The sequence below is a fragment of the Oryctolagus cuniculus genome, chromosome 19, assembly GCF_964237555.1.
Source record: "Oryctolagus cuniculus chromosome 19, mOryCun1.1, whole genome shotgun sequence".
Classification (NCBI taxonomy): Eukaryota; Metazoa; Chordata; class Mammalia; order Lagomorpha; family Leporidae; genus Oryctolagus; species Oryctolagus cuniculus.
Window position 1 is genome coordinate 5,050,244 of NC_091450.1, and position 71,399 is coordinate 5,121,642.

At 46.4% G+C, this 71,399-nt stretch overlaps 1 protein-coding gene, 1 long non-coding RNA gene and 1 pseudogene across 2 annotated transcripts; all 3 read right to left on the bottom strand.

The window, feature by feature from the left end:
* Positions 1-30,199: 30,199 nt before the first annotated feature.
* LOC138846959 (uncharacterized) lies at positions 30,200-40,102 on the bottom strand. The gene is made up of 3 exons (XR_011384498.1): positions 39,845-40,102; positions 37,670-37,761; positions 30,200-33,552 (listed from the first exon to the last, which is right to left on the bottom strand). It is a non-coding gene; the product is annotated as an uncharacterized lncRNA (long non-coding RNA).
* Positions 40,103-47,721: 7,619 nt separating this feature from the next.
* On the bottom strand, positions 47,722-50,359 carry LOC127487902 (serine/arginine-rich splicing factor 11 pseudogene; annotated as a pseudogene).
* Positions 50,360-62,646: 12,287 nt separating this feature from the next.
* Positions 62,647-68,308, bottom strand: LOC138847074 (protein FRG2-like-2). Its single transcript, XM_070064709.1, has 4 exons — positions 68,221-68,308; positions 63,750-63,824; positions 63,440-63,517; positions 62,647-63,179 (listed from the first exon to the last, which is right to left on the bottom strand). The coding sequence occupies exons 1-4, from the start codon at positions 68,306-68,308 to the stop codon at positions 62,647-62,649; spliced, it is 774 nt and encodes a 257-aa protein (XP_069920810.1).
* Positions 68,309-71,399: the final 3,091 nt, after the last annotated feature.

The window sequence follows — 71,399 nt, forward strand, 5'->3', positions numbered from 1 at the left end:
GCTGCAGAATCAAACAAGCTGCATGTTGACATTTCTAGAACAGTTTTCCACTTGGATCCGGTGCTGTGGCATAGCCAGTAAAGCTGCCACCTGAAGTGCTGGCATGCCATATGGATGCCAGTTCCTGTCCCAGCTACTCCACTTCCTATCCAGCTCTCTGCTGTGGTCTGGCAGAGAAGTGGAGGATGGCCCAGGTCCTTGGGCCCCTGCACCCAAGTGGGAGACCAGGAGGAGGCTCCTGGCTCCTGGCTTCGGATTGGCTCAGCTCCTGCCATTGTAGCCATATGGGGAGTGCACCATCAGATGGAAGAACTTTCTCTCTCTGCCTCTGCCTCCATGTAGGTTTGCCTTTCAGATGAGCAAAGAAATCAGTAAAAGAAAGAAAGAGATAAAAGGAAATGTTTTTCATATGAAGAGAATAATCAATAGGATTAAATTTTATAGACACAAGCTAAGAAATCCTAGCCTTTCAGCAATCAATTGTGTCAGGTTCACAACATAAATGTTAATATTCAAAGGTATGTGAAAAGTGAAAAAAGGCATTCCATTGTGCCAAATAGATGAAGTGAGATCACCTGAGGGTGACTGGGTACAATCCCAACAGTGCCTGCCTGAAGTTGTTTAAAACCTTATCAGGGCTGGAGCCTCAGCTCACTTGGCTAATCCTCTGCCTGTGGTGCTGGCACCCCGGGTTCTAGTCCTGATTGTGGCTCCGTATTCTGTCCCAGTTGCTCCTCTTCCAGTTCAACTCTCCTCTGTGTCCCGGTAAGGCAGTGGAGAATGGCCCAAGTCTTGTGTCCTGCACCCACATGGGAGACCAGGAGGAAGAACCCGGCTTCTGGCTTCAGAGCAGTGCAGCACGCCAGCCCCAGTGTGCTGGTCATAGCGGTCATTTGGGGGGTGAACCAATGTTAAAGGAAGACCTTTCTCTCTGTCTCTCTCTCTCTCTCACTGTCTAACTCTGTCTGTTAAAAAAGCCTAATCAGTGCAGGCCTGGTGCTGTTGCTCAGAAGATTAACACCATGGCCTGAGAAGTACCAGCATCCCATATGGGTGCTGGTTCGAGACCTGGCTGCTCCAATTCTTCTTCAACTCTCTGCTGTGACCAGGGAAAACAGCCAAAGATGGACCAAGTCCTTGGGCCCCTGCTTCCGTGTGGGAGACCTGGAAGAAGCTCCTCACACCTAGCCTCTGACAGGTGCGGCTCAGGCCATTGAGGCCAACTGGGGAGGGAACCAGTGGATGGAAGACCTCTCTCTATCTGTCTTGACTTCTCTCTGTAAATAATAAATACTCTGTGCTATTTACTGATCTCAGCATGGGTTCAAAAATTGACACAGAACTAGCCAAATTGTAGCTATGTAGGTTAAGCCACTATTTGGCACGGCAGCATAGTCTATAGAGCTGTGGGTTCACATCCTGGCTGCTCTGCTTCTGATCTAGATCCCTGCTAATGTGCCTGCCAAAGCCATGGGGGAAGATCCAAGTCCTGGTACACTGACACACACACGTGTGAGAAATCTGTTGGAGTTCCAGGCTGCTAGTTTTTGCCTTGAACAGCCCCAGCCACTCAGCCATTTGCAAAGAGAACCAGCAGATGAAATTTCTCACTCTCTTTTTGCCTCTCCCTCTGTCACCATTACTAAGTCACAATAAAGAAAGAATTCATTCATTTAAAGAAATAAAACTTCTATTAAATTCAATTGGTCTTCAATTCGTTTTTATTAAGATTTGGAAGAACATTCATGTACTCATGTTCATATAAATACACGAAACTAATTTTATGAAGATAACACATCCTTATTCATCTCGAACATCTGAAACTTATGTTATCAATTGAAAGTGGTTTCAGCAGAATAAAATCACACAGTCACAGCGTCAAATTCCGGTGGGGCAAGAAACTGTCCACGCTTGATCAACACTGGTTTCAGACGTCTGGGTACCGTCTCTGCCCACCCTCAGACACCCACTCGTTCTGAGGCCCTGTCTCACACAGACCCACCCTGTCATCTCCCCTCAGAGTCCTCCTGGGCACTGCTCCTCCCACCTCCCCAGAACTTCTCCAGGTAGAAACCTTTACATTGACAAAAATGCACAAGTGTGAATGATGACCTTTTTTTTTTAACTTTTATTTAATGAATATAAATTTCCAAAGTACGATTTATGGATTACAATGGCTTCCCCCACATACCGTCCCTCCCACCCACTACCCTCCCCTTTCCCACTCCCTCTCCCCTTCCATTCACATCAAGATTCATTTTCAATTATCTTAATATACAGAAGATCAGCTTAGTATACATTAAGTAAGGATTTCAACAGTTTGCTCTCGCACAGAAAGATAAAGAGAGAAATAATAGATGATTTTTTTTAAATGATGATGAAATCAGATCAGACCTATTGTCATGTTTAATCCCAGTGAGAGGGGGCGGAGCCAAGATAGCGGAATAGTGAGACCGCGCACCGAGAGTCCGGGAAAATTTAGTTTAATAAAAGGGGAGTTACGGTAGCCGCAGAAAATAGAACCAAAAAAAAAATTGCAGGGGAAACCCTTCTGGATGGAGCAGCCGTGAATCGGAGGACCTACTGGGAGAACAAGGTCGCCCACCGCGCGGAAGCCAAGTCGCGGGACCGAGCCGCAGAATCCCCAGGGTCTGCGCGCCAGTGCTCCAAGGGGAGTGCATGCCACACAGACAACAGCGGGGAGACTTGGGACGCTCTGGGCACCGAATCCACACATCGGTGCTGGAAGGGGAGGTGAGCTCAGTAACCCGAGACATTGGTGGGGAAACGGGGGTCAGAATCTAGAGGGGGGCCGGAAAGTGCAGCAAACTCACTACCGGAAAGAAGAAAAAAAAAAAGCTTCGGGGTTTCTCTTCCCCCTAACCTTGCAAAGGTTACAAGGCTGCAAGGCTTGAAGAATTCCCAAGAGACAAAGAGCAGGCCTCCTCTCTGGATTTACATATCAATGGGGGAGAGTTAAGGAACTGAGTCACTACAATTCAGTAGCCTAGGCAACCCAGTGGGAGTCCAGAGGAGCCAAAGACTGGAAGCTAAATACCATCAATTCTGCACAGCCCTGCCCTGTGGTGTTACTTACCCCCTGAATAAATAAAATAAATAAATAAATAAAAAGAGAGAGATTTACCACGCATAACCTGAGGGTGTCACCTTTGCACACCCTTAACCAGGAAGAACCAGGCAGAGCTCTCAGGCCACACCCATCTCAAGCCTCCAAGGCTCCTCCAACAGCAGGCAGTCCACTTAACACGGACACAGTATAAAAAAAAAAAAACGCACAGTGACGCAAGAAGAATTAACTATGCCGAGTAACAAACACAGAAATAGAGGGAGCAAGATCAATGATGACACTATGATGCCTCCAAATAAGCAAAACACCCCAAGCCAAGAGTATGAAGATGATGAGATAGAAGAAATGCAAGATACAGATTTCAAAAAATTTATGATAAGAACATTTAGAAGTTTTCAAAAGCAAATCCTTGAACTACAGAAATCCTTAATGGACAAGATTGAAAATCTCTCTCGTGAAAATGAAATTTTAAGGAAGAGTCAAAATGAAACTCAGAAACTAGTAGAACAGGAAAGTGTAATAGTGAAGAGAAATCAAAATGAAATGAAGAGCTCAATAGATCAAATTACAAACACATTAGAAAGCCTTAAAAACAGAATGGGTGAAGCAGAAGAGAGAATATCGGACTTAGAAGATAGAGCACAGGAAAACATACAGTCAAACCAAAGAAAAGAAGAGGAAATTAGAAACCTAAAAAATATTGTTGGGAATCTACAGGATACTATTAAAAAAACCAACATTCGAGTTCTAGGAGTTCCTGAAGGCATGGAGAGAGAGAGAAAGGATTGGAAGGCCTTTTTAGTGAGATACTAGCAGAGAACTTTCCAGGTTTGGAGAAGGACAGAGATATCCTAGTACAGGAAGCTCATAGAACCCCCAATAAACATGACCAAAAGAGATCCTCACCACGACACGTGGTAATTAAACTTACCACAGTGAAACATAAAGAAAAGATCCTAAAATGTGCAAGAGAGAAACGTCAGATTACTCTCAGAGGATCTCCAATCAGACTCACAGCTGACTTCTCATCAGAAACCCTACAAGCTAGGAGGGAATGGCGAGACATAGCACAGGTGCTAAGAGAGAAAAATTGCCAGCCCAGAATATTATATCCTGCCAAGCTCTCATTTGTGAATGAAGGTGAAATAAAGACCTTTCATAGCAAACAGAAATTGAAAGACTTTGTGGCCACCCGTCCAGCCCTGCAAAAGATACTTAAAGATGTGCTACACTCAGAAACACAGAAACACGGCCATCAATATGAAAGAAGGGAAAGGAAGAACACCTACCAGTAAAAGAGCATGGGAAGCTCAAAGCATATACTAGGAAATATCTCCGGGAAAATGGCAGGGCAAAGTCACTACGTATCAATAGTCACATTGAACATTAATGGTCTGAATTCTTCAGTTAAAAGACACCGTTTGGCTGACTGGCTCACAGAACACAACCCAACTATTTGTTGCCTACAAGAAACACATCTCTCTAACAAAGAGGCATGCAGACTGAAAGTGAAAGGTTGGAAAAAGATATTCCATGCCAACAGAAACCAAAAAAAGAAGGTGTAGCCATATTAATATCAGACAAAATAAACTTTAATACAAAACCTGTTAAGAGAGACAAAGAGGGACACTATATAATGATTAAGGGTTAAATTCAACAGGAAGATGTAACTATTATAAATGTATATGCACCTAATTACAGGGCACCGGTCTATTTAAAAGATATGTTAAGGGACTTAAAGGGAGATTTAGATTCCAATACAATAGTACTGGGGGACTTCAATACTCCACTCTCAGAAATAGACAGATCATCCGGACAGAAGATCAATAAGGAAACAGCAGATTTAATTGACACTATTGCCCAAATGGATCTAATCCCAGTGAGAGTCAAGTTGGGAGTTGATAATTTCTCTTTCTTTTTTTTTTTTTTTTTACAGAGGATCAGTTTAGTATGCATTAAGTAAAGATTTCAACAGTTTGCACCCCCATAAAAACACAAAGTGAAATATATTGTTTGAGTACTCGTTATAGCATTAAATCTCAATACACAGCACATTAAGGACAGAGACCCTACATGAGGAGTAAGTGCACAGTGACTCCTGTTGTTGACTTTACCAATTGACACTCCTGTCTATGGCATCAGTAGTCTCCCTATGCTCCAGTCATGAGTTTCCAAGGCTATGGAAGCCCTCTGAGTTCTCCGATTCTTATCTTGTTTAGACAAGGTCATAGTCAAAGTGGAGGTTCTCTCCTCCCTTCAGAGAAAGGTACCTCCTTCTTTGAAGACCTGTTCTTTCCACTGGGATCTCACTCACAGAGATCTTTTGCCAGAGTGTCTTGGCTTTCCATGCCTGAAATACTCAATGATGACCTCTTAATATGTGCTTCATTTAAAAATTCAAGTCAGTTACAAGGATTCAGATTGGTAATGTGAAAACCGACATTCTTCTGTCATGGCGTCCTCAAGGACACAACAGGTTCCTGATTCCGAGGAAGTCGCTCCAGTTCCTTTCCTGTGGCCACCCAGAGTCCCTCAGGCATCAGCTCATCCCAACCACAGGGTCTCTGCTGGGCTTGCAGAGAAGTAGCAGCAGCAAGTCTTTCTGTGTGTCAGAGATGCGCCCTCTAGTGTCCACCATGCGGGCTCCCCAGCACAAGATTAGTCTGATGCCCTGTGTGCCTCAGGTTCTTCCTGCTCAGCAGAGGGTTGGCCTTCCCCCTCCTGGGAGGAGCTCTGAGCAGGTGCCCGCGACTGGACAGCAGGCATGTGCTCCGGGGCGGAGGCCGGGGCCTGGGCCGGGAGGAGCCAGCCCTGGGCAGGGAAGGCCCAGGCTGCCTGCGAGGCCAGCGCATAGCAGCTCTGCACGGCGCTGCATAGAGGCCCGAGGTGCTGTCTCCCGGCTTTGGAACAGCCAAGCTGTGCCCATTATGGCCATTTGGGGGGTCAGGCAGCTGATGGTTGCTATTTCTGTTTCTCGCTCCCTCTCTCTTTCTCGCCCACTCTGTTTCTGCCTTTGTCTCTCTGTAACTCTGCCTTTCAAAGAAAATAAATAATTCTTCAAAGAAATGACCACTCGGGTATTTGAAATCCTGCCACTCTCATGAGAAACCTAGATTGAGATTTCAGCTCCTGGAGTCAATGTCCCAATTCTAACTGAAGAGGCTTAAGACAATGAACCAGCAGATATGACCTCTCTGTCCCTCTGTCTCTGTGTGAATCTCTTGATCTCCCTCTCCTTTTCTCTCTTTCCCCATCTCTAAATTAGTTAATTAATTTGAGATAAAATGAGTCTGTGGAACACATGCATTCTGCAAAATATCTGCATAGATTCAAAAATTGTAACAGGGTAGGCCACATGGCAGCACTGTGATTTAAGCCCCATTTTGGAACAGCATCATTGAATACAGGGATGTGCATTCAAGTTCAGGCTGCTCTGCTTCTGATTCAGCTCCCTTCTACTATGCCTGCCAAAGCTTCAGATGATGATCCACGTTCATGTGCCCGTATTAATCATGCAATAGCCCTCCATGGAATTCCAGGCCCCTGAATTTTGCCTTGACACAATCCAGCACATGAAAGATTCTCTCCCTCTCTCTGTCTCTGTCTCTCTCTCTTTCTCCCCAGCTTGTGTGTCCGTAAATTAAATAAATAAATGAAAATCCATATATGAAATTATTTTGTGTAAATCTTGTTTTTCCATAAACTTATGAGGAAGCCTCATGGCCACATAACAACCTAGAAATATAATATTTCATATGAATAGCACATACTCACTCCTCTGTCTGCTGATGGGTACTTACATTGGCACTTCTCATGAGCATTTTTGTATGGTTCACGGAGTGCTATCTCTCTCTACACAGAGATTTCATTTATTTGGATTTATACCCAGGATAGGGATTGCAGGATCTATAGCAGTTTTAATTTAAATTTTTTTTATTCCTTTGATAGTTATTTGTTTTTTGTTTTTGTTTTTGTTTTTGTTTTTTACAGGCAAAGTGAACAGTGAGAGAGAGAGAGACAGAGAGAAGGTCTTCCTTTTGCCGTTGGTTCATCCTCCAATGGCCGCCACTGCCATTGCGCTGCAGCCGGTGCATTGGGCTGAACCGAAGCCAGGATTCAGGTGCTTTTCCTGGTCTCCCATGCAGGTGCAGGTCCCAAGGACTTGGGCCATACCCCACTGCACTCCCAGGCCATAGCAGAGAGCTGGCCTGGAAGAGGGGTAACCGGGACAGCATCCGGCGCCCAGACCGGGACTAGAACCCAGTGTGCTGGCGCAAAAAGGTAGACGATTAGCCTATTGAGCCATGCCGCCAGCTTTGATAATTATTTGTTATAATCTTCTGAGGAAAGATAAATTTTTAGTTTGGATAAAACCTCTCCATTGTTTCCCATAATGGATGTAGTAACATCAAACAACACTGGATAAGTGTCCTCTTCTACCCACATCCTGGTCTACATGTCTTATCCTTTTTTTTAGAACTCAGCAAAATAAAATTCTGGTTTCTTGTTGGATAACATGTTTCACAAGTCCATCAAACACCAAAAGCAAAACGTAAACAGAAACATCGTAGACAAAAAAAGAAAAAAAGAACAATCCTTTGGCTTATGGTGGGGGCATTTTTTTATTTGAGAGAGAGAGTTACAGACAGAGGGAGAGACAGAGAGAAAGGTCTTCATTCTGCTGGTTCCTCTGGAAATGGCCTAAACAGCTGTAGCTGAGAGCCAGGAGTTTCTCCCATCTCTCCCATGCAGTTGCAAGGGTCTGAGCTTTGGGGCCCCTTTCTAATGCTTTCCCAGGCCGTAGAAGAGAGCTGGCTTAGAAGAGGGGTATGTGGGACTCAAACCTGGCATGCAGATGGGATTCTGGCACCATAAGCAGCTGCTTAGCCCACTCTACCAAACAAACAGAAAACTTACTGTACAGCTAAGTACAAACAAAAAAAAAAAAACAGGAACGTTTGATGCAAGATTTTCTGTTGTTGTTGATTTTGCTCTTTTACAGTTTTTTTTTTTCCTCCCCTGAGATGTAAATGAACATGGTCACAACACAAGTACAGTCAGAAGCAAAGAGAGAACACCCTGTAGGCTGGTTTTTCATCCCAAGATCATTAAAAATGTACACAAACACAATTCGTAAAAAAGGGAAAATACATACAAACTATCCTTCCTGAAGTACTTTTCAGATACAAGCAGAGCTGAATTTTTTTTTTCCCTCCCCTGTTGCAAACACACTTGATCTTGGTTGGGAGGTGCAGAGAGCGCGTCGTCGGCAGGGGGCGCTGCCGCGGGCGGCCGCGGCCTCTGCTCCATACTGATCACGTTGAGATTCTGAGACCAGAAGTGGAAGAGGACTAGCTCACTGCTGCCTTTAATTTACTTATTTTTTTAAGTTTTATTTTTCCTTTTCTACTGTCGAGTCATCTTCATCATCTTCAGGTGCCCGTTTCCTCGAGCTGCCTCGGCCTCCTCACCTATGTCTCCATCCTCTTCTTCTCCATGGCCCTCTTCCTCCATGCCCTCCTACTCTCCACCTTCTTCCTCTACCTCCTTGTGCGTCTCCTACTCCCCATTGTCCTCATGAGCGCTCCCATTTGGCAGGGGCGCCTCTTCGGTTCCCAGCCTCCTCCAGGACGTCCTTGTTCTCTGTAAGTCCTTGGTGGTGATCTGGGAGCGGATTTCAGGCCAGGCTGGTTTGGTTTGACATGGCGAGAGTGCAGAGACTGGGGCCCAAGCTGCGGGATTCCACGGCAGCTGAGGCGGTGGATGAATGGGGAGCTGGACCCCACAATAATGAAAAGATGGCATTCTTTGCATTTTAAAATAAAACCTGGGGTGGAATTCATGATGCAGCAGGTGAGGCTGTGGCTTGCGATGCCCCAATCCACTGCAGTGGGCCTGTTGGAGTCCCGGACACTCCCCTTCCAATCAAGCTTCCTGGGAATGCACCTGCAAGGCAGCTGACACTGGTCAAATCTTGGATCCCTGCCCTGCATGCATCCCTGAAGAATCCCTGGATCCCACTTCTGCCCAACCCAGCCACAGCTGGGGAAGGAACTTGGAGGAATGAGTGATTATGTGCAAGACCTCCAGCTGCCTCTCTCTAACTTGCTCATTCTGCCTTCTCCCTCTCTCTCTCTCTCTCTCTCTCTCTCTCTCCCCCTCTCCCACACTCTTAAATAAACTAATGTGTCTTTTTCTTTTGGAGGTTTATATTCATTAAATAAAAGTGAAAAAAATGAAGTATACCAATAAAAATAAATAAATAAAGAGGCATCCATTTTAAGAAGTGTGACAAACTGTCTATAGTTCTAAATTGCCTCTCCCAGATGATGAGTGATGGTAATCCCTTTTCAGATACTGATTAGATGTTCATAAGTCGTATCAGGAAAAACACACGTGAAGACACTTTGCTGATACCAAATAGGGAAATTTTCGCTTTTGAATTTTGTCAGTCCTTAAGTATGGCAGCTATTACTCCTTAACAGTTATGTGGTTTAAAATATTTGTGCTGAGATACATTTCTCAGCTCCCTGAGTGTTTAATAAAATTACTTCACAGTTTCATGTATGTCTAGCCAGCTTATTTTGATGATTTTTGATGGAGATTACATTTAAGTCAGTAAAATGTAAAAACGCTTGTGTTCCTTACAGGAAATTTATTGTTCTCAAGATATGGTTAAAAACACACATTCAGGACTTGAGAGTCCCACAGTAGTCTGTCATTTTATTACCACTCTGACACAGTCACCCTCCATGCAGGCTCAGAACTTTGTTTTTTGTTGTTGTTGTGGCAGCCGTCTCTCTCTCTCTCATATATTTCCTCTCTCTCTCTCTTTCTTTTATTAGAGAAAGAGTTTATTCAGGGAAACCTGACAGACTGGAGGGAAGGGGCAATGAAGGAAAAGAGGTAGTATGAAAGCATAAGGGAGAGATACAGACAGAGACAGAGACAGAGGTCAGGAGATGGAGATGGAGATACAGATGGAGATGGTCCTGGAGAGAGCAAAGGAGAGAAAGAGAGAGACATGTTCAGGAACAGGTCCTTTTAAAACTTTGCCCAGGGGCAGGCAGGGAAGTAGAAACAGGGAATCCGATTAGGAAGGGAGTGGAGCTTGACACTGGTGATTGGGCCATGTAGCCACCCACACCTTTCTCCTTGTAAAGTTAATTCCAGACAAAATTTCATTTGCTGCATGGAGAATTTTATGCCTGGAGAGCTTTCTCAGTATTTTCAGTTCTTACAGGCTGCACCATCACAATGCATGAACTCTGACCTTCTGCAATGAAGAGTGAAAAAAAAAAGCTTCTTTATGAAATAATGCATGTCATACCTGCCATTTCTTTATTTTGAAACATTTATTTGTGTTTATTTGAAAAAGAGTTACAGAGAGTGGGAGAGTTGGCGAGATGTCTTCATTCCACTGGTTCACTCCCAAATGGCTGCCACTACCTGTGATGGTTCAGGCAGAAGTCAGGAGCCAGGAGAGTTATCTGAGTTTCCCATGGGGGTTCAGAGGTCCAAGTACATGTGCCATCCTTCACTGCTTACCCTGGCTCATTAGTAGGGTTCTGGATCAGAAGTGGAACAGACAGGATGTGAACCAGTGCCCTAATGGGATGGTGGCATCCCATTACACCAAAATGCCGGCCCCATAATTTTAGAAAGATTTATTTTCTAGCCTGCCTTGTCTAAATTGTTAGTTCCATGAGGTGAGAAGGGCAGCCTCATGTGGAAAATTCTGTGTGTGCAGCTCAAAATGTTGCCTAAAACTGCAAACCTGAGTAGAGATCAGCCATGGTGTTAGGGAATGGCCAACCATGACACACCCATGCTCCAATGCTAAATGCTGAAAATCACACAGCCAGGCCCAGCACAGTGGTGCAGTAGGTTAATCCTCTGCCTGCAGCACAGGCTTCACATATGGGCGCTGATTCTAGACCCAGCTGCTCCACTTCCAATCCAGCTCTCTGCTATGGCCTAGGAAAGCAGTGGAGGATGGCCTGGATACTTGGGCCTCTGCCCTCATTTGGAAGACCAGAAAGAGGTGCCTGTCTCCTGGCTTCAGATTGGTGCAGCTCTAGCTATTGCAGCCATCTGGGGAGTAAACCAACGTAGGGAAGACATTTCTCTCTGTCTCTCCCTCTTACTGTCTCAAACTCTACCTCCCAAGTAAAATAAAGAAAATCTTAAAAGAAAATCACACAACCACAAGTAGAAACAAGGTATTCAAAGATGTGCTGCATCTGCCTTTTAAAGCCCCTCCTCAGGGTGGTGCTCATGCCTATTGGAGAGAGGAATTCCATTCTCCTGTGGATCACCAGTCATGCTTAAGTTTTCATTTGTGGTGGTGATGTGACCCTGATGAGAGGTCCTATCATTGTGTCCAATGGAGGGACACAGTGCTAGAGGGCACACAGACTGAAAGATAGGCACTGGTCCCCATTTCATTTCCAGCCCAATCACCACTCAAAAGTGTTATTAAGGCCCTGCCTAGATCTCATGCTGCAGAATCAAACAGCCTGTACACATGTTTAGAAAAGTCTTCCAAATGAAGAGAATCAAATAATCAATAAGATTAAATTTTATCTACACATGCTAGGAAATCCTAGCTGCTCAGTAATGACCATATCTAAATAATCAATTGTGACAAGTTGCAATGTAAGTCCTAATATTCAAAGATATATAGAAAGTGAAAAAGGTATTTCAATGTGCCAAATTAGAATAAGTGAGATCATCTGAGGGTGTCTGGTTACAACTTCATTGGTCACCACCTGAGGGTGTTTAAATCTCATCAGTCACTGATTTCTCTGCAGAAAAATTCCAGCCGCATGGGGAGCTGACCCAACCTCAATCTCCCTAGTCACCCTGGAAGCTCAGGACACTCTGTAGAAGGTGCTCAGCACCCACAGTTTAGCTGAGGACACCTGGGCCGTGATCATACCTTAGTGCTGTTGGCCTTGCTACTGTGTCACTCCTGTGTGTGTGTTTCTGTGAATTCAAGGGAACTTCAAAGACTTTATGTGTCCCAAATCTCACCTAGCAGTTAAACCAGGAGATTATACACCTGCAGCTCATTTCAGGGTGGCGGGCTTCTAGTCCCACCTGACCCCTGATTACAACTTTATGCTGGTGAACATCCTGGGGTACAAAAGTGTCAACTCCATTTCAGCACTGTGGCATAGCAGGTGTAGCCACTGCCTGAGTCCCAGCTGCTTCACTTCTGAACCAGCTCCCTGCTTGTTCACCTGGGAAAGTAGCAGAGGATGGCCCAAGGACTTGGGCCTCTGAACCCTCATGGGAGACCCAGAAGAAGCTCCTGTCTCCTGGCTTTGGATCATCCAAGCTGTGGCCATTATGGCCATTTGGAGAGTGAGTCAGGTGATGGTTGATCTCTCTTTCTCCCTCCCTCCCTCTCTCTCTCTCTCTCTCTCTCTCTCTCTCTCTCTGTTTCTGCCTTTGTCTCTCTGTAACTCTGCCTTTCAAATAAAATAAATAATTCTTCAAAGAAATGAACACTCGGGTATTTGAAACCCTGCCACTCTCATGAGAAACCTAGATTGAGATTTCAGCTCCTGGAGTCAATGTCCCAATTCTAACTGAAGAGGCTTAAGATAATGAACCAGCAGATATGACCTCTCCATCCCTCTGCCTCTGTGTGCATCTTTTGATCTCCCTCTCCTTCTCTCTCCCCTGGTCTCTAAATTAGTTAATTAGTGAGGCTTAAAATGAGTCTGTGGAACACATGCATTATTTAAAATATCTTCTTTAATTCAAAAATTGTAACTGGGCAGGCCACATGGCAGCACTGTGAGTTAAGCCACAATTTGGAACAGCATCATTGAATAAAGGGATTCACATTCAAGTTCTGACTGCTCTGCTTCTGTTTCATCTCCCTTCTACTGTGCCCACCAAAGCATCAGATGACGATCCATGATTTTGAGCTTGTGTTAATCTTGGAAGAGCCCTGAATGAATTCCCAGCTCCTGATCTGCCTTGACAAGCTCCATCCATTCAGCCATTTGGAAAGGGAATCAGCAGATGAAAAGTTTTCTTTCTCTCTCCCTCACTCTCTCTCTTTCTCCCTTTCTCCCCATCGCTGTGTCAATAAATAAATTAAAGAAAGAAAGAAATGAAATTCTACATAGGAAATTAATTTGTGTGAATCTGTTTTTCCATAAACCTATGAAGTAGCCTCATGCATACAATGTCACATAGGAATATACTATTTCAAATGGATAACACATCCGGACTCATCCATCTGTCAATGGGTACTTACACTCTTTCCATACACTGGGACTACTAGTGAGCATTGCTGTACTTTACATGTGGTTCCATCTCTCTCTATAAAGAGATTTGGTTTCTTTGGATTTATACCCAGGAGAGGGATTGTAGGATCTGTACCAGTTTTAATTTAAAATTGCTCTATACTCTGAGAATTGTTTGCTATCATATTCTGAGGAAAGCTAAAATTTTATTTTGGGTAAAACCTCTCCATTGTTTTCTGCAATGGCTGTAGTAGCAAACATTCCAGCAAAGTACTTGGGCCTCTGAGCTTTTATGGCTATTTGGGGAGTGAGCCAGCTGATGGTTGATATCTCTCTCTCTCTCTCTCTTTCTCTGTTTCTCTCTTTCTCTCTCTCTCTCTCTTTCTCTATCTCCTCTGCCTTTCAAATAAAATCAATAAATCTTAAAAGAAGGTAGTTGAAACCCTGCCACTCTCATGAGCAATCTAGTTTGTTATTTCAACTACTGGAATCTATATGTCCCATCTCTTTCTAAAAGGCTTTTGAGCATGAACCAGCAGATATGACCTCTCTGTCCCTCTGGATGGAATTCCAGGCTCCTGATTTCTGGCTTGACAGACCCCAGCAATTCGACCATTTTGGAAGGGAAGCAGCAGATGAAATTTTCTCTCTTGATCTCTCTCTCTCTTTTCTTTCTTTTTCCCCATCACTATGTGACAATAAATCAATATAATTAAATAAATAAATGAAAATCTACATATGAAATTCATTTGTGTGAATCTTACTTTTCCATAAAGCTTATGAAGTATCCTCATGCACACGTTTAATATAGAAATATAATACTTCATCTGGATAGCACATACTCCTCTGTCTGCCAATAGGTAGTTAAACTGTTTCGATACATTGGCACTACTAGTGAGCATTGATGTACTAAACATGGGGTGACATCTCTCTCTACACAGGGATTTCATTTCCTTTGCATTTGTACCCAGAATAGGGATTGTGGCATTTATAATAGTTGTTATTTCAAATTGTTTTATCTATTTGATAATTATTTGTATAATATTCTGAGGAAAGCTAAATTTTTATTTTTGGTAAAACCTCTCCATCATTTTCTGCAATGGCTGTAGTAACATATATTCCAGCAACACTGGATAAATGTCCACTTCCAGCCACATCCTTGTCTACATATCTTATCTTTTTTTTTACAACTCAGCAAACAAAATTCCAGTTATTTTATGATAAAATGTTTCACACATATGTCAAGAATGTGGAAAATAAAAAACTCAATGACAAATACATAGACAAAAAAGGGAAACCTTTGGCTTTTGTGTGGAGGGGATTTTCTTTATTTATTTGATGGTAGAATTATAGACAGAGGGAGAAACAGAAAGGTTCCACCTGCTGGTCCCTCAGGAAATGGCCTAAATGGCAGTAGCTGAGAGCCAGAAGTTTCTTGCAGGTCTCCCATGCAGGTGAAGAGGCCCAAGCATCTGGGCTATGTTCTACTGCTTTTCCAGGCCATAGCAGAGAGCTGGTTTAGAAGAGGGGCATTTGGGACTCGAACCTGGTACCCATATGGGATTCTGGCACAACAGGCAGACACTTAGCCCACTCTACCACATTGCTGGCCCCTATCTTTGGCCTTTTTAACTATCTCTTACTAAACAACTACTTACAGTACAGCTAAGTACATGAAAAAAAAGGAATGCTTGACACAAGGTTTTCTGTTGTTGCTTTAGATATTTTAGAAAGATTTTTTTCTCCTTTGATATGTTAATGAATAATTCACACCACAAGTACAGAAAAAGCATACAGAAACAAGTTGAAGGCTAGTTTGGTCATCCCAAAATCATTAAAATTGGCTAACCCCTACCAATATGCACATAAATAGAAAACTTAAAAATAGAACAAAGGCACACCCTTCTAATGCACTTTTAAACGCAGCCCCACCCTATCATCCCCCTCAGAGTCCTCCTGGGTACTGCTCCTCCCACCTCCCCAGAACTTCTCCAGGTAGAAAACTTTACATTGACAAAAATGCACAAGTGTCAATGATGACCTCTTAATATGTGCTTCATTTAAAAATTCAAGTCAGTTACAAGGATTCAGATTGGTAATGTGAAAGCCGACATTCTTCTGTCAAGGAAAGAACAGGTTTCTGTTTCCAAGGAAGTCGCTCGAGTTCCTTTCCTATGGCCACCCAGATTCCCTCAGGCATCAGCTCATCCCCACTACAGGGTCTCTGCCGGGCTTGCGGAGAAGTAGCAGCAGCAAGTCTTTCTGTGTGTCAGAGATGCGCCCTCTAGTGTCCACCATGCGGGCTCCCCAGCACAAGATTAGTCTGATGCCCTGTGTGCCTCAGGTTCTTCTGCTCAGCAGAGGGCTGGCCTTCCCCCTCCTGGGAGGAGCTCTGAGCAGGTGCCCGCGACTGGACAGCAGGCATGTGCTCCGGGGCCGGGGCCGGGGCCCGGACGGAGGCCGGGGCTTGGGCCGGGAGGAGCCAGCCCTGGGCAGGGAAGGCCCAGGCTGCCTGCAAGGCCAGCGCATAGCAGCTCTGCATGGCGCTGCATAGAGGCCCGCGGAGCTGTGCCAGAGCAAACAGCTGCTCCTGGGTCAGCGGGAACTGCGCCTGCTGCGCCTGCACCCGGGCTAAATCTTCAAATATGGGCTCAGACAGAGAGCGCAGGGAGGTCACCAGGCTCTTCCGAAGAGGCGGTGGGTGGTCTGCTGGGGACCTGGACCTGCGCCTCCTCTTGTGCCCAGAGCGGGCCCTGGAGGATCCCCTGCGAGGTTCCGCATGCGCCTCCTGAATTCCTCTGTCATTTCCATCGTCCGAAGGTTTTGCTTTCTTTTGCAAAGTCACGCTGAGCTCTTGCACACAGCTGCCTGCAGAGACACACGGGAGACACTCAGCACAGCTCCTTGGGCCCTAAAACCTAAGTCCTGCCCCCTTCACGTGAACCCCACCGAATCCTGCACTTCCTTCCCCACAATGGACTCCAGCAGGAACCCAGGCAGCACCCACCCTCCCCCTCACACGCTCTTGGGATCTCGAAACTGCTCTCAATCACTGACAACCCCTCCCTTCCCAACCTTGGATAAGCTCCCTGGTCCTGACCCTCTAGGCAGAGAAAGCACGATGCTACCTGTCCCCGTGTGGCTGCTGTCCTCAGAACTGATTGTCCTCTTCCTGGAGCTAACCCCGTCACAGCTGGACTCTGATTCTGCAAAACACAGGGAGTTGGACTGCCTGCCTCCAAAGGCACAGCCACAGCCCAGGTCTACCCAGGACACAGGGAGCAGCACCTCCCACCAGTGCTCCCTTCCCCTCTGGTCCCCGTACCCCAGCATCTCTGAGGTGCTGCTGACCCATCTGGTCTCAGGGCCCCTGTCTCCCAGAGAAGACTGTGCCACAGCACCCTATGACCTTCTCGCTCCGGGTGAGTCTGAACTGACCTGCTCTGGCAACGCTGCTTCTGCCTCTGAGCTTCCTTTCCTGGGACTTCTCCTCATGTGGACTGGGCTTGGATCCTACATCAAAAGAGAGTACGTATGACTGAGTTTCCCCACGAAATAAAATAAAAATTCCCCACGTGTATAAAATTTGTGTCCTCCAAAGGTTGTTTGTGAATCTCTTTGTCTACAAAATCGAACTTAATATTTCAAGTATTAAGGGGAAGGGGCCAGCTCTGTGGCATAGTAGGAAAACCCATTACAGAACTGGTTCGAGTCCCAGCTGCTCCACTTCCAATCCAGCTCTCTGCTATGGCCTGGGAAAGCAGGGGAAGATAGCTCAAGTTCTTGAGCCCCTGCACCGTTGAAGGAGATGTGGAAGAAGCTCCTGGCTCCTGGTTATAGACCAGCGCAGTTTTGGCTGTTGCTGCCAATTGGGAGTGAAGCAGCAGATGGAAGATCTCTCTCAAACTCTGCTTCTCCTTCTGTGTACCTCTTTCAGATAAATGAATAAATCTCTTTAAGAAAAAGTATTAAGGGGAAACTAATGAAAATAGAAATGGATCAAGGGTGGGGAATAACCTGAGATGTGGACAATGTTTAGACTGGGTGATGTTGGGAAGGGGGAGCCCGGCTGTTGAAATCTTGGTATCTGAATAAGGAGAGATCATGTGCACAGCAAGCTCCCTGACAGATTGGGTTGTCATGTGAGTTTTCCTCCATACTCCTTCTGAATCCTCCCCTACCCTCATAAAATGCCAGAGCAGTCGGGCCATGAACTATTAGGGACATGAAGACTTTTCTTGTGGTTTGAAAGAAACGTTCCTTCTTTAGTGACATGTCTCAGATATTTGTCATGAGAATGAAAAACTAATAACATGTATGCATTTTATCCCACCGGCCCCCATTTTGTCTCAGATTTCAAGTTTCTGGCATCCTGTTGGCTGAGCCAGTTAAGCCAGGATCAAAGGAAAATGAGCACATTAGAGTTCCATAGGTTCATTGCTGCCACATTTCTCAATAGGCCCCTGGAGCTACCAGCTACTTCCCATTTCCCACTTTGAAATGAAACCCTCCATCACACACACAGACCAGCTGCCAGGTTCCAAACCACTTTCCGCACTCACCCTGACATCCCAAGGACCTACCTTGCCTTTGCAGGCAGCTCTCAGGGAAATCAGAAAACAGTGTCTCACCTTGTCCTTGTGGTGGTTGCTCCTCTTCATCTGTGCCCCCATCTTTAAAAGACCTTTGTGGGGAAGAGGGCAGCTCAACTGACAGCCCAAGAGCTTCCTGGTCTGCACTTTCCTGTGCCATCCTGAAGTTCAAGGTTCCAGGCTCAAGTGTGCAGAGAGGGAGGATAGCCCTGCTCCATCTGCCTTTTAAAGCCCCTCCAGAAGGCGGGGCTCATGCCTATTGGAGGGAGGAATTCCTTTCTCCTGTCAATCACCAGTGCAAGCATCAGTTTTCACCTGTGGTGGTGGTGGTGGTGTGACACGGATGTAAGGTCCGTTTTTAGTGTCCAATGCAGAAATACAGTGTGAGAGGACACTGGGACAAAAGGCAGGGGACTGGACCCCATCTCTTCCAGCCCAATTACCACCCAAATGTGTCAGTAAGACCCTGCCTAGATTTCCAGCTGCAGAATCAAACAAGCTGCATGTTGACATTTCTAGAACAGTCTTCCACTTGGATCCGGTGCTGTGGCATAGCCGGTAAAGCTGCCACCTGAGGTGCTGGCATGCCATATGGATGCCGGTTCCTGTCCCAGCTACTCCACTTCCTATCCAGCTCTCTGCTGTGGTCTGGCAGAGAAGTGGAGGATGGCCCAGGTCCTTGGGCCCCTGCACCCAAGTGGGAGACCAGCAGGAGGCTCCTGGCTCCTGGCTCCTGGCTTCGGATTGGCTCAGCTCCTGCCATTGTAGCCATATGGGGAGTGCACCATCAGATGGAAGAACTTTCTCTCTCTGCCTCTGCCTCCATGTAGGTTTGCCTTTCAAATGAGTAAAGACATCAGTAAAAGAAAGAAAGAGATAAAAGGAAATGTTTTCCATATGAAGAGAGTAATCAATAGGATTCAATTTTATAGACACAAGCTAAGAAATCCTAGCCATTCAGCAATGACAATATCAAAATAATCAATTGTGTCAGGTTCACAACATAAATGTTAATATTCAAAGGTATGTGAAAAGTGAAAAAAGGCATTCCATTGTGCCAAATAGATGAAGTGAGATCACCTGAGGGTGTCTGGGTACAATCCCATCAGTGCCTGCCTGAAGTTGTTTAAAACCTAATCAGGACTGGCGCCTTAGCTCACTTGGCTAATCCTCTGCCTGTGGCGCTGGCACCCCGGGTTCTAGTCCTGATTGTGGCTCCGTATTCTGTCCCAGTTGCTCCTCTTCCAGTTCAACTCTCCTCTGTGTCCCGGTAAGGCAGTGGAGAATGGCCCAAGTCTTGTGTCCTGCACGCACATGGGAGACCAGGAGGAAGAACTCGGCTTCTGGCTTCAGAGCAGTGCAGCATGCCAGCCCCAGTGTGCTGGACATAGCGGTCATTTAGGGGGTGAACCAATGTTAAAGGAAGACCTTTCTCTCTGTCTCTCTCTCTCACTGTCTAACTCTGTCAAAAAAAAAAAACCTAATCAGTGCAGGCCTGGTGCTGTTGCTCAGAAGATTAACACCATGGCCTGAGAAGTACCAGCATCCCATATGGGCGCTGGTTTGAGACCTGGCTGCTCAAACTCTTCTTCAACTCTCTGCTGTGACCAGGGAAAACAGCCAAAGATGGACCAAGCCCTTGGGCCCCTGCTTCCGTGTGGGAGACCTGGAAGAAGCTCCTCACACCTAGCCTCTGACAGGTGCGGCTCAGGCCATTGAGGCCAACTGGGGAGTGAACCAGTGGATGGAAGACCTCTCTCTATCTGTCTCGACATCTCTCCGTAAATAATAAATACTCTGTGCTATTTACTGATCTCAGCATGGGTTCAAAAATTGACACAGAACTAGACAAATTGTAGCTATGTAGGTTAAGCCACTATTTGGCACGGCAGCATAGTCTATAGAGCTGTGGGTTCGCATCCTAGCTGCTCTGCTTCTGATCTAGATCCCTGCTAATGTGCCTGCCAAAGCCATGGGGGAAGATCCAAGTCCTGGTACACTGACACACGTGTGAGAAATCTGTTGGAGTTGCAGGCTGCTAGTTTTTGCCTTGAACAGCCCCAGCCACTCAGCCATTTGCAAAGAGAACCAGCAGATGAAATTTCTCACTCTCTTTTTGCCTCTCCCTCTGTCACCATTACTAAGTCACAATAAAGAAAGAATTCATTCATTTAAAGAAATAAAACTTCTATTAAATTCAATTGGTCTTCAATTCGTTTTTATTAAGATTTAGAATAACATTCATGTACTCATGTTCATATAAATACACGAAACTAATTTTATGAAGATAACACATCCTTATTCATCTCGAACATCTGAAACTTATGTTATCAATTGAAAGTGGTTTCAGCAGAATAAAATCACACAGTCACAGCGTCAAATTCCGGTGGGGCAAGAAACTGTCCACACTTGATCAACACTGGTTTCAGACGTCTGGGTACCGTCTCTGCCCACCCTCAGACACCCACTCGTTCTGAGGCCCTGTCTCACACAGACCCACCCTGTCATCTCCCCTCAGAGTCCTCCTGGGCACTGCTCCTCCCACCTCCCCAGAACTTCTCCAGGTAGAAACCTTTACATTGACAAAAACGCACAAGTGTCAATGATGACCTCTTAATATGTGCTTCATTTAAAACTTCAAGTCAGTTAGAAGGATCCAGATTGGTAATGTGAAAACCGACATTCTTCTGTCAAGGAAAGAACAGGTTCCTGATTCCAAGGAAGTCGCTCGAGTTCCTTTCCTATGGCCACCCAGATTCCCTCAGGCATCAGCTCATCCCCACTACAGGGTCTCTGCCGGGCTTGCGGAGAAGTAGCAGCAGCAAGTCTTTCTGTGTGTCAGAGATGCGCCCTCTAGTGTCCACCATGCGGGCTCCCCAGCACAAGATTAGTCTGATGCCCTGTGTGCCTCAGGTTCTTCCTGCTCAGCAGAGGGCTGGCCTTCCCCCTCCTGGGAGGAGCTCTGAGCAGGTGCCCGCGACTGGACAGCAGGCATGTGCTCCGGGGCCGGGGCCGGGGCCGGGGCCGGGGCCCGGGCGGAGGCCGGGGCTTGGGCCGGGAGGAGCCAGCCCTGGGCAGGGAAGGCCCAGGCTGCCTGCAAGGCCAGCGCATAGCAGCTCTGCATGGCGCTGCATAGAGGCCCGCGGAGCTGTGCCAGCGCAAACAGCTGCTCCTGGGTCAGCGGGAACTGCGCCTGCTGCGCCTGCACCCGGGCTAAATCTTCATAAATGGCCTCAGACAGAGAGCGCAGGGAGGTCACCAGGCTCTTCCGAAGGGGCGGTGGGTGGTCTGCTGGGGACCTGGACCTGCGCCTCCTCTTGTGCCCAGAGCGGGCCCTGGAGGATCCCCTGCGAGGTTCCGCATGCGCCTCCTGAATTCCTCTGTCATTTCCATCGTCCGAAGGTTTTGCTTTCTTTTGCAAAGTCACGCTGAGCTCTTGCACACAGCTGCCTGCAGAGACACACGGGAGACACTCAGCACAGCTCCTTGGGCCCTAAAACCTAAGTCCTGCCCCCTTCACGTGAACCCCACCGAATCCTGCACTTCCTTCCCCACAACGGACTCCAGCAGGAACCCAGGCAGCACCCACCCTCCCCCTCACATGCTCTTGGGATCTCGAAACTGCTCTCAATCTCTGACAATCCCTCCCTTCCCAACCTTGGATAAGCTCCCTGGTCCTGACCCTCTAGGCAGAGAAAGCACGATGCTACCTGTCCCCGTGTGGCTGCTGTCCTCAGAACTGATTGTCCTCTTCCTGGAGCTAACCCCGTCACAGCTGGACTCTGATTCTGCAAAACACAGGGAGTTGGAGTGCCTGCCTCCAAAGGCACAGCCACAGCCCAGGTCTACCCAGGACACAGGGAGCAGCACCTCCCACCAGTGCTCCCTTCCCCTCTGGTCCCCGTACCCCAGCATCTCTGAGGTGCTGCTGACCCATCTGGTCTCAGGGCCCCTGTCTCCCAGAGAAGACTGTGCCACAGCACCCTGTGACCTTCTCGCTCCGGGTGAGTCTGAACTGACCTGCTCTGGCAACGCTGCTTCTGCCTCTGAGCTTCCTTTCCTGGGACTTCTCCTCATGTGGACTGGGCTTGGATCCTACATCAAAAGAGAGTACGTATGACTGAGTTTCCCCACGAAATAAAATAAAAATTCCCCACGTGTATAAAATTTGTGTCCTCCAAAGGTTGTTTGTGAATCTCTTTGTCTACAAAATCGAACTTAATATTTCAAGTATTAAGGGGAAGGGGCCAGCTCTGTGGCATAGTAGGAAAACCCATTACAGAACTGGTTCGAGTCCCAGCTGCTCCACTTCCAATCCAGCTCTCTGCTATGGCCTGGGAAAGCAGGGGAAGATAGCTCAAGTTCTTGAGCCCCTGCACCGTTGAAGGAGATGTGGAAGAAGCTCCTGGCTCCTGGTTATAGACCAGCGCAGTTTTGGCTGTTGCTGCCAATTGGGAGTGAAGCAGCAGATGGAAGATCTCTCTCAAACTCTGCTTCTCCTTCTGTGTACCTCTTTCAGATAAATGAATAAATCTCTTTAAGAAAAAGTATTAAGGGGAAACTAATGAAAATAGAAATGGATCAAGGGTGGGGAATAACCTGAGATGTGGACAATGTTTAGACTGGGTGATGTTGGGAAGGGGGAGCCCGGCTGTTGAAATCTTGGTATCTGAATAAGGAGAGATCACGTGCACAGCAAGCTCCCTGACAGATTGGGTTGTCATGTGAGTTTTCCTCCATACTCCTTCTGAATCCTCCCCTACCCTCATAAAATGCCAGAGCAGTCGGGCCATGAACTATTAGGGACATGAAGACTTTTCTTGTGGTTTGAAAGAAACGTTCCTTCTTTAGTGACATGTCTCAGATATTTGTCATGAGAATGAAAAAACTAATAACATGTTTGCATTTTATCCCACCGGCCCCCATTTTGTCTCAGATTTCAAGTTTCTGGCATCCTGTTGGCTGAGCCAGTTAAGCCAGGATCAAAGGAAAATGAGCACATTAGAGTTCCATAGGTTCATTGCTGCCACATTTCTCAATAGGCCCCTGGAGCTACCAGCTACTTCCCATTTCCCACTTTGAAATGAAACCCTCCATCACACACACAGACCAGCTGCCAGGTTCCAAACCACTTTCCGCACTCACCCTGACATCCCAAGGACCTACCTTGCCTTTGCAGGCAGCTCTCAGGGAAATCAGAAAACAGTGTCTCACCTTGTCCTTGTGGTGGTTGCTCCTCTTCATCTGTGCCCCCATCTTTAAAAGACCTTTGTGGGGAAGAGGGCAGCTCAACTGACAGCCCAAGAGCTTCCTGGTCTGCACTTTCCTGTGCCATCCTGAAGTTCAAGGTTCCAGGCTCAAGTGTGCAGAGAGGGAGGATAGCCCTGCTCCATCTGCCTTTTAAAGCCCCTCCTGAGGGCGGGGCTCATGCCTATTGGAGGGAGGAATTCCTTTCTCCTGTCAATCACCAGTGCAAGCATCAGTTTTCACCTGTGGTGGTGGTGGTGTTACGCAGATGTAACATGCATTTTGGTGTCCAATGCAGAAATACAGTGTGAGAGGACACTGGGACAAAAGGCAGGGGACTGGACCCCAGCTCTTCCAGCCCAATTACCACCCAAATGTGTCAGTAAGACCCTGCCTAGATTTCCAGCTGCAGAATCAAACAAGCTGCATGTTGACATTTCTAGAACAGTCTTCCACTTGGATCCGGTGCTGTGGCATAGCCGGTAAAGCTGCCACCTGAAGTGCTGGCATGCCATATGGATGCCGGTTCCTGTCCCAGCTACTCCACTTCCTATCCAGCTCTCTGCTGTGGTCTGGCAGAGAAGTGGAGGATGGCCCAGGTCCTTGGGCCCCTGCACCCAAGTGGGAGACCAGCAGGAGGCTCCTGGCTCCTGGCTTCGGATTGGCTCAGCTCCTGCCATTGTAGCCATATGGGGAGTGCACCATCAGATGGAAGAACGTTCTCTCTCTGCCTCTGCCTCCATGTAGGTTTGCCTTTCAAATGAGTAAAGACATCAGTAAAAGAAAGAAAGAGATAAAAGGAAATGTTTTCCATATGAAGAGAGTAATCAATAGGATTAAATTTTATAGACACAAGCTAAGAAATCCTAGCCATTCAGCAATGACAATATCAAAATAATCAATTGTGTCAGGTTCACAACATAAATGTTAATATTCAAAGGTATGTGAAAAGTGAAAAAAGGAATTTCATTGTGCGAAATCAGATTAAGTGAGATCACCTGAGGTTGTAGGGTACAATCTCATCAGTCACCGCCTGAAGGTCTTTGTTTCACAGCTTATCAGTCTAGGCCTGGCACTGTGGCTCAGCAGGTTAACACCCTGGCATGAAACACCAGCATCCCATATGCATGCTGGTTCGAAACTTGGCTGCTCCAATACATTCCCAGCTCTCTGTTGTGACCTGGGAAAGCATTAGAAAATGGCAAAAGTCCTTGGGCCCCTGCACCCATGTGGGAGCCCCAGAAGAATCTCCTTACTCCTGGAAATATAATATTTCTTATGGATAGCACATTCACTCATCAGGTTACAATGTCTGGTTACAATCTCATCAGTCACCACCTGAAGGTGTTTTTTAAAACCTAATTAGGGCTGGAGCCCTGGCTCACATGCTAATCATCAGCCTGTAGTGCCAGCACCCCAGGTTCTAGTCCCAGTTGGGGCTCTGGATTCTGTCCTGGTTGCTCCTCTTCCAGTCCAGCACTCTGCTGTGGACTGGGAAGGCAGTGGAGGATGGCCCAAGCCCTGGGTCCCTGAACCTGCATGGGAGAGCAGGAGGAAGCTCCTTGCTCTGGATCAGCTCAGGGTCCGACCCCAGCATGCTGGCATAGAGGCCATTTGGTGGTTGAACCAATGGAAAAGGAAGAACTTTCTCTCTGGCTCACTGTCTCTCACTGCACTGTGATTTAAGCCGCATTTTCGAACAGCATCATTGAATACAGGGATGTGCATTCAAGTTCTGGCTGCTTTGCTTCTGATTCAGCTCCCTTCTACTATGCCTGCCAAAGCATCAGATGATGATCCAAGTTCATTCGCCCGTATTAATCATGTAATCGCCCTCCATGGAATTCCAGGCTCCTGACTTCTGCCTTGAAAAGCCCCAGCCATTCAGCCATTTGGAAGGGAGCCAGCAGATGAAAGATTTTCTCTCTCTCCCGCTCTCTCTCTGTCTTCCTTTCATCTCATCACTATGTATCAAAAAATAAATAGACAAATGAAATTCTATATATGAAATTAATTTGTGTAAATCTTGTTTTTCCATAAACTTATGAGGAAGCCTCATGCCCACATAGCAACCTAGAAACATAACATTTCATATGGATAGCACATACTCACTCATCTGTCTGCCAATGGGTACTTACACTGTTTCCATACATTGGCACTACAAGTCAGCATTGCTGTACAATTATTCATGGGGTGCCTTCTCTCTCTACACAGAGATTTCATTCATTTGGATTTATACCCAGGATAGGGATTGCAGATCTATAGCAGTTTTAATTTAAAATTGCTTTATTCCTTTGATAATTATTTGTTATAATATTCTGAGGAACACTGCGAGTTAAGCCACAATTTGGAACACCATCATTGAATAAAGGGATTCACATTCAAGGAAAGCTAAATTTTTAGTTTGGATAAAACCTCTCCATTGTTTTCCATAATGGATGTAGTAACATATACTCCAGCAACACTGGATAAGTGTCCTCTTCTACCCACATCCTTGTATACATGTCTTATCTTTATTTAGAACAACAGCAAAATGAAATTCTAGTTTATTGTTGGATAGCATGGTTCACAAGTCCATCAAAGACCAAAAGCAAAAAGTAAACAGAAACTTCATAGAGAAAAAAAGAAAAAAAGAACAATCCTTTTGCTTATGAGGGGGCATTTTTTTTTTACTTGAAAGATAGTTACAGACAGAGGGAGAAACAGAGATAAAGGTCTTCATTCTGCTGGTTCCTCTGGAAATGGCCTAAACAGCTGTAGCTGAGAGCCAGGAGTTTCTCCCATGTCTCCCTGCAGGTGCAAGGGTCTGAGCTTTGTGGCCCCTTTCTAATGCTTTCCAAGGCCGTAGCAGAGAGCTGGCTCAGAAGAGGGGTATGTGGGACTAGAACCTGGCATGCATATGGAATTCTGGCACCACAAGCAGATGCTTAGCCCACTCTCCCAAAAAAACAGAAAACTTACTGTACAGCTAAGTAAATGAACATGGTCACAACACAAGTACAGTCAGAAGCATACAGAGAACACCCTGCAGGCTGCTTTTTCATCCCAAGATCATTAAAAATGGCTGCTCCCTACCAATATGAACAAAAATACAAATCATAAAAAAAGGTAAAATACAAAGGAACTTTCCTTTCTGAAGTCCTTTTCAGATACAAGCATAGCTGAATTTTTTTTTTCCCTCCCTGTTGCAAACACATTTGATCTTGGTTGGGAGGTACAGAGAGTGCGTCTTCGGCAGGGGGCACCTCCACGGGCGGCGGCGGCCTCTGCTCCAAAGTGATTACATTGAGATTCTGAGACCAGAAGTGGAAGAGGACTAGGTCACTGCCTGAGTCCCAGCTGCTCCACTTCTGAACCAGGTCCCTGCTTGTTCCCCTGGAAAGCAGCAGAGGATGGCCCAAGTACTTGGGCCTCTGAACCCTCATGGGAGACCCAGAAGTAGTTCCTGTCTCCTGGCTTCAGATCAGCCAAGCTGTGGCCATTATGGCCATTTGGGGAGTGAGCCAGCTGATGGTTGATCTCTCTCCCTCCCTCCCTCTTTGTCTCTCTCTGTCTGTCTGTCTCTCTCTGTTTCTGCCTTTGTCTCTCTGTAACTCTGCCTTTCAAAGAAAATAAATAATTCTTCAAAGAAATGACCACTCGGGTAGTTGAAACCCTGCCACTCTTATGAGAAACCTAGATTGAGATTTCAGCTCCTGGAGTCAATGTCCCAACTCTAACTGAAGAGGCTTAAGACAATGAACCAGTAGATATGACCTCTCCATCCCTCTGCCTCTGTGTGCATCTTTTGATCTCCCTCTCCTTCTCTACCTCACTATCCCCCCTGGTCTCTAAATTAGTTAATTAATGAGAGTTAAAATGAGTCTGTGGAACTCATGCATTATTTAAAACATCTGCTTTGATTCAAAAATTGTAACTGAGTAGGCCACTTGTCAGCACTGCGAGTTAAGCCACAATTTGGAACAGCATCATTGAATAAAGGGATTCACATTCAAGTTTTGACTGCTCTGCTTCTGTTTCAGCTCCCTTCTACTGTGCCCGCCAAAGCATCAGATGATGATCCAAAATTTTGAGCTTGTATTAACCTTGAAAGAGCCCTGAATGGAATTCCCAGCTCCTGATTTCTGCCTTGACAAGCTGCATCCATTCAGCCATTTGGGAAGGGAACCAGCAGATGAAAAATTTTCTCTCTCTCTCCCTCTCTCTCTCTCTCTTTCTCCCTTTCTCCCCATCACTGTGTCAATAATTAAAGAAAGAAAAATTTAAAAAATTCTACATATGAAATTAATTTGTGTGAATCTGTTTTTCCATAAACCTATGAAGTAGCCTCATGCATACAATGTAACATAGAAATATAATATTTCAAATGCATAACACATCTGGACTTATCCATCTGTCAGTGTTTCACACATGTCAAGAATGTGAAAAATAAAAAACTCAACGAAAACTACATAGACAAAAAAAAAAAACGGAAACCTTTGGCTTTTGTGTGGAGGGGATTTTATTTATTTATTTGTTGATAGAATTATAGACAGACAGAGAGAGAAACAGAAAGGTTCCCCCTGCTGGTCCCTCAGGAAATGGTCTAAATGGCAGAAGCTGAGTGCCAGAAGTTTCTTGCAGGTCTCCCATGCAGGTGAAGAGGCCCAAGCATCTGGGCTATGTTCTACTGCTTTTCCAGGCCATAGCAGAGAGCTGGTTTAGAAGAGGGGTATCTGGCCGGCGCCGTGGCTCAATAGGCTAATCCTCCACCTTGCAGTGCCGGCACACCGGGTTCTAGTCCCGGTCAGGGCGCCGGATTCTGTCCCGGTTGCCCCTCTTCCAGGCCAGCTCTCTGCTATGGCCAGGGAGTGCAGTGGAGGATGGCCCAGGTGCTTGGGCCCTGCACCCCATGGGAGACCAGGAAAAGCACCTGGATCCTGGCTCCTGCCATCGGATCAGCGCGGTGCGCCGGCTGCAGCGGCGGCCATTGGAGGGTGAACCAATGGCAAAGGAAGACCTTTCTCTCTGTCTCTCTCTCTCACTGTCCACTCTGCCTGTCAAAAAAAAAAAAAATAAAAATAAAATAAATAAAAAGAAGAGGGGTATCTGGGACTCCAACTGGTACCCATATGGGATTCTGGCAGAACAGGCAGACACTTAGCCCACACTACTACATTGCTGGCCCCTATCTTTGGCCTTTTTAACTATCTCATAATCAAAAACTACTTACAGTACAGCTAAGTACATACAAAAAAAAAGAGGAATGCTTGACACAAGGTTTTCTGTTGTTCCTTTAGATATTTTACAAAGATTTTTTTTCGCTTTTGATATGTTAATGAAGAATTCACACCACAAGTACAGAAAAAGCATACAGAAAACAAGTTGAAGGCTAGTTTCGTCATCCCAAAATCATTAAAATTGGCTAACCCCTACCAATATGCACAAAAAGAGAAAACGTAAAAATAAAACAAAGTGACATACTTTCTAATGCACTATTAAATGCAGGCCAAACCTGTCATCTCCCCTCAGAGTCCTCATGAGCACTGCTCCTCCCACCTCCCCAGAACATCTCCAGTTAGAAAACTTTAAATTGACAAAAATGCACAAGTGTAAATGATGACCTCTTAATATGTGCTTCATTTAAAGTTTTTGCCTTGAACAGCCCCAACCACTCAGCCATTTGCAAAGAGAATCAGCAGATGAAATTTCTCACTCTCTTTTTGCCTCTCCCTCTGTCACCATTACTAAGTCACAATAAAGAAAGAATTCATTCATTTAAAGAAATAAAACTTCTATTAAATTCAATTGGTCTTCAATTCGTTTTTATTAAGATTTAGAATAACATTCATGTACTCATGTTCATATAAATACACGAAACTAATTTTATGAAGATAAAACATCCTTATTCATCTCTGGCATCTGAAACTTATGTTATAAATTGAAAGTGGTTTAAGCAGAATAAAATCACACAGTCACAGCGACAAATTCCGGTGGGGCAAGAAACTGTCCACGCTTGATCAACACTGGTTTCAGACGTCTGGGTACTGTCTCTGCCCACCCTCAGACACCCACTCATTCTGAGGCCCTGTCTCACACAGACCCACCCTGTCATCTCCCCTCAGAGTCCTCCTGGGCACTGCTCCTCCCCAGAGCTTCTCCAGGTAGAAAACTTTACATTGACAAAAACGCACAAGTGTCAATGATGACCTCTTAATATGTGCTTCATTTAAAACTTCAAGTCAGTTAGAAGGATCCAGATTGGTAATGTGAAAACCGACATTCTTCTGTCAAGGAAAGAACAGGTTCCTGATTCCAAGGAAGTCGCTCGAGTTCCTTTCCTATGGCCACCCAGATTCCCTCAGGCATCAGCTCATCCCGACTACAGGGTCTCTGCCGGGCTTGCGGAGAAGTAGCAGCTGCAAGGCTTTCTGTGTGTCAGAGATGCGCCCTCTAGTGTCCACCATGCGGGCTCCCCAGCACAAGATTAGTCTGATGCCCTGTGTGCCTCAGGTTCTTCCTGCTCAGCAGAGGGCTGGCCTTCCCCCTCCTGGGAGGAGCTCTGAGCAGGTGCCCGCGACTGGACAGCAGGCATGTGCTCCGGGGCCGGGGCCGGGGCCCGGGCGGAGGCCGGGGCTTGGGCCGGGAGGAGCCAGCCCTGGGCAGGGAAGGCCCAGGCCGCCTGCGAGGCCAGCACATAGCAGCTCTGCATGGCGCTGCATAGAGGCCCGCGGAGCTGTGCCAGCGCAAACAGCTGCTACCAGCTACTTCCCATTTCCCACTTCGAAATGAAACCCTCCGTCACACATACCGATCAATCTTTGGGAAAGATTAATCAATAGAAGCCCACTTTGTAAAATGATATGAAAAGGAAGGATGTGCATACCCAATAAACTTAAAAGAAAATATTACCTATAGCTATACATATATATTATTAGAACAATAACATGAAATGGAAAGGTTTCTAGAAATAAATTAAAAATTCAAGAATAAATGAAGGTTTAATAGCCGTGTAATAATGTAATAAGAAAGCAAGTGTTCTAAACTCTTCAGCATAACCCTAAACTCAAAAACAGACAAAATGCTAAAAAATAGGAGGTTTAAAATATTAAAAGTGACTCTGAAATGCCATAACTGCCACCAGATTCTCAGATAATTTACTAAAATTTGTTTTACAAAAGTTTCAGTCCTGCTCACGTCATAGCGGGATGCCATTTTAGGTTAATAGCCGTGTCTTCCTCAGGCAGGAGTGGACCTCTAGCATGGCACAAGCGACTTCCCAGACCCGCTACGGATCCCAGTTTGGATCCGTATCAGGTGGAGGGGCCGGGGTCTGAGGAGTAGGGCGAGAAGCCTGGTAAGTTCTGGGTGCCGGAGACCCCAAGGCGAAGATTCACCCATCCAGAGCCCAGCCCCCACCCTCCAGAATTCACTTAAGTCAGGCGTGCAGTGGCAGAAGAGGCGGCCACTTCCGGCATGCCAGACCATTTCACCTTCCAGGTGCCCAGCCCCAGAACAGGGATCTTCGTCATTCTTGGTGTTGTGCTGTTAGTGACAGCTGTCTCTGATCAGTTGGTGAGGATAGCAGCAGCCATGTTGGTTACTTGGAGACCCCACGTGCACTGCAAGCCCCCTGATTGGTTGATGGAACTCATCCTGATTGGCTGGAGACATCATGTGTGGTGTTCTTCTAGAATCAAACAAGTGGTCGGGTTCTTTGGCTAGGAAAGTGGCTCCAGGCTTGCCATCTCCTAGCAACGTAGCTGGTGCCTACCATGCATGCATGTGTATGTGTGCGTGTATGTATGTGTATGTGTGTGTATGTGTGCGTGTGTGCATGTGTGCGTGTGTGTGTGTGAGTGGCTTCCTCTATGTTCTGTTTCTCCCCTGGCAGGAGCTATCTCCAGAGCACTTCAGGCAGACAAGATCTGTGATTCTGTGGCAGTCGCCAGAATAGTTGGGTCTAGGGTATGATTTCCAGGGCCAATCCGTTGTATATGGGGCAAAAAAATATGAGAGATGGCCTCAGCTTTCCTTTCTACAATTAGGGTCCTGGGCTGGGAGTATGTGACCCGGAGAATTCCATAGGCTCTCAAAAATCTCTATTGGCCTTGATTCTCCATCAATGAATCTACTGCCCCTTGAGATTTTGGAAATGCCTTCAACCCCAGGGTGGGTCCTCCCAAGCAGAAAGATGTGGGGCTTGGGGTAAAGAGGATTTGGGTGGTGCAGGATGTGGCCGAGCTCAGGATCATTTCTCCAGGGCCAACACAGCCCTTGTTGGAGCCTCAAGTCCCTCAGTGGGTGCAGGACAAGAGTCATTACCCCAGCTGCAGTGAGTGACCTGGATGCCTCCAGAGGCAGAAAAAAGAGTGAGACAAGGGAGTCTTCTGAGGTCCCTCTCATTGTTACTAGTGCTTGCAGGTCGTGCTCCTTCATCCCCTTCAGTCCTGGACTCCTAATGTGGACACTCAACACCATGTGAAGATTTTGTTTCTGATTTCCTACCTGGGGCCATAGTGTTTGAGCTGAGCAGGCAAGGATGGCAGAGCCCACTGTGCTCAGTGAAGCAGCTATTGCCAGGGTAAAGCCTCCAAAGGTCATTCCGGGTGTCCTCTTAACTCACATCCACCTGGCACCTCCTGTTGCTAGTGTCCACCCCCACGCTATGAGCTGCCCATGAGTTCCTCTCATGTCTATTCAGCACCTGTACCCTCAGCAGCAACCTCATGGAGGGACAATGTTAGGACCTGAGTGAGGCTCTGAAAAAAATCTGAAATGGATCCTGCCAGGGGCTCAGTCTGATAGGAGAGGACAGAAGCACAGAAGGAGAATGGTGTGAAAAAGAGGAGCAAGTGCTATAGAGGAGTGAAGGAGGACACTGTGAGAGGAACTCGAGAGGGGAGTAGGTGAGAGTATCTGGAAGGCCTCAGGGAGAGAACACTTTTCCTGCATCTCAGAGATCCAGCTTTGCACAAGTCTGGGAGCAATGTGTTAGGGGGAGGCACAACTATGCAGAGATACAGAGGTAGAGGCAGGCATGAGTTGAGCCAGAGAGGAGGTTACAAACGCAGCCAGGGTGGATGCAGAGAATTGTAGGTGAGCTGGAGAACAAGGAATGCGGAGAGGGACAGGCTCTGGGGCCTGGAAGACAGTGCTACTCATCTATTGTTATGTGATGACATCACTCCTATCCCCAATTCAGCAACTTACAACAGCAGACATTATCTCCCAGTTACTGTGCAGTAGGTTCCAAGCAGAGATAAGCCTGGTGCCTCTGCCTGGAGGGCTCACGGAAAGCTGGCACTGCTATCTCAACCGAGGCTGCTTAGGCAAGATTCACTTCCAAGCTTATTAGTAAGTTATTGGAAAGATTCAAGCTTGGCTGGAATCTCTTCATTCTGCTTCCATGGCCCTCCCTCAGTTCTTTGTGATTGGGGCCCCTCCACAGAACAGCTCATTATACCTCAGGTTGTTTCCCTAGAGGAAGGTACCAAGGCAGGCGGAGAGGTGAGGAATGTAGGACAGAGACAGACAGAAGTCACCAACTTTGTGTAACTCCTAGGGGAGGGATTGCAGGGGGGCTGTGCACACCAGGAGGTAGGAGTCATAGTAAACCACATGGCGACTGCCCAGTACTTAGGTAAGGGGGAGGAATTTGGGTCTGATTCCAAATACAAAGGGTGGACGTTGTAATATTTAATGCCAGAGGAAGATGATATCTACATTGCAACTCAGGTCAACTCAAATCTAATGCAGACTAGGAAATGAAGCCAAGAAGTGAAGGAAATGAAGCGACTTTCACAAGGTCATGCCGTTCTGCTGACCAGAGCTGTATTTAGTAGTATCCCATGTTGTGTCCCAGCTCATTTCATAATTCAGTTCGTCCATCTCTAAGTCTGTGCATTAGCTGCATTGGTATTAGCTCATGGGTTTATATGCCATATGCCCCATGAGAAGCCAAGAATGAGGATGCTGGAATTATTCCAGTTGAGCAGAGGGGGGACTGGGAAGACTAGGAAAGAAACAAGGACTTTCTCAGGGCCACAGAACTCATAAAAAAAAAGGATCCAGGCATGACCATATTTGGTCCCCCTTAGACTAGAGTATGGTGGTTTAACATTAATATAGTTGAATTATCAACTACATACACCTGAGAACATGAGAAGGCAGTAAGGTCCATAATTTGGATGGCAATAATTTTTAAATGATGCAATCTGTTTCTCTTCACAGCAGCACTGTGTGAATTAGAGAAGGGTGGGAATGGACCACCTGTTACGGGACAGGCTGTGTCCACAGATACTGACCTCCGTGCCTTCTCTCTCTTCCTCTCCTCCTCCCTCTTCATTTCCTTCTGGGCATGGGATTTGCAATTCCTTCTCTGTGAAATTCAGGAAGAGGTCATTTGAGGAGTGAACCAGCAGAAAGATCTCTTTCTCTTTCTCTCCTTCTCTATCTCTAAACTCTTTCAAATAAATAAATAAGTATTTTTTGAAAGTTCTGCATAACGCTCACTACAGCAGCACATTTACTAAAAGGAAAACTCTGCATCGGTTAAGAAATTTTTTCCACCAACATAAATTTATCTTTTACTTCCACTTTTACCCATACATATTACACACATACATACACACACTTCTTTCTTCCCCTCCAACTCTGTGAGAAGCATTCATAGAGAATTTTGAAGTACAAAAAACTTAACCATGAATTCTCATGGGGGCAGTGAGTTATAAGACAATTTTATATATTTTGTATAATGTAACACTATTTTAATAAAGTATGTGCTTTCATTTTATAATTATCTAAGTACATTAATTGAAGTGATGTGAGGAAGGGAATTCTTATGTTTCCTTGAAAAAGCCAAAATATTGGTATAAAAAGTATTCTCATAAACTTTGTTCATAAATGTTTTTATTGATTATTTATAGAGTCTGAAAATATGCAAGAGTTGAAAATCAAGGTGATTACTATTTAGAAGGTGCTTTGGTAACACTATGTAGAGATGAGAGTTTGTTTAGGAAATAAAACTGAAGAAAAATAGTTGCAAGATAAAGATAGCTACATGTATACAATGGATAACGGCATTGCCTAACAGAAATTAGGCTTGCCCAAGCCTGGAAGAACTTTCAAGAGAAGCAGTTCTTTCTGTCCTCTAGTGGCCATTTCTCGAGATACAGACAGCTATGTGGGATTGAAGACTATACAGAGTACAACCCAGGAGGAGGATGAATGGCTTACCTTGTAATTAATTTAACCAATAATGCGAAAGATCTCTACAATGAAAATTACAAAACATGAAAGAAAGAAATAGAAGAAAATGTAAAAACTGGAAAAATTTTCCATGCCTGTGGATTGCAAGAGTTAACATAAACCAAATGTCCATACTACCAAAGCGATTTTCAGATTCAATGTGATCCCAATCAAAATACCAAATCCTTCTCATATCTACAAAAATGCAAAAATGATGCTATAATTCATATGGAAACAGAAGAGACTATGAATAGCTAAAGCAATTTAGACAACAAAAACAAAGCTAGAGGTATCACAATACCTGACTTCAAGACATACTATAAAGGCAATTATAATCAAAACAACCTGGTACTTGCACCAAAATAGATGTGTAGATAACTGCAACATAATAGAGTCTCCAGAAATCAATCCACACCTCTGCAATCAACTAACCTTTGATAAAAGAGGTAAAATCAATCCCTGAAGAAAGGAATGTCTCCTCAACAAGTGGTATTGGAAAAATTGGATCTGCATGTGTAAAAGTATGAAACAAGACCCATACCTTACACATTCTACAAAAATCAATTCAAAATGGATCAGGGATCTTAATCTATAACCTGATAACATCAAATTACTAGAGAACATGGGAGAAAATCTGCAAGACATTGGCATAGGCAAAGACTTCTTGGAAAAGGCCCCCAGAAGCATGGGCAATCAAAGTAAAAATAGGCAAATGGGATTCTCAACAACAACAAAACAAGCAATCCAATTAAGAAGTTGGCAAAGGATTTGAACAGACATTTTATCAAAAGATGAAATCCAAATGGCCAACAGACACATGAGAAAAACCTCAGGTTCACTAGCCATCAGAGAAATGCAAATAAATATCACAATGAGGTTTCACCTCACCCCAGTTACAATGACTCTAATACAGAAATCAAAAAATAATAAATGCTGGGGAAGATATGGGGGAAAAGGTATCCTAAGGTACCCAACCTAATTGTTGGTGGGAATGTAACCTAGTACAACCATTGTGGAAGACAGTATGGAGATTTCTAAAAAAGCTGAAAATAGATCTACCATTTAACCCAGGCATCCTACTCCTAAGAATTTACCCAAACAAAATGAAATCAGCATATGAAAGAGTTATGTGTACCCCCATGTTTACTAGAGCTCACTGCACAATAGCTAAGATATAGAATCAAGCCAGATGTCCAGCAACCAATGACTGGATATAGAAAATGTGGGCTATATACACTATGGAATATTATTTAGCTGTAAAAAAAAAACAAAACAAAACAACAACAAAAAAATAGTAACATCCTGTCTTTTGCAGCAAGCTGATACAACTGGAAATAATCATACTTAGTGAAAGAAACCAATCTCAAAAAAAACAATACTGTATTTTTTTCCTGATCTGTGGTAACCAATAGAGTACAAAATATGTAATGTATAATTATCACTAAACTAGAGGTTTTTATTTGATTTTTACTTGTTAAAATTCTTATTTAGTGAATTATTAAGCCTTTTCTTGAAATGTACATTTAAAATATTTACTCTCAAAAACTGAAAAACAAAACAAATGGTAGAAGAAATAAGAGTGGGAGGCAGGGTGGAAGAAAGGGAATATCACTATTTTCTTAGATGTGTATGTACAAATCATATTAGAGAATCTGTTAAAAATTAATTAAAATTAAATGAAAAAAGAAGAGTTGATAGATGTGTTACTTAGGTACATTTTGAACATGTCACCATATACACATCTATCAAAACATCAAGTTGTGCGCTGTAATATATAGTTCAATGAGTGGACACTATCTCAATAAAGCTATGAAATGAACAAAATATCACCAGAAGAAAAGGTAGTATTTCACCCAAATAATGAGGAAGTGGGATAATCTCTTTCCTCTAGATCATGTAGACTTTTTAAGTGACTCAGAACTCAGATGAGTGATATGCCATAGGTGAAAAAAATGCTGTATATCATAGTTTCCAAAAGTATTACTCCAAATACAAAAAGTAGAATCCACCCGATGTCCACGACCAGTTTTTAAAGAGGTAAATAGATGCAAAGAAATACTATTCAGCATGGGAACAGTGAACAGCTGATATTTGTATCAGCATAGCTGGATATTGAAGTTATTATGGTAAACAAAAGAAATCACCCACAAAATAACACATAGTCACAAGAGACTCAGCATTGTGGGCTCAGTACCAGTGAAGGGAGGTTTTTAAGAGAGTTTAGATTCAGTTTTGTCAGTTTCCATCAGATTCTTGTTAGGCTCTCTGAAGGCCCACGCACTAATGGAAGTATTACTGTTTTATTTTTATGATTGACTTAAGAGACAGAGATAGACGAGAAGTACCATCTGCTGTTTCACTCCCCAAATAAGCATAGCAACCTTTGGGGAGGGAAGAGAATCCAGAATCATGAATCACCAATCCAGCTCTATGGAAGGGATTCAAACACTTGGGCTGTCACTGCTGCCTCTAGGGTGTGCACTAGCAAGAATCTGGTAGTCAGGAGTTGGACTGGGCAGCGGTCCCAGTATTTCAATATAGGATGGAGGTGTCCCAGTCAGCATCCCAACCACTACATCAAATGCCTGTCTCTAAAGTTATGATTTTGTTGCTTTTGTATTGTTATGAATTAACTGCTTAATAGCTAATATAATTGTTCCAGAAGATTCTAGGGATTTAGGTTAAATTGCTTGTCACATTATATCATAAAATGGAAAAAAAGAGTGGCTGCAACACAATAAAATCCCAAAGAATCTCAGTGTCAGCTTCTTTTTGGGCAACACAGACAGTCCATACTTGACCAGCAAAGGTCTCAGTAGCCTGAGAGGCTGGCACCACGGCTCAATAGGCTAATCCTCCACCTGCAGCACCAGGACCCCGGGTTCTAGTCCCGGTCTGGGTGCTAGATTCTGTCCTGGTTGCTCCTCTTCCTGTCCAGCTCTCTGCTCTGGCCCGGGAGTGCAGTGGAGGATGGCCCAAGTCCTTGATCTCTGCACCCACATGGCAGACCAAGAGAAGCACCTGGCTCCGGGCTTTGGATCAGCACAGTGTGCTGGCCACAGCGCAACAGCCGCAGCAGCCATTGTGGGGTGAACCAACAGAAAAAGGAAGACCTCTCTCTCTGTCTCTCTCTCTCTCTCTCACTGTCCACTCTGCCTGTCAAAAAAATAAAAAAGAAGCCTAAGACCCACCAATGCCCACTGTGGGATAACCACCCACTTCTGAATCCCTGTACCAGGTGGACCCACCTTGTCATCTCCCTCAGAGCAGACTAGAGGAGGTCAAAGTTCTCCTGGTGACTACTCGTCCCACTTCACAAGGACTTCTCCAAGCCTAAAAGCTTTAAGACCAAAAAGAAAAAAGAAAAAGAAAAAGAAAAAACCCACAGAAGTGTAAATGATTCCTCTTTAACATTTATCTGATTATTTTTAAAAAATGCATGACTTTTTGGGTCGGCGCTATAGCACAGTGGACTAAAGCCCCAGCCTGCAGTGCTGGCACCCCATATGGGCACTGGCTCAAATCCTGGCTGTTCCTCTTCCAATCCAGCTCTCTGTTATGGCCTGGAAAAGCAGTGGAAGATGGCACAAGTCCGTGGGCCCCTGCACCCTCATGGGAGACCTGGTGGAAGCTCCTGTCTCCTGGCTTCAGATCAGCTCAGCTCTGGCCGTTGCAGTCATTTGGGAAGTGAACCAGAAGAATGAAAAAGCTCTCTCTCTCTCTTCTCTCTCTTTTCTGTTCTCTGTTCTCTCTTCTCACACTCTCTCTCTCTACCTCTCTCTGTAACTCTTTCAAATAAATAAATATTTTAAAAGATCTTTTATTTATTTATTTGAGAGGTAGAGTTACAGACAGTGAGAGGGAGAGACAGAGAATGGTCTTCCTTCTGCTGGTTCACTCCCCAGATGGCTGCAATGGCTGAAGCTGCACCAATCCAAAGCAAGGAGCCAGCTGCATCTTCCCAGCCTCCCATGTGGGTGTGGGGCACAAGCACTCACGCTGTCTTCTACTGCTTTCCCAGGTTATAACAGAGAGCTGGATTGGAAGAGAGCAGCCGGGACTAGAACCGGTGTCTGTATCGGATGCCAGTGCCACAGGCAGAGGATTAAACTATTGCACCATGGTGCCAGCTCCCATAAATCTTTTTTTTTTTAAGTATGACTGTTGCAAGACAACCAACGATTAACATGAAATTTAACATTCTCGCCATCATACACCTAGGTTAAACAGGTTTATAATTCTGAGGATGTCAATCAAGTTGCTTTCCCAGTACTGCCCCCATTCTGTCACCAATCAACAATTCCTGAATATTGGGTCTCCGCGGGTCATCCTGAGAAGGAGCAAAAGCAAGTCTTTGTCTCCACCAGAGATACATCCACTACTGAACATGACCCAAGCTGGCAGCACAACTAATCGAATCCTCTGCCTGCCTCAGTTGCCACCTGCACAGTGTGTGACTGGCCTTTCTCATCCCTGGTGAAGCTATGAACACAAGCGAGTGAACGACTGCAGAGCTCAGGCTGAGGGGCCAGAAGGAGCAAGCACTGAGCAGCACAGCCCAGGATGCCTGTGAGGCCAGTGCAGAGCTGCACGTAGAGACCCAGGAAGCTGCTCCAGTGTGCACAGCTGCTCCTGGATCCACAGGAACTGCTCCTGCTGCACCTGTGCTCATGCAACATCTTCATAAACTGCCTCCGGCAGAGAGTGCAGAGAGGTTATCAGATTCTCCCCAAAGGGTGGTGGTTGGTCTGCTTGGGACCAGGATCTGTGCTTCGTCTTGTGCCCAGGGTGGACCGTCCAGGATCCCCTGTGATGGTCATCAGGAGCTTGCTGAATTTCTGTGTGGTTTCCAGAGTCCGAAGGTTTCTGCCTCCTTTGCAAAGTCACACTGAGCATATACACACAGTTGCCTGCGTAAAACACACCCAAGAGACCAGTATTGGTTCCTTGGGCTCTAAAGTCTGAATTCAGGTGCCTTCAAGTGAACCCCACCTAACTCTTCCCTTCTCCCCCACCCCCTGGACTCCAGAAGGCTGCACCATCCTCTTCTCAACCACTCAGACCCTAACAATCACCTTCCAGCCCAACGCTGCCCCGAGGTGGGGAAAGCAAGATCCACTCTATGCTGACATGACGACTGTCCTTCGAACTGATTTTCCTATTCTTAGAGTTCACCCTATCACAGCTAGATTCAGATTCTGAGATAGAGAGTTTGAGTGGTGGCCTCCAGATGGACTGCCACAACCCTCTTCCATCCAGAACACGCAAGGAGCACCATTTGTCACCAGTTCTGTCTTCACCTCTGTTCCCCACACTGCAGTATTTAGAAGTCCTGGCTGCCAACCAGATCACTGTTCCCTGACACAGGAGACTGTGTCATACCATATTTTGTCCCTCCTCACTTCAGGACCATCACATCTTACCTGATCCAAAAATGCTGTTTCTGGCTTTGAGCTTAGTAGTCTGGGACATCTCCTCACTGGCATTGGGCTCTGATCCTAGATCAAAAGGAGTCCAAGTGACTGACTTTCCCCATAATATAACTCGGATCTAAGTTTTCCTGTCCACTCACATCCAGTATATTATTCTCTTTGTCCCAAAAGTCTTCTGTTAATGCTTAAATGATTAATGGTAACAATAATGGAAATTGAGCAAGAGTGGAGTGTTGATCTAATTCTCATGCTGAGGGTGACTGGAAATGCTGGGATTGGATTATGTTGTCACAATGGAACCCCCTGTTGGAATCAAGGTGTCTGTACAAGGGGAAATCACATTTGCTTCCTGGATTATCATGTGATTTTCCTTGGCACTTCCAGCCACCTTCATCAGAGGCCAGAATAAAGGGATTATCAAACTCATGGGTCACCCAGCCTTTTACTGTGAAGTTTCAAAATGTGGATTAAAGTGAACCTTCCTTCCTTAGTACCTTCTCCCCCATATTTGTTATAGGAATGAAAATCTAATAACTTCCAGACACATGGAGTTCTCCAGATTTGTCCCTGATTCATGTTTCCGAGTCATTTTGTTACCTTAGCCCTGTTATACCAGTGTCAAAGGCAAACAAAAAGATTAGGGGTCACAGGTTCATTGCCACATTTCTCAATATATCTTGGAGCTTCAAGCCATTTCCCATTCCCCATTTCAAAATTACACCCACCCAAAGATACACAACTCAGTTTCCTGATTCCATATCACCTTCCACATTCCTTGCAGACATCTCACATCTCTACCTTGACTCTGCACATAGCTCAGAGAAATCAGAAGCAAGTGTCTCACCTTTTCCTTCCAGTAATTGCCCTTCCTCATCTGTGCTCTCATCTTTAAGAGACATCTGCGGGGAAGGTGGTTGCTCAGGGGCATGCTCTCAATTCCCAGTCCCATCCTGAACTCAAGTGTCCAAAGAGTGAGGATGGCCCTTCTCCATCTACCTTTTAAAGCCTCTGCTCTGGTCATGGCTCTCTTCTATGGGTGGAAGACATTCCTTTCTACTGTTGATGACCAGTGTCTCAATAAAAATCTTTGGTCTGTGGCTGGAGTGGGGACCCAGATGTAATGTCCAATCTTTGTGCCAAAAATCAGGATAATAGAACTAGAGGGCACAGGGACAGAACTGGTCCTGATCTGAATTCCAGCCCAGTTACCATGCTGAAGCATTTTTCTGACCCTGCCCTAATTTCAAGTTGCAGGATCAATGAGGATGTTGGCATTTTTACAAATGTTTGGCACATGATAGAATAATAAATACTGTTAAATTTTGAACAGATGTGTTTAAATTCCCAAATGTTCAGAAATGACAAATTTCAAATTAGTCAATGTAGTTAGTGGAATAAGCCAATCACCAAAGGACAAATACCAAATGTTCTGCCTGACCTGTGATAACTAATAAATCACTTAAAACCAATCTATAGAAGTGAAATTGACACCTTGAGAAGCAATGGCTTTGAACAGCTCTTTTTCTTTTTCTCGACTACTGAGGAAGTTTTTTTTTATACTATTGTTGAACTCTTTTCTTAACATAGAATTAATCATATGTTTATAAAGATAATTCAAAATAGATCTTAGTAAAAAATAAGAATGGGCATAGGAAAGGGAGGGGAAAGAGGGATGGTGGTGCATATGGTGGGGAAAAAAATCACTGTATTTCTAAAGTTGTAATTATGAAATTTGTATAATTTAACTAAAATGTTTCTGAGGGAAAACAGAGTCAATGTTATACAAACACACATAGTTGATAATAAAAAAAGTAGGTGAAAATAAAAAAAAAAGTTCATTTATCTTGAAAGTGATGGCCATGATTAGATCAAGTGAGATTCTCAGAGCTTTTGGTTAAAACCTAATTAACAACTGACGCCTGGGATAGCAGAAAACCCAGCTGGAAATGGTAACTGGCCATTTGCCTCATACTCCCTAGTCATCCTGGGAGGCCAGGAAGCATTGTAGAGGGTGCTCAGCACCAAAGGTCTAGCTGAGGAGGAGAACAGGGCCATGATTGTAACACAGAGCTTTGGACCCTGCCCATGGACTCAGGCCAACAATCAAAACACAAGGTTGGGGGCTGGCACTGTGGTGCAGTGGGTTAAAGCCCTGGCCTGAAGTAACAGCATCCCATATGGGCACTGGTTCTACCTCTGGGTGCTCTTCTCCTGATCCATGTCTCTGCTATGGTCTAGGAAAACAGCAGAAGATGGCCGAGGTCCTTGGGCCCCTGCTTCCATGTGGGAGACCTGGAAGAAGCTCCTCACACCTAGCCTCTGACAGGTGCAGCTCAGGCCATTGAGGCCAACTGGGGAGTGAACCAGTGGATGGAAGACCTCTCTCTATCTGTCTCGACTTCTCTCCGTAAATAATAAATACTCTGCGCTATTTACTGATCTCAGCATGGGTTCAAAAATTGACACAGAACTAGCCAAATTGTAGCTATGTAGGTTAAGCCACTATTTGGCACAGCAGCATAGTCTATAGAGGTGTGGGTTCACATCCTGGCTGCTCTGCTTCTGATCTAGATCCCTGCTAATGTGCCTGCCAAAGCCATGGGTGAAGATCCAAGTACCCGGTACACTGACACACGCGTGAGAAATCTGTTGGAGTTCTAGGCTCCTAGTTTTTGCCTTGAACAGCCCCAGCCAATCAGCCATTTGCCGAGAGAACCAGCAGATGAAATTTCTCACTCTCTTTTTGCCTCTCCCTCTGTGACCATTACTAAGTCACAATAAATAAAGAATTCATTCGTTTAAATCAATAAAACTTCTATTAAATTAAATTGGTCTTCAATTCTTTTTTATTAAGATTTGGAAGAACATTCATGTACCCATGTTCATATAAATACATGAAAATAATTTTATGAAGATAACACATCTTATTCATCTCTAACATCTGAAACTTATGTTATCAATTGAAAGTGGTTTCAGCAGAATAAAATCACACAGTCACAGCGTCAAATTCCGGTGGGGCAAGAAACTGTCCACGCTTGATCAACACTGGTTTCAGACGTCTGGGTACCGTCTCTGCCCACCCTCAGACACCCACTCGTTCTGAGGCCCTGTCTCACACAGACCCACCCTGTCATCTCCCCTCAGAGTCCTCCTGAGCACAGCACCTCCCCAGAGCTTCTCCAGGTAGAAAACTTTACATTGACAAAAATGCACAAGTGTCAATGATGACCTCTTAATATGTGCTTCATTTAAAAATTCAAGTCAGTTACAAGGATTCAGATTGGTAATGTAAAAACCGACATTCTTCTGTCATGGCCTCCTCAAGGACACAACAGGTTCCTGATTCCAAGGAAGTCGCTCCAGTTCCTTTCCTATGGCCACCCAGATTCCCTCAGGCTTCAGCTCATCCCCACTACAGGGTCTCTGCTGGGCTTGCGGAGAAGTAGCAGCTGCAAGGCTTTCTGTGTGTCAGAGATGCGCCCTCTAGTGTCCACCATGCGGGCTCCCCAGCACAAGATTAGTCTGATGCCCTGTGTGCCTCAGGTTCTTCCTGCTAAGCAGAGGGCTGGCCTTCCCCCGCCTGGGAGGAGCTCTGAGCAGGTGCCCGCGACTGGACAGCAGGCATGCGCTCCAGGGCCGGGGCTGGGGCCGAGGCCGAAGCCGGGGCTTGGACCCGGAGGAGCCAGCCCTGGGCAGGGAAGGCCCAGGCCGCCTGCGAGGCCAGCGCATAGCAGCTCTGCATGACACTGCATATATGCCCGTGGAGCTGTGCCAGAGCAAATAGCTGCTCCTGGGTCAGCGGGAACTGCGCCTGCTGCGCCTGCACCCGGGCTAAATCTTCATAAATGACCTCAGACACAGAGCGCAGGGAGGTCACCAGGCTCTTCCGAAGGGGCGGTGGATGGTCTGCTGGGGACCTGGAACTGTGCATCCTCTTGTGCCCAGGGCGGGCCCTGGAGGATCCCCTGCGAGGTTCCACATGCGCCTCCTGAATTCCTCTGTCATTTCCATCGTCTGAAGGTTTTGCTTTCTTTTGCAAAGTCACGCTGAGCTCTTGCACACAGCTGCCTGCAGAGACACACGGGAGACACTCAGCACAGCTCCTTGGGCCCTAAAACCTAAGTCCTGCCCCCTTCACGTGAACCCCACCGAATCCTGCACTTCCTTCCCCACAATGGACTCCAGCAGGAACCCAGGCAGCACCCATCCTCCCCCTCACATGCTCTCGGGATCTCTAAACTGCTCTCAATCTCTGACAACCCCTCCCTTCCCAACCTTGGATAAGCTCCCTGGTCCTGACCCTCTAGGTAGAGAAAGCACGATGCTACTTGTCATCGTGTGGCTGCTGTCCTCAGAACTGATTGCCTCTTCCTGGAGCTCACCCCGTCACAGCTGGACTCTGATTCTGCAAAACACAGGGAGTTGGAGTGCCTGCCTCCAAAGGCACAGCCACAGCCCAGGTCTATCCAGGACACAGGGAGCAGCGCCTCCCACCAGTGCTCCCTTCCCCTCTGGTCCCCGTACCCCAGCATCTCTGAGGTGCTGCTGACCCATCTGGTCTCAGGGCCCCTGTCTCCCAGAGAAGACTGTGCCACAGCACCCTATGACCTTCTCGCTCCAGGTGAGTCTGAACCGACCTGCTCTGGCCACGCTGCTTCTGCCTCTGAGCTTCCTTTCCTGGGACTTCTCCTCATGTGGACTGGGCTTTGATCCTCCATCAAAAGAGAGTACGTATGACTGAGTTTCCCCACAAAATAAAATAAAAATTCCCCACGTGTATAAAATTTGTGTCCTCCAAAGGTTGTTTGTGAATCTCTTTGTCTACAAAATCGAACTATATACTTCAAGTGTTAAGGGGAAGGGGCCAGCTCTGTGGCATAGAAGGAAAACCCACGGTCTGCAGTGCTGCCATCCCATTACAGAACTGGTTCGAGTCCCAGCTGCTCCACTTCCAATCCAGCTCTCTGCTATGGCCTGGGAAAGCAGTGGAAGATAGCTCAAGTGCTTGAGCCCCTGCACCCTTGAAGGAGATGTGGAAGAAGCTCCTGGCTCCTGGTTATTGACGAGCACAGCTTTGGATGTTGCTACCAATTGGGAGTGAACCAGCAGGTGGAAGATCTCTCTCAAACTCTGCTTCTCCTTCTGTGTACCTCTTTCAGATAAATAAATCTCTTTAAGAAAAATCATTAAGGGGAAATCTAATGAAAATAGAAATGGATCAAGGGTGGGGAATAACCTGAGACGTGGACAATGTTTAGACTGGGTGATGTTGGGAAGGAGGAGCCCGGCTGTTGGAATCTTGGTATCTGAATAAGGAGAGATCACGTGCACAGCAAGCTCCCTGACAGATTGGATTGTCATGTGAGTTTTCCTCCATACTCCTTTCTGCCATACTCCTCGTAAAATGCCAGAGCAGTCGGGCCATGAACTATTAGGGACATGAAGACTTTTCTTGTGAATTTCCAAAATGTGGTTTGAAAGAAACGTTCCTTCTTTAGTTACATGTCTCAGATATTGGTCATGAGATTGAAAAACTAATAACATGTATGCATTTTGTCCCCTGGCCCCGTTTTGTCTCAGATTTCAAGTTTCTGGCATCCTGTTGGCTGAGCCAGTTAAGCCAGGATCAAAGGGAAATGAGCACATTAGATTTCCATAGGTTCATTGCTGCCACATTTCTCAATAGGCCCCTGGAGCTACCAGCTATTTCCCATTTCCCACTTCAAAATGAAACCCTCTATCACACACACAGACCAGTTGCCAGGTTCCAAACCGCCTTCCGCACTCACCCTGACATCCCAAGGACCTACCTTGCCTTTGCAGGCAGCTCTCAGGGAAATCAGAAAACAGTGTCTCACCTTGTCCTTGTGGTGGTTGCTCCTCTTCATCTGTGCCCCCATCTTGAAAAGACCTTTGTGGGGAGAGGGCAGCTCAACTGAGAGCCCAAGAGCTCCCTGGTCTGCACTTTCCTATGCCATCCTGAAGTTCAAGGTTCCAGGCTCAAGTGTGCAGAGAGGGAGGATAGCCCTGCTCCATCTGCCTTTTAAAGCCCCTCCTGAGGGCGGGGCTCATGCCTATTGGAGGGAGGAATTCCTTTATCCTGTCAATCACCAGTGCACGCATCAGTTTTCACCTGTGGTGGTGCTGGTGGTGTGACGCGAATGTAAGGTTCGTTTTTAGTGTCCAGTGCAGAAATACAGTGTGAGAGGACACTGGGACAAAAGGTAGGGGACTGGACCCCATCTCTACCAGCCCAATTGTCGCTCCCCGTCTTCTTGGAGGAACAACACAGGACCCTGCGTTGTTCTTTTGTCTGCTCGGCCCTCCCCGGGTTTGCTGCTGGTTCTTCCCGGGTTGGCTACCGTCCCTCCACCTCCGTGGAGGGGCGGGCCCCCTGCCACTTTCCCCACTTCCGCGGGGGAGCGGCATACCGCCGGCCGGCTCTCTCGGGGGCTGCACAGGTGTTCCTCTTAGATGTTCCTTCAGATAGATGCTCCTGGTGCATGTTGTCTCTCTCCTCCTTTATAGTCCTCTTCCACCAATCCCAACTCTGCTACCCACACGCCGAGTACGCTGCTCTCCTCCAATCAGAGTCAGCTCCTGCTGCTTATCGGTTGAACTGGAGGCAGCTGTGTAGAAGCTGTTTCCTCCTCTCCCAGCGCCATATTATGGGAGAGCAGATGCATAGAATGTCTTAATTCCAGTAACTTAGTCTAGTCCGAGTTGCTCCCCACAGATCCCCCTTTCCTTTTATTTTTGGCATTGATACGCGCCTGTCTTCAGTGCCCCGTGGCACACACTCTGCTCTGCTTGCTAGAGTTGCCCACAGGTGCTTACAAGCCCTACCAATCAGGCAAACCGAATCCGGGTCCTCTCTTCGCCATGTTGTGAGGAGGTTTTTAGGCGCTGATGCGTGGCTGTGTTCGGTGCCCTGCAGTGCATGCTCCGCTCTGCTAGAACTGCCTGCAGGTGCTTACAAGCCCTATCAGGCAAACCGAATCCAAGCCCTCTCATTGCCGTCTTGTGGGGAGACTTATTGATGTTGATAACGTGCCTGTCTTCGGTGACCTGCAGCCGCCCACAGGTGCTTATCGTCTTACTAATCAGGCAGACCGAATCCAAGCTCTCTCATTGCCGTGTTGTGGGGAGGCCTTATTTTTCTCTATTTCTCTATCTCCGGGCATTCCTATTTCTCCTATTTTACTTCTATCTGCCAGCATTCCTATTTCTCTCATTTTACTTCTAAACTTCTGTTTCTCTTATCCCTGTGGCATCCTGGCGCCCGCCCCGAGGCTGCTTCTCGGCGCCTCGCCCTGCGGCGTGTTCCCGGCTCTGCGCGGCTCGGTTGCGCGTGCTCCGCGGTCTCCATGGCCTTCGCGCCCGCACCACGGCCTTCGCGCTAGCCCCACGTTCCCTATCTATCCACGCCCCGTGCGCTCTCCCCACTTGTGCCCCGCGCGCTCTCTCTGCGCGCGGCGGCTTCTGCGAGTCACACAGCTCAGCTCACGTTTCTGCCACCGGCATTCAGTCTAAGTTCCCTGGGCTAACCTGGTGAATTCCAACCTGGTGGCCCACGTCTCTGCCTCTGGTTCCAGATTTTCGCCTTTTGCTCCCCGGGCTGACTTGAAGAATTCCAAGATAGCTTATGTCTTCGCCTCGGCCTGCCCCCGCGGCTTCAATTTCCCTAACATTTTTCTCTACCCGGTATGTTTCCCTAACTTTTCTTCCAACAACAATATTCCCCTCTCATTTCTCCTGGCCTCTCCCCACAGTCCGTGGTGTTCCTTCTAGGTTTCACTTTCGCTTTCAACCTGCAGTCCGTATCTGAGTCTAAGTTTCTTCTTGCTTTCACTTTAAATCCTAACTTCTTTTTTTTTTAAGTTTAAGGGTTTTATTATCAAAGTCTTGTAAAACAATTTCAGAAACTGTACATCAACATGGCACAGACTGTAGCCTACTTTTGTATTTGCTGCACAAAAGTGAAGCTTGAAACTCCTGTAACTAGGAACAGTTGCCTAACTACTTTGCATATAACATGGAATCACTGTGTGCATATGATTACTACTGCAGTAATAGTTAACACAAATTTATTGGTTTTATACATCTTGAGATCAAATAAAAAGTACATTATCAAGTAGATTTGTCTTATTTTAAAAGCATATGAAGGTCAATTTAAAATGCACTACCCTCTTTTTCATCAATGAGTTTAAAACTTTGAAAATCAGAACAAGAGAGAACTTTATTTTACAGATGAACTCCGAATAGTTGGAGAGCTTTCACTGATGTAGATGTGGAATAAATTATTTCAGAAAAAAAAAATCCCCAAACACCTTATGAAAAAGCATACAACTCTACTTCAAAATAAGCTATTTACTCACTGCCAAAGACAGTTTTATTTGAAATCTTATTTCTGTAATTAAAGCCTAATTAGCCATCAAAAAAGGTTAGTGCATATACAGACAACCTTTCAAAGTTAAACGAAAGCCACAAAAATTTAGCCATAAGGCTTCAAAGGATTATCTATCTCAAATGCTCATTTCCAGATGTAATCTAACAATGTTAATTTGTCATGTCAACAAACAAGACCATAAGTAGATCCATCATGTTGGAAGATTTTAATGACATTTAGGATATTCTTGCCACAGTAACATGCAATCAGTGCATTCCCTACATGGCTCTATTATGGCAATGAATCAAATTCTAGAAATACTCTAAGAGAACTTACTTAAGAAAGGAGATCATACAACATAAACAATCCATGCCTGCTGTAGATGCATGCAGCTTTTCATTTGTATTTAAGAAGCAGCACTAGAATAGTAAAACTGCTTACTCAGTCAGATTTCACCATGACAAGAATTGTTTACCCATGTACCATTTTTCTAAAAGCTTTTTGATGTAAATAACTAATATCAATGTCAGAAGCTTTATAACCATTTATAACTCAGCTGTATACATCTAGGTTTGAGATGAACAAATACAGCATTAAGAAATCACACAAAGGAATGACACTGATGCATGTATACAGTTGGAGTCCCAAAGAGGCAGCATTCAGTCACTCATATCCATGTCTTCTTCATGATGGTCATCCCCGTTCACTTTGGATTCTCTTAGCGAATCACCAGCTCCCTTTTCCACAGAACATTCCTTAGTTTTAGGTGAACCAGCTTCAACTGGTTTCTTCTCCTCTTTTTTCTCTTTCTCGCTGTCATATCCCTGTTCCTCTTCATCATAATCCCGTGTAACCTGTTTTACATCTTTATCACTCTCTGATTTTCTTTCCCGTTCCTTTTCCTTATCTTTACTTTTCTTCTTCTTGCTTGTTGATCGTTCCCTTTCGTCTCTGCTTCTTTCTTTGTCTTTATCTTTCTTCTTCTCCTTTTTATGTCTCCTAGGGGATGGTGAGCGAGACAATTTTCGTTTAGGAGACCTGGGTTTTTTAGGAGATCTTGTTCCACTCCTGCTTCGTCGTCGTTGTCTATCTCTGCTTGCACTTCTAGAACGTCTGGCTGTACTGTAACTTTTTGGTGGTGTTTTGGAACGTTTTTTTTCTTTGTCTTCTTTCTTTTTGTCTCTGGTTTTTGATGTGCTCCTTGACCTTCTACCTCTCTCTCTGGAATGAGATCTTCTCCGTCTTGGACTTTTGGATCGTCGTCTACTCCTTGACTTAGAATGTGATCGCCTCCTTGATCTGCTTCTTGATCGCCTGTGCCTAGAAGATGAAGGAGTCCTCCTCCTCCTGGAACGTGATCTTGATCTTGAATGCCTTCTTTTTTCTTCTTTCTTATCTGGTTCTATAGCAGCAGAAATCAGGGACTGTGCTTCTCGTACTCTTTTCATAGCCTCCTCTATTTCTTTACTAGAGGTATCAGATTTCAGACTTGGTGAAACAAGACCAGCAGCTACATGATTCAACTTGGGATCAACAGTACTCATGAGCTTCAGCAACTGATCTGCGGCAAGAGACTGAGAGTTCAAGTTTGCTCCAGGAAGCCCTAGTGCAGCAAGGGCAGGATCAAGAGTAGGAGCTCCCAAAGCAGCCAAAGGAACAGCGCCAATCTGGGTAAGAGGGTTAGGGGTAGGCAGGAGTCCACCACCAGGCAGAAGACCTGCCACTGCATTAGCTGGTGCCAACAGAGACAAAGCCTTAGTCTCATCAGGAATAACTCCTTCTGCATATGGTACGACTATCAAAGCTCTGTCAACGAATACAGTGTTTGTCAGATGCTGTGCCACAACTGCTGAGTCTGGATCATGGAATTTAACAAAGCACACACGAGATGAGACTGGCAGAGGTGAATCATCTGGCGGGAAGAGGCGCAGTTCGTCGATCTTGCCTAGGAAACCGAAGAGAGTCCGCATCTGCTCAGAGCTAGCGCTCGGGGAGACATTAGTCACCTGGATTACCTCGGTGCCGCCGCCTCCGCCGCCGCCACCACCACCTCCGCCACCGGGCCCGCCGCTGGGGCCTGGGCCCGCAGTGCTGGGGACGACGGTAGTGTTGCTCATAAAATCCTAACTTCTTTCCCACAGTCCATATCCGAGTCTATGCCTAGGCTTTCAATAGCTTCTTCCGGCACCTTTTCCATCCGGCTTTTCCCTAGGCTCTTTGCTAGTATTTTCCCACTTCTTCCCATTTCTTCCCTCCTAGGTTTCCTATCCGAGTCACAGCACCATTATGTCGCTCCCCGTCTTCGTGGAGGAATGACACAGGACCCTGCGTTGTTCTTTTGTCTGCTCGGCCCTCCCCGGGTTTGCTGCTGGTTCTTCCCGGGTTGGCTACTGTCCCTCCACCTCCGTGGAGGGGCGGGCCCCCTGCCACTTTCCCCACTTCCGCGGGGGAGCTGCATACCGCCGGCCAGCTCTCTCGGGGGCTGCACAGGTGTTCCTCTTAGATGTTCCTTCAGATAGATGCTCCTGGTGCATGTTGTCTCGCTCCTCCTTTATAGTCCTCTTCCACCAATCCCAACTCTGCTACGCAAATGCCGAGTATGCTGCTCTCCTCCAATCAGGAGCAGGTCCTACAGTTTATTGGTTGAACTGGAGGCAGCTGTGTAGAAGCTGTTTCCTCCTCTCCCAGCGCCATATTGTGGGAGAGCAGATGCATAGAATAAGTCTTAATTCCAGTAACTTAGTCTAGTCCGAGTTGCTCCCCACACCCAATTACCACCCAAAAGTGTCAATAAGACCCTGCCTAGATTTCCAGCTGCAGAATCAAACAAGCTGCATGTTGACATTTCTAGAACAGTTTCCCACTTGGATCCGGTGCTGTGGCATAGCCAGTAAAGCTGCCACCTGAAGTGCTGGCATGCCACATGGATGCCGGTTCCTGTCCCAGCTACTCCACTTCCTATCCAGCTCTCTGCTGTGGTCTGGCAGAGAAGTGGAGGATGGCCCAGGTCCTTGGGACCCTGCGCCCAAGTGGGAGACCAGGAGGAGGCTCCTGGCTCCTGGCTTCAGATTGGCTCAGCTCCTGCCATTGTAGCCATATGGGGAGTGCACCATCAGATGGAAGAACGTTCTCTCTCTGCCTCTGCCTCCACATAGGTTTGCCTTTCAAATGAGTAAAGACATCAGTAAAAGTAAGGAAGAGATAAAAGGAAATGTTTTCCATATGAAGAGAATAATCAGTAGGATTAAATTTTATAGAAACAACCAAGAAGTCTAGCCGTTCAGCAATGACAATATCAAAAAATCAATTGTGTCAGGTTCACAACATAAATGTTAATATTCAAAGGTATGTGAGATGTGAAAAAAGGCATTCCATTGTGCCAAATTAGATTAAGTGAGATCACCTGAGGGTGTCTGGTACAATCTCTTCAGTCTCTGCCTGAAGGTGTTTGTTTCACACCTTATCAGTCTAGGCCTGGCACTGTGGCTCAGCAGGTTAGCACCCTGGCCTGAAGCACCAGCATCCCATATGCATGCTGGTTCGAAACTTGGCTGCTCCAATACTTTTCCAGCTCTCTGCTGTGACTGGGAAAGCATTAGTAAATGATCCAAGCCCTTGGGCCCCTGCACTCACGTGGGTGCCCCGGAAGAATCTTCTTACTCCTGGAAATATAATATTTCTTATGGATAGCACATTCACTCATCAGGTTACAATGTCTGGTTACAATCTCATCAGTCACCACCTGAAGGTGTTTTTTAAAACCTAATTAGGGCTGGAGCCCTGGCTCACTTGGCTAATCCTCAGATTCTAGTCTGGGTGGGCTCTGGATTCTGTCCCGGTTGCTCCTCTTCCAGTCCAGCACTCTGCTGTAGACTGGGAGGGCAGTGGAGGATGGCCCAAGCCCTGGGGCCCTACACATGCATGGGAGACCAGGAGGAAGCTCCTTGCTCTGGATCAGCTCAGGGTCCGACCCCAGCATGCTGGCATAGCAGCCATTTGGGGGGTGAACCAATAGAAAAGGAAGAACTTTCTGGCTCTCTGTCTCTCACTGTCTAACTCTGCCTGTCAAAAACAAACAAACAAACAAACAAAAAAAAAAAAACAAAACAACCCTAATCAGTGCAGGCCTGGCACTGTGGCTCAGCATGTTAAAACCCTGGCCTGAAGAGCCAGCATCCCATTTGGGCACTGGTTCGAGACCTGGATGCTCCAATTCTTATCCAGCTCTCTGCTGTGACCTGGGAAAGCAGCAGAGGATGGCACAAGTCCTTGGCCCCTGTACCCTCGTGGGAGACCCGGAAGAATCCCCTGACCTCTGGATTCCAATAGGCCTAGCTCCAGCCCTTAAGGCCAATTGAGGCATAAACTATTGGATGGAAGGCCTCTCTCTCTCTCTCTGCCTCTCCTCTCTCTGTGTAACTCTGACTTGCAACTATTAAAGAAATCCATAAAGAACAAAAATAAAACCTTGTCAGGCATTAATTCCTGGGCACCTAGGGAGTAGAATGTCCACCTGGATAAGATGGGTAGCTAACCACACACTTGCTCTCCCCAGTCACCATGGGAGCCCACGATGCTCTGCAGGGGTGTTCAGCACCCACAGTCTGGCTGAGGAGGAAACCTGGGCCATGATCATACCTTATTGCTCTGTGACTTCCTACTGTGTCCTTCCAGTGTGTGTATCTGTAAAATCAATGGAACTTCAGAGCCTTTATGGGGCTTATATCTCACTTAAAAGTTAAACAAGGAGATTAGAAACCCGAGCTCATTTCAGGATGCCTGGTTTCTAGTCCAATCAGACCCCTGATTATAACTTCCTGCTAATGCATGTCCTGGGATACAAAAGTGTCAACTCCATTTCTGCACTGTGGCATACCAGGTATAGCCACTGCCTGAGTCCCAGCTGCTCCACTTCTGAACCAGCTCCCTGCTTGTTCACCTGGGAAAGTAGCAGAGGATGGCCCAAGGACTTGGACCTCTGAACCCTCATGGGAGACCCAGAAGAAGCTCCTGTCTCCCAGCTTTGGAGCAGCCAAGCTGTGGCCATTATGGCCATTTGGGGGATGAACCAGCTGTTGGTTGTTCTTTCTTTCTCTTTCTCACTTGCTCTCTCTTTCTGCCCTCTCTGTCTCTGTCTTTGTCTCTCTGTAGCTCTGCCTTTCAAATAAAATAAATAATTCTTCAAAGAAATGAACACTCAGGTAGTTGAAACACTGCCACTCTCAAGAGAAACCTAGATTGAGATTTCAGCTCCTGGAGTCAATGTCCCAACTCTAACTAAAGAGGTTTTTGACAATGAACCAGCAGATATGACCTCTCTGTCCCTCTGTGTCTCTGTGTGCATCTCTTGATCTCCCTCTCCTTCTCTCTCTCTCCCCCATCTCTAAATTAGTTAATAAATTTGAGTTAAAATGAGTCTGTGGAACACATGCATTATGCAAAATATCTGCATAGATTAAAAATTGTAACAGGGCAGGCCACATTGCGGCATTGTGATTTAAGCCCCATTTTGGAACAGCATCATTGAATAAAGGGATGTGCATTCAAGTTCTGGCTGCTTTGCTTCTGATTCAGCTCCCTTCTATTATGCCTGCCAAAGCTTCAGATGATGATCCAAGTTCATCTGCCTGTATTAATCATGTAATCACCCTCCATGGAATTCCAGGCTCCTGACTTTTGTGTTGACAAGCTCCTGCCATTCAGCCATTTGGGAGGGAAACCAGCACATGAAAAATTCTCTCCTTCTCTCCCTCTCTCTCTCCCACTCTTTGTCTGTCTCTCTCTCTCTCTTTCTCACCATCCTATGTGTCCATAAATTAAATAAATAAATGAAATTCCATATATGAAATTAATTTGTGTAAATCTTGTTTTTCCATAAACTTATGAGGAAGCCTCATGGCCACATAGCAACCTAGAGATATAATATTTCATATGGATAGCACATACTCACTCATCTGTCTGCCGATGGGTACTTACACTGTTTCCATACATTGGCACTATGAGTCAGCATTGCTGTACAATTATTCATGGGGCGCCTTCTCTCTCTACACAGAGATTTCATTCACTTGGATTTATACCCAGGATAGGGATTGCAGGATCTATAGCAGTTTTAATTTAAAATGGCTTTATTCCTTTGATAATTATTTCTTATACTATTCTGAGGAAAGCTAAATTTTTAGCTTGGATAAAACCTCTCCATTGTTTTCCATAATGGATGTAGTAACATATATTCCAGCAACACTGGATAAGACCTCTACCCATATTCTAATCTACATGTCTTATACTTTTTTTAGAACAACACAAGAAAATAAAATTCTGGTTTCTTGTTGGATAACATGTTTCACAAGTACATCAAAGACCAAAAGCAAAAAGTAAACAGAAACTTCATAGACAAAAAAAGAAAAAAGAACAATCTTTTGGTTTGTGGTGGGGGAATTTTCTTTATTTGAGAGATAGAGTTTCAGACAGAGGGAGAAACAGAGAAAGATCTTGGTTCTGCTAGTTCCTCTGGAAATGGCCTAAAGAGCTGTAGCTGAGAGCCAGGAGTTTCTCCCATCTCTCCCATGCAGGTGCAAGGGTCTGAGCTTTGGGGGCCCTTTCTAATGCTTTCCCCGGCCATTGCAGAGAGCTGGCTTAGAAGAGGAGTATGTGGGACTCGAACCTGGCATGCAGATGGGATTCTGGCACCACAAGCAGATGCTTAGCCCACTCTACCAAACAAACCAAAAACTTACTATACAGCTAAGTACAAACAAATAAAAACAAAGAGGAAGGCTTGATACAAGATTTTCTGTTGTTGTTGATTTTGCTCTTTTACAGTTTTTTTTCTCCTCTGAGATGTAAATGAACATGGTCACAACACAAGTACAGTCAGAAGCATACAGAGAACACCCTGCAGGCTGGTTTTTCATCCCAAGATCATTAAAAATGTACGCAAATACAAATCGTAAAAAAGGGAAAAATAGAAAGGAACTTTCCTTCCTGAAGTACTTTTCAGATAAAAGCATAGCTAATTTTTTTTCTCTACCCTGTTGCAAACACACTTGATCTTGGTTGGGAGGTGCAGAGAGCGCGTCGTCGGCAGGGGGCGCTGCCGCGGGCGGCCGCGGCCTCTGCTCCAAAGTGATCACGTTGAGATTCTGAGACCAGAAGTGGAACAGGTCCCTGCTGCCTTTTATTTACTTTTCATTTTTATTTTTCCTTTTCTGCTGTCGGTCATCTTCATCATCTTCAGGTGCCCATTTCCTGGAGCTGCCTCGGCCTCCTCACCTTCGTCTCCATCCTCTTCCTCTCCATGGCCCTCTTCCTCCACGCCCTCCTCCTCTCCACCTTCTTCCTCTACCTCCTTGTGCGCCTCCTACTCCCCATTGTCCTCATGAGCGCTCCCATTTGGCAGGGGCGTCTCTTCCGTTGCCAGCCTCGTCCAGGACGTCCTTGTTCTCTGTAAGTCCTTGGTGGTGATCTGGGAGCTGGTGTCAGGCCAGGCTGGTCTGGTTTGACATGGCAAGAGTGCAGAGACTGGGGCCCAAGCTGCGGGATTCCACGGCAGCAGAGGCGGTGGATGAGTGGGGAGCTGGACCCCACAACAATGCAAAGATGGCGATTTATAGCAGTCTTTGACATTTTAAAATAACACCTGGGGTGGGATTCATGATGCAGCAGGTGAGGTTGTGGCTTGCCATGCCCCAATCCACTGCAGTGGGCCTGTTGGAGTCCCGGACACTCCCCTTCCAATCAAGCTTCCTGGGAATGCATCTGCAAGGCAGCTGACGCTGGTCAAATCTTGGATCCCTGCCCTGCATGTATTCCTGAAGAGTCCCTGGCTCCCACTTCTGCCCAACCCAGCCACAGCTGGGGCAGGAACTTGGCGGAATGAGTGATTATGTGGAAGACCTCCAGCTGTCTCTCTCTAACTTGCTCATTCTGCCCGCTCTACTTCTCTTACTCTCTCTCTCTCTTTCTCTCGCCGGCTCTTAAATAAACTAATGTGTCTTTTTCCTTTGGAAGTTTATATTCATTAAATAAAAGTGAAAGAAAAATAAAGTAAGCCAATGAAAATAAATAAATAAAGAGGCATCCATTTTAAGAAGTGTGACAAACTCTGCCTATAGTTCTAATTTGCCTCTCCCGGATGATGAGTGATGTTAATCTCTTTTCAGATACTGGTTTGATGTTCATAAGTCATATCAGGAAAAACACACGTGAAGGCACTTCACTGATGCCAAATAGGGAAATTTTTGCTTTTGAATTTTGTCAGTCTGGCAGCTATTACTCCTTAAGAGTTATGAGGTTTAATGTATTTGTACTGAGATACATTTCTCAGCTACGTGAGTGTTTAATAAAATTACTTCACAGTTTCATATATGTCTAGCCAGCTTATTTTGATGATTTTTGATGGAGACTACATTTAAGTCTGTAAAAGGTAAAAACGCTTGTATTCCTTAAAGGACATTTATTGTTCTCAAGATATGGTTAAAAACACACATTTAGGACTTGAGAATCCCACAGTAGTCTGACATTTTATTTCCACTCTAACACAATCACCCGCCATGCAGGCTCAGAACTTTCTTTTTTGTTGTTGTGGCAGCCTTCTCTCACTCTCATGTATTTCCTCTCTCTCTCTCTCTCTCTCTTTTAGAGAAAGAGTTTATTGGGGGAAACCTGACAGGCTGGAGGGAAGGGGCAATGAATGAAAAGAGGCAGTATGAAAGCATTAGGGAGAGGCAGAGACAGAGACAGAGGTCAGGAGATGGAGATGTGGATAGGGATGGAGATGGTCCTGGTGAGAGCAATGGAGAGAGAAAGAGAGAGACATGTTCAGGAACAGGTCCTTTTAAAACTTTGCCCAGGAGCAGGGAGGGAAGTAGGAACAGGGAATCCCATTAGGAAGGGGGTGGAGCTTGACACTGGTGGTTGGGCCATGTGGCCACCCACACCTTTCTCCTTGTAAAGTTAATTCCAGAAAAATCTCATTTGCTACAGGGAGAATTTTATGCCTGGAGAGCTTTCTCAGTTTTTTCAGTTCTTACAGGCTGCACCATCACAATGCATGAACTCTGACCTTCTGCAATGAAGAGTGAATGGGGAAAAAAAAGCTTCTTTATGAAATAATGCATTTCATACCTGCTATTTCTTCATTTTGAAACATTTATTTTTGTTTATTTGAAAAAGAGTTACAGACACAGAGTGGGAGAGTTGGCGAGATGTCTTCATTCTGCTGGTTCACTCCCAAATGGCTGCCATTACCTGTGGTGGTTCAGGCAGAAGTCAGGTGCCAGGAGAGTTATGTGAGTTTTCCACATGGGTGCAGAGGTCCAAGTACATGTGCCATCCTTCACTGCTTACCCTGGCTCATTAGTAGGGTTCTGGATCAGAAGTGGAACAGACAGGATGTGAACCAGTGCCCTAATGGGATGGTGGCATCCCGTTACACCAAAATGCCGGCCCCATAATTTTAGAAAGATTTATTTTCTAGCCTGCCTTGTCTAAATTGTAAGTTCCATGGGGTGAGAAGGGCAGCCTCATGTGGAAAATTCTGTGTGTGCAGCTCAAAATGTTGCCTAAAACTGCAAACCTGAGTAGAGATCAGCCATGGTGTTAGGGAATGGCCAACCATGACACACCCGTGCTCCAATGCTAAATGCTGAAAATCACACAGCCAGGCCCAGCACAGTGGTGCAGTAGGTTAAACCTCTGCCTGTCTCCTGGCTTCAGATTGGTGTAGCTCTAGCTATTGCAGCCATTTGTGGAATGAACCAACATAGGGAAGACATTTCTCTCTGTCTCTCCCTCTTACTGTCTCAAACTCTACCTCCCAAGTAAAATAAAGAAAATCTTAAAAAAAAGAAAATCACACAACCACAAGTAGAAACAAGGTATTCAAAGATGTGCTGCATCTGCCTTTTAAAGCCCCTCCTCAGGGTGGTGCTCATGCCCATTGGAGAGTGGGATTCCATTCTCCTGTGGATCACCAGTGCATGCTTAAGTTTTCATTTGTGGTGGTGATGTGACCCTGATGAGAGGTCCTATCATTGTATTCAATGCAGGCACACAGTGTTAGAGGGCACACAGACTGAAAGGTAGGCACTGGTCCCCATTTCATTTCCAGCCCAATCACCACTCAAAAGTGTTATTAAGGCCCTGCCTAGATCTCATGCTGCAGAATCAAACAAGCAGCCTATACACATGTTTAGAAAAGTCTTCCAAATGAAGACAATCAAATAATCAATAAGATTAAATTTTATCAACACATGCTAAGAAATCCTAGCTGCTCAGTAATGACCATCTCTAAATAATCAATTGTGACAAGTTGCAATGTAAGTCCTAATATTCAAAGGTATATAGAAAGTGAAAAAGGCATTTCAACGTGTCAAATTAGAATAAGTGAGATCATCTGAGGGTGTCTGGTTACAACTTCATTGGTCACCACCTGAGGGTGTTTAAATCTCATCAGTCACTGATTTCTCTGCAGAAAAATTCCAGCCGCATGGGGAGCTGACCCAACCTCAATCTCCCTAGTCACCCTGGAAGCTCAGGACACTCTGTAGAAGGTGCTCAGCACCCACAGTTTAGCTGAGGACACCTGGGCCGTCATCATACCTTAGTGCTGTTGGCCTTGCTACTGTGTCACTCCTGTGTGTGTTTCTGTGAACTCAAGGGAACTTCAAAGACTTTATGGGTCCAAAATCTCACCTAGCAGTTAAACCAGGAGATTAGACACCTGCAGCTCATTTCAGGGTGGCGGGCTTCTAGTCCCACCTGACCCCTGATTACAACTTTATGGAGGTGAACATCCTGGGATACAAAAGTGTCAACTCCATTTCAGCACTGTGGCATAGCAGGTGTAGCCACTGCCTGAGTCCCAGCTGCTCCACTTCTGAACCAGCTCCCTGCTTGTTCACCTGGGAAAGTAGCAGAGGATGGCCCAAGGACTTGGACCTCTGAACCCTCATGGGAGACCCAGAAGAAGCTCCTGTCTCCCAGCTTCAGATCAGCCAAACTGTGGCCATTATGGCCATTTGGGGAGTGAGCCAGCTGATGGTTGATCTCTCTCCCTCTCTCTCTCTCTGTTTCTGCCTTTGTCTCTCTGTAACTCTGCCTTTCAAATAAAATAAATAATTCTTCAAAGAAATGACCACTCAGGTAGTTGAAACCCTGCCACGCTCAAGAGAAACCTAGATTGAGATTTCAGCTCCTAGAGTCAATGTCCCAACTCTAACTGAAGAGGCTTAAGATAATGAACCAGCAGATATCACCTCTCCATCCCTCTGTCTCAGTGTGCATCTCTTGATCTCCCTCTCCTTCTCTCTCTCTCTCCCTCCTGGTCTCTAAATTAGTTAATTAGTGAGGGTTAAAATGAGTCTGTGGAACACATGCATTATTTAAAACATCTGCTTTGATTCAAAAATTGTAACTGGGCAGGCCACATGGCAGCACTGTGAGTTAAGCCACAATTTGGAACAGCATCATTGAATAATGGATTCACATTCAAGTTCTAACTGCTCTGCTTCTGTTTCAGCTCCCTTCTACTGTGCCCGCCAAAGCATCAGATGACGATCCAAGATGTTGAGCTTGTATTAATCTTGAAAGAGCTCTGAATGGAATTCCCAGCTCCTGATTTCTGCCTTAACAAGCTCCATCCATTCAGCCATTTGGGAAGGGAACCAGAAGATGAAAAATTTTCTCTCTCCTTCACTCTCTCTCCCTCTCTCTCTCTCTCTCCCTTTCTCCCCATCACTGTGTCAATAAATAAATTAAAGAAAGAAATAAATGAAATTCTACATATGAAATTAATTTGTGTGAATCTGTTTTTCCATAAACCTATGAAGTAGCCTCAAGCATACAATGTAACATAGAAATATACTATTTCAAATGGATAACACATCCAGACTCATCCATCTGTCAATGGGTACTTACACTCTTTCCATACACTGGGACTACTAGTGAGCATTGCTGTACTATACATGTGGCCAGCAGGAGCCAGCCCTGGGCAGGGAAGGCCTTTCTCTCTGTCTCTCTCTTACTGTCTAACTCTTTCTGTCAAAGAAAAAAAAACCTAATCAGTGCAGGGCTGGTGCTGTTGCTCAGAAGGTTAACACCATGGCCTGAGAAGTACCATCATCCCATATGGGTGCTGGTTGGAGACCTGGCTGCTCCAATTCTTATTCAGCTCTGTGCTGTGACCAGGGAAAACAGCCAAAGATGGACCAAGTCCTTGGGCCCCTGCTTCCGTGTGAGAGACCTGGAAGAAGCTCCTCACACCTAGCCTCTGACAGGTGCATCTCAGGACATTGAGGCCAACTGGGGAGTGAACCAGTGGATGGAAGACCTCTCTCTATCTGTCTCGACTTCTCTCCGTAAATAATAAATACTCTGTGCTATTTACTGATCTCAGCATGGGTTCAAAAATTGACACAGAACTAGCCAAATTGTAGCTATGTAGGTTAAGCCACTATTTGGCACGGCAGCATAGTCTATAGAGGTGTGGGTTCACATCCTGGCTGTTCTGCTTCTGATCTAGATCCCTGCTAATGTGCCTGCCAAAGCCATGGGTGAAGATCCAAGTACCTGGTACACTGACACACGTGTGAGAAATCTGTTGGAGTTCTAGGCTCCTAGTTTTTGCCTTGAACAGCCCCAGCCACTCAGCCATTTGCAAAGAGAACCAGCAGATGAAATTTCTCACTCTCTTTTTGCCTCTCCCTGTGTCACCATTACTAAGTCACAATAAAGAAAGAATTCATTCGTTTAAATAAATAAAACTTCTATTAAATTAAATTGGTCTCATAATTTCTTTATCCAGTCTACTCTTGATGTGCATTTGGGTTGGTTCCAGGTCTTAGCTATTATGAATTGAGCTGCAATAAACATTAATGTGCAGACTGCTTTTTTGTTTGCCAATTTAATTTCCTTTGGGTAAATTCCAAGGAGTGGGATGGCTGGGTTGGATGGTAGGGTTATATTCAGGTTTCTGAGGAATCTCCAGACTGACTTCCATAGTGGCTTCACCAGTCTGCATTCCCACCAACAGTGGGTTCATGTCCCTTTTTCCCCACATCCTCTCCAGCATCTATTGTTGGTAGATTTCTGAATGTGAGCCATTCTAACTGGGGTGAGGTGGAACCTCACTGTGGTTTTGATTTGCATTTCCCTGATTGCTAGTGATCTTGAACATTTTTTCATGTGTCTGCAAAGAAGTAGGTGCCTTTCTCTGAAGGGAGGAGAGAACTTCCACTTTGACCATGGCCTTGTCTAAAAATGATCGGAGTCAGTGAACTCAGGGGGCTTCCATAACCTTGGCAGATCATGACAGGAGCCTAGGGTGATTACTGATGCCATAAACAAGAGTGTCAATTTGTTAAGTCAACAACAGGAGTCACTGTGCACTTACTCCTCATGTAGGAACTTTGTCCTTAGTGTGCTGTACATTGAGATTTAATACCATAACGAGTACTCAAACAGTATTTTTCACTTTATGTTTCTGTATGGGAGCAAACTGTTGAAATCTTTACTTAATGTATGCTATACTGATATACTGTATATAAAGAGAATCGAAAATGAATCCTGATGTGAATGGAAGGGGAGAGGGAGTGGATAAGGGGAGGGTTGTGGGTTGGAGGGATGTTGTGGGGGGAAGCCATTGGAATCAATATTCTGTACTTTGGAAATTTATATTCATTAAATAAACGTTTTAAAAACATAAATAAATTGGTCTTCAATTCGTTTTTATTAAGATTTGGAAGAACATTCATGTACTCATGTTCATATAAATACACGAAACTAATTTTATGAAGATAACACATCCTTATTCATCTCGAACATCTGAAACTTATGTTATCAATTGAAAGTGGTTTCAGCAGAATAAAATCACACAGTCACAGCGTCAAATTCCGGTGGGGCAAGAAACTGTCCACGCTTGATCAACACTGGATTCAGACGTCTGGGTACCGTCTCTGCCCACCCTCAGACACCCACTCGTTCTGAGGCCCTGTCTCACACAGACCCACCCTGTCATCTCCCCTCAGAGTCCTCCTGGGCACTGCTCCTCCCACCTCCTCAGAACTTCTCCAGGTAGAAAACTTTACATTGACAAAAATGCACAAGTGTCAATGATGACCTCTTAATATGTGCTTCATTTAAAAATTCAAGTCAGTTACCAGGATTCAGATTGGTAATGTGAAAACCGACATTCTTCTGTCATGGCGTCCTCAAGGACACAACAGGTTCCTGATTCCGAGGAAGTCGCTCCAGTTCCTTTCCTAAGGCCACCCAGATTCCCTCAGGCATCAGCTCATCCCCACTACAGGGTCTCTGCTGGGCTTGTGGAGAATTAGCGGCAGCAAGTATTTCTGTGTGTCAGAGATGCGCCCTCTAGTGTCCACCATGCGGGCTCCGCAGCACAAGATTAGTCTGATGCCCTGTGTGCCTCAGGTTCTTCCTGCTCAGCAGAGGGCTGGCCTTCCCCCTCCTGGGAGGAGCTCTGAGCAGGTGCCCGCGACTGGACAGCAGGCATGTGCTCCGGGACCAGGGCCGGGGCCTGGGCCGGGAGGAGCCAGCCCTGGGCAGGAAAGGCCCAGGCCGCCTGCGAGGCCAGCGCATAGCAGCTCTGCATGGCGCTGCATAGAGGCCCGCGGAGCTGTGCCAGCGCAAACAGCTGCTCCTGGGTCAGCGGGAACTGCGCCTGCTGCGCCTGCACCCGGGCTAAATCTTCATAAATGGCCTCAGACAGAGAGCGCAGGGAGGTCACCAGGCTCTTCCGAAGGGGCGGTGGGTGGTCTGCTGGGGACCTGGACCTGCGCCTCCTCTTGTGCCCATGGTGGGCCCTGGAGGATCCCCTGCGAGGTTCCGCATGCGCCTCCTGAATTCCTCTGTCATTTCCATCGTCCGAAGGTTTTGCTTTCTTTTGCAAAGTCGCGCTGAGCTCTTGCACACAGCTGCCTGCAGAGACACACGGGAGACACTCAGCACAGCTCCTTGGGCCCTAAAACCTAAGTCCTGCCCCCTTCACTTGAACCCCACCGAATCCTGCACTTCCTTCCCCACAATGGACTCCAGCAGGAACCCAGGCAGCACCCACCCTCCCCCTCACACGCTCTTGGGATCTCGAAACTGCTCTCAATCTCTGACAACCCCTCCCTTCCCAACCTTGGATAAGCTCCCTGGTCCTGACCCTCTAGGGAGAGAAAGCACGATGCTACCTGTCCCCGTGTGGCTGCTGTCCTCAGAACTGATTGTCCTCTTCCTGGAGCTCACCCCGTCACAGCTGGACTCTGATTCTGCAAAACACAGGGAGTTGGAGTGCCTGCCTCCAAATGCACAGCCACAGCCCAGGTCTACCCAGGACACAGGGAGCAGTGCCTCCCACCAGCGCTCCCTTCCCCTCTGGTCCCCGTACCCCAGCATCTCTGAGGTGCTGCTGACCCATCTGGTCTCAGGGCCCCTGTCTCCCAGAGAAGACTGTGCCACAGCACCCTGTGACCTTCTCGCTCCGGGTGAGTCTGAACTTACCTGCCCTGGCAACGCTGCTTCTGCCTCTGAGCTTCCTTTCCTGGGACTTCTCCTCATGTGGACTGGGCTTGGATCCTACATCAAAAGAGAGTACGTATGCCTGAGTTTCCCCACGAAATAAAATAAAAATTCCCCACGTGTATAAAATTTGTGTCCTCCAAAGGTTGTTTGTGAATCTCTTTGTCTACAAAATCGAACTTAGTATTTCAAGTATTAAGGGGAAGGGGCCAGCTCTGTGGCATAGTAGGAAAACCCACGGTCTGCAGTGCTGCCATCCCATTACAGAACTGGTTCGAGTCCCAGCTGCTCCACTTCCAATCCAGCTCTCTGCTATGGCCTGGGAAAGCAGGGGAAGATAGCTCAAGTTCTTGAGCCCCTGCACCGTTGAAGGAGATGTGGAAGAAGCTCCTGGCTCCTGGTTATAGACCAGCGCAGTTTTGGCTGTTGCTGCCAATTGGGAGTGAAGCAGCAGATGGAAGATCTCTCTCAAACTCTGCTTCTCCTTCTGTGTACCTCTTTCAGATAAATGAACAAATCTCTTTAATAAAAAGTATTAAGGGGAAACTAATGAAAATAGAAATGGATCAAGGGTGGGGAATAACCTGAGATGTGGACAATGTTTAGACTGGGTGATGTTGGGAAGGGGGAGCCCGGCTGTTGAAATCTTGGTATCTGAATAAGGAGAGATCACGTGCACAGCAAGCTCCCTGACAGATTGGGTTGTCATGTGAGTTTTCCTCCATACTCCTTCTGAATCCTCCCCTACCCTCATAAAAAGCCAGAGCATTCGGGCCATGAACTATTAGGGACATGAAGACTTTTCTTGTGGTTTGAAAGAAACGTTCCTTCTTTAGTGACATGCCTCAGATATTTGTCATGAGAATGAAAAACTAATAACATGTATGCATTTGATCCCACCGGCCCCCATTTTGTCTCAGATTTCAAGTTCCTGGCATCCTGTTGGCTGAGCCAGTTAAGCCAGGATCAAAGGAAAATGAGCACATTAGAGTTCCATAGGTTCATTGCTGCCACATTTCTCAATAGGCCCCTGGAGCTACCAGCTACTTCCCATTTCCCACTTCGAAATGAAACCCTCCATCACACACACAGACCAGCTGCCAGGTTCCAAACCACTTTCCGCACTCACCCTGACATCCCAAGGACCTACCTTGCCTTTGCAGGCAGCTCTCAGGGAAATCAGAAAACAGTGTCTCACCTTGTCCTTGTGGTGGTTGCTCCTCTTCATCTGTGCCCCCATCTTTAAAAGACCTTTGTGGGGAAGAGGGCAGCTCAACTGACAGCCCAAGAGCTTCCTGGTCTGCACTTTCCTGTGCCATCCTGAAGTTCAAGGTTCCAGGCTCAAGTGTGCAGAGAGGGAGGATAGCCCTGCTCCATCTGCCTTTTAAAGCCCCTCCTGAGGGCGGGGCTCATGCCTATTGGAGGGAGGAATTCCTTTCTCCTGTCAATCACCAGTGCAAGCATCAGTTTTCACCTGTGGTGGTGGTGGTGGTGTGACGCGGATGTAAGGTCCGTTTTTAGTGTCCAATGCAGAAATACAGTGTGAGAGGACACTGGGACAAAAGGCAGGGGACTGGACCCCATCTCCTCCAGCCCAATTACCACCCAAATGTGTCAATAAGACCCTGCCTAGATTTCCAGCTGCAGAATCAAACAAGCTGCATGTTGACATTTCTAGAACAGTTTTCCACTTGGATCCGGTGCTGTGGCATAGCCAGTAAAGCTGCCACCTGAAGTGCTGGCATGCCATATGGATGCCGGTTCCTGTCCCAGCTACTCCACTTCCTATCCAGCTCTCTGCTGTGGTCTGGCAGAGAAGTGGAGGATGGCCCAGGTCCTTGGGCCCCTGCACCCAAGTGGGAGACCAGCAGGAGGCTCCTGGCTCCTGGCTTCGGATTGGCTCAGCTCCTGCCATTGTAGCCATATGGGGAGTGCACCATCAGATGGAAGAACGTTCTCTCTCTGCCTCTGCCTCCACGTAGGTTTGCCTTTCAAATGAGGAAAGACATCAGGAAAAGAAAGAAAGAGATAAAAGGAAATGTTTTCCATATGAAGAGAGTAATCAATAGGATTCAATTTTATAGACACAAGCTAAGAAATCCTAGCCATTCAGCAATGACAATATCAAAATAATCAATTGTGTCAGGTTCACAACATAAATGTTAATATTCAAAGGTATGTGAAAAGTGAAAAAAGGCATTCCATTGTGCCAAATAGATTAAGTGAGATCACCTGAGGGGGTCTGGGTACAATCCCCTCAGTGCCTGCCTGAAGCTGTTTAAAACCTAATCAGGACTGGCGCCTTAGCTCACTTGGCTAATCCTCTGCCTGTGGCGCTGGAACCCCGGGTTCTAGTCCTGATTGTGGCTCCGTATTCTGTCCCAGTTGCTCCTCTTCCAGTTCAACTCTCCTCTGTGTCCCGGCAAGGCAGTGGAGAATGGCCCAAGTCTTGTGTCCTGCACCCACATGGGAGACCAGGAGGAAGAACTCGGCTTCTGGCTTCAGAGCAGTGCAGCATGCCAGCCCCAGTGTGCTGGACATAGCGGTCATTTAGGGGGTGAACCAATGTTAAAGGAAGACCTTTCTCTCTGTCTCTCTCTCTCTCACTGTCTAACTCTGTCAAAAAACAAACAAAAAAACCTAATCAGTGCAGGCCTGGTGCTGTTGCTCAGAAGATTAACACCATGGCCTGAGAAGAACCAGCATCCCATATGGGCGCTGGTTCGAGACCTGGCTGCTCCAATTCTTCTTCAACTCTCTGCTGTGACCAGGGAAAACAGCCAAAGATGGACCAAGTCCTTGGGCCCCTGCTTCCGTGTGGGAGACCTGGAAGAAGCTCCTCACACCTAGCCTCTGACAGGTGCGGCTCAGGCCATTGAGGCCAACTGGGGAGTGAACCAGTGGATGGAAGACCTCTCTCTATCTGTCTCGACTTCTCTCCGTAAATAATAAATACTCTGTGCTATTTACTGATCTCAGCATGGGTTCAAAAATTGACACAGAACTAGCCAAATTGTAGCTATGTAGGTTAAGCCACTATTTGGCACGGCAGCATAGTCTATAGAGCTGTGGGTTCACATCCTGGCTGCTCTGCTTCTGATCTAGATCCCTGCTAATGTGCCTGCCAAAGCCATGGGTGAAGATCCAAGTCCTGGTACACTGACACACGTGTGAGAAATCTGTTGGAGTTCCAGGCTGCTAGTTTTTGCCTTGAACAGCCCCAGCCACTCAGCCATTTGCAAAGAGAACCAGCAGAGGAAATTTCTCACTCTCTTTTTGCCTCTCCCTCTGTCACCATTACTAAGTCACAATAAGGAAAGAATTCATTCATTTAAATAAATAAAACTTCTATTAAATTCAATTGGTCTTCAATTCATTTTTATTAAGATTTAGAATAACATTCATGTACTCATGTTCATATAAATACACGAAACTAATTTTATGAAGATAACACATCCTTATTCATCTCGAACATCTGAAACTTATGTTATCAATTGAAAGTGGTTTCAGCAGAATAAAATCACACAGTCACGGCGTCAAATTCCGGTGGGGCAAGAAACTGTCCACGCTTGATCAACACTGGTTTCAGACGTCTGGGTACCGTCTCTGCCCACCCTCAGACACCCACTCGTTCTGAGGCCCTGTCTCACACAGACCCACCCTGTCATCTCCACACAGAGTCCTCCTGGGCACTGCTCCTCCCACCTCCCCAGAACTTCTCCAGGTAGAAAACTTTACATTGACAAAAATGCACAAGTGTCAATGATGACCTCTTAATATGTGCTTCATTTAAAAATTCAAGTCAGTTAGAAGGATCCAGATTGGTAATGTGAAAACCGACATTCTTCTGTCAAGGAAAGAACAGGTTCCTGATTCCGAGGAAGTCGCTCGAGTTCCTTTCCTATGGCCACCCAGATTCCCTCAGGCATCAGCTCATCCCGACTACAGGGTCTCTGCTGGGCTTGCGGAGAAGTAGCAGCAGCAAGTCTTTCTGTGTGTCAGAGATGCGCCCTCTAGTGTCCACCATGCGGGCTCCCCAGCACAAGATTAGTCTGATGCCCTGTGTGCCTCAGGTTCTTCCTGCTCAGCAGAGGGCTGGCCTTCCCCCTCCTGGGAGGAGCTCTGAGCAGGTGCCCGCGACTGGACAGCAGGCATGTGCTCCGGGGCCGGGGCCGGGGCCCGGGCGGAGGCCGGGGCTTGGGCCGGGAGGAGCCAGCCCTGGGCAGGGAAGGCCCAGGCTGCCTGCGAGGCCAGCGCATAGCAGCTCTGCATGGCGCTGCATAGAGGCCCGCGGAGCTGTGCCAGCGCAAACAGCTGCTCCTGGGTCAGCGGGAACTGTGCCTGCTGCGCCTGCACCCGGGCTAAATCTTCATAAATGGCCTCAGACAGAGAGCGCAGGGAGGTCACCAGGCTCTTCCGAAGGGGCGGTGGGTGGTCTGCTGGGGACCTGGACCTGCGCCTCCTCTTGTGCCCAGGGCGGGCCCTGGAGGATCCCCTGCGAGGTTCCGCATGCGCCTCCTGAATTCCTCTGTCATTTCCATCGTCCGAAGGTTTTGCTTTCTTTTGCAAAGTCGCGCTGAGCTCTTGCACACAGCTGCCTGCAGAGACACACGGGAGACACTCAGCACAGCTCCTTGGGCCCTAAAACCTAAGTCCTGCCCCCTTCACGTGAACCCCACCGAATCCTGCACTTCCTTCCCCACAATGGACTCCAGCAGGAACCCAGGCAGCACCCACCCTCCCCCTCACACGCTCTTGGGATCTCGAAACTGCTCTCAATCTCTGACAACCCCTCCCTTCCCAACCTTGGATAAGCTCCCTGGTCCTGACCCTCTAGGGAGAGAAAGCACGATGCTACCTGTCCCCGTGTGGCTGCTGTCCTCGGAAATGATTGTCCTCTTCCTGGAGCTCACCCTGTCACAGCTGGACTCTGATTCTGCAAAACACAGGGAGTTGGAGTGCCTGCCTCCAAATGCACAGCCACAGCCCAGGTCTACCCAGGACACAGGGAGCAGCACCTCCCACCAGCGCTCCCTTCCCCTCTGGTCCCCGTACCCCAGCATCTCTGAGGTGCTGCTGACCCATCTGCTCTCAGGGCCCCTGTCTCCCAGAGAAGACTGTGCCACAGCACCCTATGACCTTCTCGCTCCGGGTGAGTCTGAACTTACCTGCTCTGGCAACGCTGCTTCTGCCTCTGAGCTTCCTTTCCTGGGACTTCTCCTCATGTGGACTGGGCTTGGATCCTACATCAAAAGAGAGTACGTATGCCTGAGTTTCCCCACGAAATAAAATAAAAATTCCCCACGTGTATAAAATTTGTGTCCTCCAAAGGTTGTTTGTGAATCTCTTTGTCTACAAAATCGAACTTAGTATTTCAAGTATTAAGGGGAAGGGGCCAGCTCTGTGGCATAGTAGGAAAACCCACGGTCTGCAGTGCTGCCATCCCATTACAGAACTGGTTCGAGTCCCAGCTGCTCCACTTCCAATCCAGCTCTCTGCTATGGCCTGGGAAAGCAGGGGAAGATAGCTCAAGTTCTTGAGCCCCTGCACCGTTGAAGGAGATGTGGAAGAAGCTCCTGGCTCCTGGTTATAGACCAGCGCAGTTTTGGCTGTTGCTGCCAATTGGGAGTGAAGCAGCAGATGGAAGATCTCTCTCAAACTCTGCTTCTCCTTCTGTGTACCTCTTTCAGATAAATGAACAAATCTCTTTAATAAAAAGTATTAAGGGGAAACTAATGAAAATAGAAATGGATCAAGGGTGGGGAATAACCTGAGATGTGGACAATGTTTAGACTGGGTGATGTTGGGAAGGGGGAGCCCGGCTGTTGAAATCTTGGTATCTGAATAAGGAGAGATCACGTGCACAGCAAGCTCCCTGACAGATTGGGTTGTCATGTGAGTTTTCCTCCATACTCCTTCTGAATCCTCCCCTACCCTCATAAAATGCCAGAGCAGTCGGGCCATGAACTATTAGGGACATGAAGACTTTTCTTGTGGTTTGAAAGAAACGTTCCTTCTTTAGTGACATGCCTCAGATATTTGTCATGAGAATGAAAAACTAATAACATGTATGCATTTGATCCCACCGGCCCCCATTTTGTCTCAGATTTCAAGTTCCTGGCATCCTGTTGGCTGAGCCAGTTAAGCCAGGATCAAAGGAAAATGAGCACATTAGAGTTCCATAGGTTCATTGCTGCCACATTTCTCAATAGGCCCCTGGAGCTACCAGCTACTTCCCATTTCCCACTTCGAAATGAAACCCTCCATCACACACACAGACCAGCTGCCAGGTTCCAAACCACTTTCCGCACTCACCCTGACATCCCAAGGACCTACCTTGCCTTTGCAGGCAGCTCTCAGGGAAATCAGAAAACAGTGTCTCACCTTGTCCTTGTGGTGGTTGCTCCTCTTCATCTGTGCCCCCATCTTTAAAAGACCTTTGTGGGGAAGAGGGCAGCTCAACTGACAGCCCAAGAGCTTCCTGGTCTGCACTTTCCTGTGCCATCCTGAAGTTCAAGGTTCCAGGCTCAAGTGTGCAGAGAGGGAGGATAGCCCTGCTCCATCTGCCTTTTAAAGCCCCTCCTGAGGGCGGGGCTCATGCCTATTGGAGGGAGGAATTCCTTTCTCCTGTCAATCACCAGTGCAAGCATCAGTTTTCACCTGTGGTGGTGGTGGTGGTGTGACGCGGATGTAAGGTCCGTTTTTAGTGTCCAATGCAGAAATACAGTGTGAGAGGACACTGGGACAAAAGGCAGGGGACTGGACCCCAGCTCTTCCAGCCCAATTACCACCCAAATGTGTCAATAAGACCCTGCCTAGATTTCCAGCTGCAGAATCAAACAAGCTGCATGTTGACATTTCTAGAACAGTTTTCCACTTGGATCCGGTGCTGTGGCATAGCCAGTAAAGCTGCCACCTGAAGTGCTGGCATGCCATATGGATGCCGGTTCCTGTCCCAGCTACTCCACTTCCTATCCAGCTCTCTGCTGTGGTCTGGCAGAGAAGTGGAGGATGGCCCAGGTCCTTGGGCCCCTGCACCCAAGTGGGAGACCAGCAGGAGGCTCCTGGCTCCTGGCTTCGGATTGGCTCAGCTCCTGCCATTGTAGCCATATGGGGAGTGCACCATCAGATGGAAGAACGTTCTCTCTCTGCCTCTGCCTCCACGTAGGTTTGCCTTTCAAATGAGGAAAGACATCAGGAAAAGAAAGAAAGAGATAAAAGGAAATGTTTTCCATATGAAGAGAGTAATCAATAGGATTCAATTTTATAGACACAAGCTAAGAAATCCTAGCCATTCAGCAATGACAATATCAAAATAATCAATTGTGTCAGGTTCACAACATAAATGTTAATATTCAAAGGTATGTGAAAAGTGAAAAAAGGCATTCCATTGTGCCAAATAGATTAAGTGAGATCACCTGAGGGGGTCTGGGTACAATCCCCTCAGTGCCTGCCTGAAGCTGTTTAAAACCTAATCAGGACTGGCGCCTTAGCTCACTTGGCTAATCCTCTGCCTGTGGCGCTGGAACCCCGGGTTCTAGTCCTGATTGTGGCTCCGTATTCTGTCCCAGTTGCTCCTCTTCCAGTTCAACTCTCCTCTGTGTCCCGGCAAGGCAGTGGAGAATGGCCCAA

What these genes read in the sequence shown, in the direction of transcription:
- LOC138847074 (XM_070064709.1), bottom strand. Translation starts at nt 68,308, where the DNA reads ATGGAAATGACAGAGGAATTCAGGAGGCGCATGCGGAACCTCGCAGGG. An exon ending in AAGCAGCGTTGCCAGGGCAG is followed by an intron (nt 63,518 to 63,749) that starts GTAAGTTCAGAC and finishes TGTGTTTTGCAG; the next exon opens with AATCAGAGTCCAGCTGTGAC. An exon ending in CAGCAGCCACACGGGGACAG is followed by an intron (nt 63,180 to 63,439) that starts GTAGCATCGTGC and finishes GTGTCTCTGCAG; the next exon opens with GCAGCTGTGTGCAAGAGCTC.